Source organism: Danio rerio, chromosome 13 (assembly GCF_049306965.1).
Source record: "Danio rerio strain Tuebingen ecotype United States chromosome 13, GRCz12tu, whole genome shotgun sequence".
NCBI lineage: Eukaryota > Metazoa > Chordata > Actinopteri > Cypriniformes > Danionidae > Danio > Danio rerio.
In genome coordinates this window covers 45,640,927-45,713,015 of record NC_133188.1, presented here as the reverse complement: position 1 = coordinate 45,713,015, position 72,089 = coordinate 45,640,927, and the positions used below count along the sequence as shown (strand labels likewise).

Here is a 72,089-nt window from a genome sequence, read left to right as displayed (position 1 = left end):
ATACTGACCTCATTTCCAAGGCAACAGCCGGCAAACAGTAGTAAATGTTTAAAATGACACTCCACTTCTATGTTTCTTGGCATTTTTGAAGAATCTGTTGAGTAGTCGTTACATTCCAGTTTTAACTTTGAAGTTAAACTCTGTAATTTACCGGGATTATGTCAGACCATGACTCACCTGCATTATTGTGAAACAAGATGGAGATTTCATTCCAGGGTACGTTATTTATATTCTCCTGGATTTTGTATAAGTGTGGGGGTGTTTGTATCTAATTATTATACAACACATTACCATATTTATACACATTGCTAGGCCTGTATATAATCTTTATCAGTGCTGTCAAACGAATTCTCGCGTTCAAAAATGTTTGTATGGATGTATTTAAAAATTTTTTATTAAATGCCACTTTTTCTTTCTTTTTTCAGCCAGTTTTTTGAGTCTTTCCCCATTAATGAGCAAAACCTTTTGGAGTTCAACAAAAGCTGTTGGGCATTTCTTATTTTGGCCATTTTAAACAATTATAAACAACATAAAACAGAAACATTTTGATGTTCTGAACGCGATTCCAATGTTGAAGAATCGCTTCCTGCCCTCCACCTGAATTTCGCGCGTCATCAATTACGTCATGTGTAAACAACCTATACAATGACATGCCTACCTACCCTAATTAACCTATAGTTAAGTCTTTAAATGACACTTTAGAATACTAGTATCTTAGAAAATTTCTAATAACTGATTTATTTAATGTTTGCATAATATTTTGATATTTTTCTTGTTAAAACTATTATGTTTAGAAATGTGTTGAAACAAATCTTCTTTTCCGTTAAACAGAAGTAAACACTCTAAAAAAACAGGGTTACAAACTACGCAAATTATGTTGTTTTTAACCCTACTGCTGGGTAAATATGGGACAGAACACATCAGAGGTTAAATTAACCCAAGTAACTGGGTTATTGTTGTTATAATAATAATAATAATAATAATAATAATAATAAATAATATTATTAATAATAAAAATTATTATTATTATTATTATTATTTATTTATATAATTTTTTTAAATTAGGGTAATCTTAGGTCAGACATTAAAATATACATAATATTGATACATATAAATATACTCGCTGATACAATTCACCAAACAAGAAATACATAATTTCTACACTAAATAAATATATAAACATAATTATACACTATAAATAAATATATAAATAAAGATAAAATACCACATTTATACACAAAGATATACAAACACAAGATAACAAAAATAAAAGAATAAACAAATAAATAAAAATAAATAATACAAAGAAAAGAAAGGTAAAAAGGCAATTAAGATATAGATGTCTCCTTTCAAAAATTTAGAAAAGGGCTTCAGACTTTCTGGAACTGTTCTGGCTTTTGTTTTATTGCAAACCGAATCTTTTCCATCTGAAGGGCATACAGGAAATCAAAAACCCATTGCCGGGTTATTATTTTAATCCCACAATTGGGTTGTTTTTTCTACCCAATAATTGGTTATTTTTACTTAAATATTAGGTTATTTTGATTTAATAAATAGGTTATATTTTCAAATGTAATTTTTAGCTTTTTTTTTTAATCATTAACAGGTCATTATTGTATTAGCTTAATTTTTTGTTCCATTAAAATTGTTCAGCACATTACACTTTGTAAATACACTTTACCTCAACTAAAAATTTTATAAAAAAAATTAAGAGATCGTACAAAAATACAAACCATAAACTACATTCAAAACAATTTGTTTCATGTATATGGCTTGCCTGAGGTTTTAGATTTTTTTTTCTTCTCCAAATTAACTCAAGGTAAAACATTTTAAACAATTTACATGAATTCACATGCACATGAATTTAAAAAGCCAAATGTTTTAACAAAAAATAAAAAATCATTTTAATGTTGCCTAAGATGTAGTAATGTAGCTGAAGTAGGACTGAAGGATATTTGATTCCAGCTCTCTCTCTCTCCATCATAACACAGAGTCAAGCGTGCCCTTCCTGTTACCGGAACATTATCCAGACATCCACTAACACCATTCCAAACCTTTCCATGTTTTAAAATGCATCTCATTTGTTGCTATGGAAAGGAAATCGCATTCATTCTTTTAGCTATGGCCCATGTTTCAGAACACTTCCTGTCGGTAAGAAAGAGCCAAGAGTACTTTCCGTCTTTCTGTTTGCTTCCACACCAGGAGTAGAGAAATGTTGTATGAGAGTTTTCCCCTGTGTGACACCCTCATGTCGGAGACACTGGCGGCTTTATAGCCAACGCTTGCTCCAGACCAGGTGGAAAATCCTTCAGTTTGAGTTATGCTTTCTTTGGCACCTCTGTATCAAGTACCAAAAGTGTGTTTATCATAAGTCTGACAGTCTCACCTTCTTCCAGGAAATCGAAGTTTGCTGCTTTTGTGCTTCACACAGCGTAGTGTTTGGCAAGTTTGTGAGTTGAAACACACTACGATAATTTACAAAGTGTAATTAAAATACGCTATATAGTTATACGATATGAAAAAAAAAATATAAATCAATCAGCACAAATACGAAGTCAAAAAATGTCCATTAATCTAATATCCGTTTCTCTTTTTATGAATCATAAGTGCTTTTTATTAATTTATGTATATTAAACGGTAAAATAAAATCCATAAGTTAGCAGTTTTTTTATATTTTGTGATTTGTTTTATGCTTATTTAAGTTTTTGAATTGCATTATTGGACCATTATTGAACTTTTGATGTTGAAAAGTTTGAAAAAATAACTTTTATTGATGTTTTGAATAATTTAAAAAGGTCAGAGCAGTGATCATGGGCCCTATACACCCAGCTCAATAAGGTGCAAGACGTGTTTGGCGCAATTTTCAGACCAGCTCAACAGTAACTTTTATCTTTTGCGTCACGTTGTTTAAATAGCAAATCATTGTGCTTCTTTGTGGACTCATGTGTGTTCTGGTCTGAAAAGGAGGTGTGTTAAGGCGCATTGTTGGCACATTGCTATTTTGAGGAACTGAAATAGACCGCGCCATTGACCATCTAAGCTGATTTAAAGCCATTAGTTATGCGCCTATGCAGGTCCAAATGCTTAGACCAGGGGTCTCAAACCCGCGGCCCGCGGGCCATTTGCGGCCCTCAGTGCAATATTTTGTGGCCCGCGCCGACCGCTGTACTCTGACAGAATCAGGGAGAGAGAGCGCTCCCCGCTCCGCTGATTCTATCCGTACAGAGCGCGCTTGTCACTCAATGCGCATTCTGATCAGCTGTGTTGTCGCGCGCGTACTCAAGAGCGGTGTTATCGCGCGCCTACTGAAGGGCGGGACCGAGGGTGTGTCGCGTTGCGGGGGCACTTTTGATCATTTTGGAAGGGCACTTTCTATGCAAGACTAAAAAGGGCATGTGCTCTGCACAGGTTGAGCCCTATGTGTGCACGTGCCTGCCCTGCATCTTATATATATTGATATTATAGGTAGACACAGACTGATGTGACTGGAGTGGGGTGGGGGTGTTTTATTTATATATATACGCCTTTTTTTTAGGTGAGGGAATGGAAGTTTTGAGTGAGTTCCCCCACTTTTTTTCCCTAGGACTTCAATAAGTCAAAGTACAGGTCTAGACTTAATGATGATCATCTTCAAGCCATACTGAGGGTCTCAACTGCTTCCGCTCTAAAGCCAAATGTGGTTCAGATTTGTGAGAAGAAGCGCTGTCAAGGTCTCTGGCAGCAAGAAGTAGGCAAAAGATGCCATGTTCAGAAGAACTGTTCATAATCTTCACTCAATGTTCTATTAATGTTCAGGACACTTAATGTTCAGAAGAAATAATTAAAACTGTTAATAATGACATTTGAGGACTTTTTTTGTGTGAAATCCCTTATGCGGCCCAGCCTCACCCAGACTTTGCCTCCTGTGGCCCCCAGGTAAATTGAGTTTGAGACCCCTGGCTTAGACATTGCCTAATACACACATGATGCATAAATATCTTTACATATAATAAAAATGAAAGGATTAAAATGTTACCAGAATTATCATTTTCTACATAAGCCAGCACTTTATTTTGATGGTCCATTTGAGTATTAGTAGACTGTCTGAAACTTTGCAAGTATGTGTCAACTTACTGTACCCTGGGGAGTGACATCGGATCCACATGCAGGTTTATTAGAATGGTCAGGCAAGCAGTGGTCAATACAGAGACAAACAGATGTATAAGGGTAATCCAGAGTTGTAGGCCCCGTTTACACTAATGCGTTTTAGTTTGAAAACGCATAAGTTTTGCTACGGTTACGCCAACCGTCCACACTACGGCGGAGTTCTCGAGCGCCGAAAACGGAGCGTTTCGAAAACGCTGGAGAGGCCGTTTTCATTCTGAAACGCTGCTGCTCCGTCTCAGTGTGGATGAGCAAAAACGGAGACATCTGAAAACGGAGGCGGGGCTGCAGACATTCGCCTCTCTGATTGGGGCTTTTCCTGAATATTAAGTAGCCTAACACACACAGTTGAGTCCTGCATTCTCTCCTTGTAAGTTCAGACTTCGCAAGTTTGATTAAGGCTGCAGTCTCTTCTTCTCAGTTTGATATGGAAAACAGACTATACCGAGGACACGGGTAAATCTTCAAAGGGAACAGTGTACTTTATAACTTCATTCACATCACCCTGGCTTCGTTGTTTCACTTTCTCAACAATAAAATGTAAACATGATTTAAGGAACTGCCTATTTTCATTTTAATATTAGCAACTTAACAGACAGCAGAAATGTTGAGGCGTCGTGCTGCAAATGAGCGTCATCTTCACTGTGTGAATATTTATAACAAAACGGAGCCGATAACAACTGCCTCCTTTCAATTTCAGTGAAAATACGAAACACACCCTCTCTTTTGCTGAAAATCAATTTTAATAATCGATAATGGCCATTATAAAAGTATAACATACAATAAGTTTATACATTATAGGAAATAAAGGCAAGCGATCAGTCAATATACAGAATGTAGGCTACGTGGTTACATTAATCATTAACTTATCTTTGCGCTTAGCCAAAACACGTTACCTGAGAAAAAGTAATAGATTCCAATGACCAAAGTCAGGGAATATGTCGTTAGATAAAGATAACAAGATGAATGAAATATCACGTTTAATAAATATAGTGAGATTAGATTCAGCGGGAGATGCTTGATGAGAAGTCCGACTAGCAGAGCTCTCATCTGGGTAGATGGGCTGCAGCGCTTGCCAGAGAGTGTCTGTGTGGTCACGTGATGTGCGCTTTCAGCGTTTTGGTGTGGACGGAGAGCAGTTCAGAAACGCTGAGTAAAACGCGAGTGTGGACGCGGATCGTTTTCATTCTAAAACGCCGTTTTAAAACTAAAACGCACTAGTGTAAACGGGGCCGTAGTCAAAAGGCAGGCAGATGGTCACAAGGCAGGCAGGAGACAGGAATAAACAAATAAACGATACAAGGATCAAAAACACGGCAAAGTAAGACGAAGGAAACACGCTGTAATGTCACTTAAACAGAAGACAACACTCAGCAACAGTGAGTGTTTCTGTGCTGTTTATGTAGTGCAGTAATCAGTCCAGAAGCAGTGTGGAGTCTAATCAGTGGAGACTTGTATGGGATGATTTTTGTGCCAATAAGAATGAACGTAACTTTATAAAGCTGAACGTAACTTTCCAAGAAACGATCAAAAATATGCAACTGCAAAAGAAGAAAATCACAATGAAAACGAAAAAATGAACTCAGTCGCACGAATTTAACATGCTCTTCATTCTTTGTTATGATTTTCAAAGAATCGTTTTCGCGAATCATGGATTTTGAATGCGTTGCCACAGCTTTCGCTTACGCTTCGCAAATTTTCGTTTGCTGTTTTGGCACAAACTTCTCGTGGGGGCGGGCTTAACAGCAATCTACTCTGATTGGCTAATGAGCTTTTGATGGACAGTTGCTCTCTGACCTGGAAGCACAGACGGTGACGTCAGTGGAGCGCATATCGAAAAGTTGTTGCGGTGTGCAATACGTCGTGCTTTATGTTAAGTAATAATGTTAGTATTTTACCTACGGTCGGCTCTTTCTAAAGATGTCTTCCCGGGAGAGACACGGAGCGGCATCATCTTCCACCTCATCTTGTCCCTCAGGGCAGCTTGAAGTAAGTTCGTGTTGCTAAAGTAATGTTTATCAATAACATCAATAAAAGTTTTATTCATGTACAGTGTGCAACAGTTCTGGCTTTATTTAACACTTTTATTTGTTAATTTAGTTTTTACTTTTAAAATATTTTTATTTTATTTTATTTTATTATTATTTTTATTATTATTATTATTATTATTATTATTATTACTACTACTACTATTATTATTATTATTAAAATTACCTTTAAATATGCTACTTATCTTTGTCTCATCAAAAGCTTACTACTGACTTTTTTTTTTTTTTTGATTCAGCAGAGCTCCTACACCATATAAAAGCTGAATAAAAAATTGCTTTCAGGGATATTTTTCATTATCTCCAGCAGTGTTGAACTCTCTGAGGTGTGTGTGAGACATGCTTAAGAAAATAAACCTATCTCTCTCTGCCATTTTCCTTTATTAGTTCAGACTGTGTGAGACTGAAACAACAGACCTGAGTGACGCAGACACTTTACAAAGATCTGAGGAAGAAGCAAATGTTTTGTAACTCTTATTAAAGGTTTGGAGGTACAGCACATTTTGTACAGAATTACAAAAATGAGGATCTGACGGCTCAGCTGTGGTCTGGCTAAGTGGAAGCGTATGGGATGTTTTTGCTTTCTCACATTAATGTTGAAAACTACTGGGCGAAACTGCAGATTTTTATGAACTTGTTTTTACCAATTAAATGATTTATCTTACAGTCTTGTTTATTTCCTCCTATTCAAAGCAGAGCATGAAGGTAAAAGAATTTAGAGGCTCAATTTTAGAAACAGTGATGAAAATTGTTTAATTTAAACAGACTTTAAATGAAAGTTATGCAACAGGACACGATATATCTCTTACTAAGAATGTGCCGGTTTATAATTATTCCAGTTATGTAAGTTCATGCACTAAAACAATTTTTAGCCAAGTGTTGTTTTCGGTGGGGCATTGAGCAATGCACACTCGCTGTTTTTTTTTTTTTTTTTTTGGTTGCTGAGAGTTTAAAATGTTTCACTTTTTAGCCACACAATCCAGTCATACATCGAAGAAATGATTGTGTAAGGGACAAAAACAGGAGAAATCGATATTGCTCTACATCGTCTATACACTTACATGCACCCGAATAATCCATTTGTAATCTGATTGACGGTTTAATCACATTCAGAAATGTACCTGTAAACACCTTATTCAATCATATATATTTATATATATATATATATATATATATATATATATATATATATATATATATATATATATATATATATATATATATACACATACATACAGTTGAAGTATAATTATTAGCCTTAAATTTTTTGTCCGCTGTTAATTTTTTTCTCCAATTTCTGTTTAATGGAGAGCAGATTTCTTCGACACGTTTCTAAACATAATAGTTTTAATAACTCATCTCTAATAACTAATTTATTTTATCTATGTCATGATGACAGTGTATAATATTTGACTAGATAGTTTTAAGACACTTCTATACAGCTGTGAGTGACATTTAAAGGCTTAACTGGGTTAATTAGGTTAACTAGGCAGGTTAGGGCAATTAGGCAAGTTTTTGTATAACGATGGTTTGTTCTGTAGCAGTTGAAAAAAAATAGTTTAAAGGGGCTAATAATTTTGACCTTTAAAATGGTTCATAAAAAATAAAAAACTGCTTTTGAAATATATTGTTGAAATAAAACAAGTAAGACTTTCTCCAGAAGAAAAAATATTATCAGACACTGAAAATTTCCTTGCTCTTTTAAACATCACTTGGAACATGTTTAAAAAAAAAAAAAATCTAAGAGAGGCTAATAATTCTGACTTCCAGTGTGTGTGGTGTGTTTCTTCTTTTTTATTAGAATATGCAAGAGGTACACAAATTGGGATCACATGCAAAGAAAACAAAACAACAACAAAAACAGATGAAAAACCACAAAAAACAAAAAACACACACACAAAAAACAAATACAACAACAATAGAGTCAGGTACTGGCAGATACGCGTGTTTGTGTGTGTGTGTGTGTGTGTGTGTGCATGTGGGTGCGCGGGTGTGTGGGTGTGTGTGTGTGTGTGTGTGTGTGTGTGTGTGTGTGTGTTTGTGTGCATGTAAAGGTAACTAAGTGGACAGGTCAGAGTATGTAGTCAGAGTATTGAATTATTTTGGATTGACAAAATTCAGTGCATGTGAACATTGTCAGTGCCTGTGTATCATGATCTCTAATTAAAGTATCCTTAAAATAAATAGCTTTTTTTACTGTGAATTTACGTGTCATTACAGGCGTGCTACTATTTTCCAAAAGTATGATCACATATACAGTACATGTATAGGAAAGTGGTTGAAACTTGATGGAAGCACACTGTTTGAATGTGTTCTTGTAAATACAGCAATCCCAGACTCCAGCCCTGTGCTTACCTTAGGTAGAAATGTTTCCAGTGAAAGTGGTGGATGACTTTTAGACTGTAAGGTTTTTGTGTAATGCATGACCTTTACTGGTCTTCTTGGAAATTTCTTGTGGTTTCTAGTCCAGTCGGTAAACAGGTCTCTCTTTTATAAAAGCGAACTGTATTTTTCCCAGTGGAGGTTGTGTTGCATATAGATTTTTATGCTCAATGCATACATATGAAAAGTTCAGATGGAAAAACCTCTGTGCTGTCTGATATGTTCTTCTACAATTTACTTTTTTCTTTGTAAATCTGTAATTTCATTTTGTAATTACATCTGGCGAAGGACGGATCCAAATAGTTGGTAAGACAAAAAATTCAAAAAATAATATAAACCAGTTATTAACAGGGTGAGAATGTGGTAAAATCTGAAAACGTGATTAAGAATCAGGCAGCCGCGAGAGCTTTTTTTTACTGGATTGCTTCTGAAAACACTATCGTTTGGGTCAAGTGAAATGGGTGGGGTGGGTTGGTGCTTTTTTTAAATGTAAAAAAAAAAAATTAAACACTTATTGTTTCAGAAAACTGATACATATTGTATTAGTAACCAAATACCAATAAATTAAAAAGATAAAATAATAATAAAAAATAAAAAGGGCAATTTTGTAAAAAATAACTAAATAAAAAATACCATTACAACATTTCAACACATACATTCCAGTGATAGTAAAAAATATATTGAAGTTAATCGCAGTGCACATTAACACAGTCACATTGTTGGGGATTACTAAACGGTCAGTCCATTCTGATTTAAAAAATGAAGGAAGCAGTCCCAAATCTTGTAAAATATGTGCATTTTTTTTGTTTGATTAAGACAACCTTTCCATTGCTATACATGAAGACATTTCCTTAATCCAGAGTGACAAAGATGGACCATTAAAACTTTCAGTGAATGGCAATCAGGCGCTTCGCATGCAATAGACACAGATTTATAAACTTCTGTTCATATGACTTCAGCGATAAGGCAGGTGGGAAAAGATCAAGAATACAGATTTTAGGGCAAACAGGGATTTCTTTACGGGTTGGTGGTTTTAAAACACTATCGGTTGGGTTTGGGGAAAGAGGAAGGTGGGTCAGTTGGTCAGTCAGTCAGTCAGTCAGTTGATCAGTTGACAGTGGTCTCTGGTGCACTGTCAAAAAATCCATAATTTTACAGTTTATTTCCAACAGCTGGGGTGTCAGAGAAAACACTTAAAATAACGGCTGTTAAATTACTGAAATTTACTGTAAAATAACAGAGGTTGAATTACAGAAATTTACCAAAAATTTCAATTTAAAAAGCGAACACAGCGGCCTCAATGGATTAGCGAAAACAAAAACTTAAAAAAACGAACCTGCTGGGATGTACCTGTTGATCTCCAGAAATGTATATAGGGGTGCATATTCAGAATGAGCCTGGGTTGTTTCTTTACAGTTGATATTAAACTTTCTAAATTCAAAACAAGTGGTGACAACCTGGCTAACATATGTTCATAAATGATTTAAGCAGTCAGTCAAAGTGAATGCAATGAGTACAACCTTTAAGGGCACATGTCCTATTTCTGTGGACTTTCCATGGACCTTTTGAGATCTAAAAGAAAAAGCTTAATTTTTGAGGACAAAGCTGAGGTATGCTGCAGCTGTCTGGCACTCTGCTTCACCCAAATCTCTGCATCTCCAAGACACTGCAGCAGTCAAATCTCCTTACAGGACAAAGTTTGTCTTCAGGCCGTTTTTACGAGCATGTAGAGCATGACCTTCTGGCTCAATCCAGTGGCTTTATTTATGGCCGTGCTCTTTGTTTTCTCATAGGAATGCTGAGAATGCTGCAGGCCGCTCTCTCTCTCTGTCCCAACAAGACAGCAAACGAATAGTACTGGCATCTCCTTTTAGACACGAGCTCACCCACGTCCACTCCCACTTTAGGACACAATTTGAGGAATGCAGGATACTAACAAGACAAGTCAGTTTCTCTTTGTTTTCTCCCATCTTCCTTTTTTTCAGTCTACACCTACAGCTGCAAACTTGTTTGTGGCAGTATCCGAATGAGCTAATAATTTAACACATTATAAGAGTCATTTAGTACAGTAGGGAAAAACTGGGAAGGTTGTTTTTTATTTTACAAAATTATTAGCCTCCTTGTATATTTTTTTGACCCAATTTATGTTTAATAAAAAGAAGAAATTTTCAACATTTCTAAACATAATAGTTTTAATAATTAATTTCTAATCACTGGTTTATTTTATCTTTATGACAGTAGATAATATTTTACTAGATGTTTTTCAGGACACTTCTATACAGCTTAAAGTGGCATTTAAAGGCTTAACTAGGTTAATTATGCAAGTCGATAGTTTATTCTGTAGACAATCAGAAAAAAATGCTTAAGGGGGCTAATAATATTGAGCCTATTGTTTTTTTAAAAATTAAAAACTGCTGAAGCGATTAGGGTGCATGGCCATAAGTGCACTATATAACTACACATTACATTACATAATAAAACAATACATGTAGAATTTTTAAATATTACATAAATTTGTATCTTACAATACCTGTTTAAGCCATAAGTTCACAGAAAATGAAAGTTAAATATTTAAACAAATTATATTCCAAATTTAAAGTTGATAACTCACACATTTTTCTTTGAGTAAGATTTAGCTTGCGCGCAGTACCAAATATCACTACTAGATGACATGTAGTTTCCTTTGGTGCCCATATAAGGGCAGGCCCTTTATTTTTGTGTACATTATTAGGAACATGACACATATTTTGTCATACTGTTGACAATATTTGTAAAGTAGACATTTAATTCCAAAATTGTATGGGCAGTTTGCTGGTATTTGATATGAATTTCTCATTACTCTGTTCCAATGATTACTCTGTTTCTATGACCATTTATGTGAAGCTGCTTTGACACAATCTACATTGTAAAAGCGCTATACAAATAAAGCTGAATTGAATTGAATGAATTTAGCCTATTTTTTTTTTTTTTACATGTGGATTGCTGTAGCAAAGCAATGCTTTATGACTCTGTTGAGTATCCTTGTGGAAATCTGATAACTATTGCTCAGTAATAACTATAAAAAAAGTCACTAGATTTGCAAAATAAAGCTTTTATGGCTTAAACATGTATACGCTAAAATGGTTCCACAGGTTGAAGATTGACAGTAATAGGGGGATGATCTGTTACTCTTCCTGTATAACACAAAATAGTTTTAAAATATGTATTTAGCACTTTTAGACCTTTCAAGTGGTATATAGTTCATCATGATTAGATTAGGATTTAATTGCAAAATAGTAAACTTCCCGCTAAGGAGAAGGTGACATTTAAGAGGATTAGAAACAAATATTTAACACAAAATAACACACATTTTTTTTAAACCTTTGACCTTCTAGTAGCTGAAATATATGACTTGATGAAACAAAATAATAACTAAGACAGTTGTTTATTGATTTATTTATTTCATATTTAGCTTCACAACGTAAAAACATATATGCGTCAGGTATTTATGCCTTTAAGATCTGGTAGTGTGGTTAATGAAACTGTCAGTATAAATATATCTGTGCGTGTATGAGGTTGTGATGAGAACACCATATATGTTTGGAGAAAGGTACACATTATCACACTTAGTTTTGTATATTGTTGTAGATGTCGTGCCTGAACAACAGTACACAGTAAAAGCCTAATTTTCATCTCCATGTACAACATCAGTGTCTATGCATGCTAAAACTTAACTTAAAAGGCACAACGGCTGTGTGTCAATCGCATTATTTGTTTGCAAAAGAAGGTCTGCCAGACTTTCTGAAGCAAAAACTTACTCTGCAAAACAAAGTTCAGGTTTTTCAGTTCAGTATTGCCATATGTTTAATGGCTCAAGTTGAATAGATTCCCTTATTTCAGTCTCTTTGTGAAAGTCATAGCTTAAGATACTGGTTTATTCATGATATTCAGTACATCATCCAAAATGGACGGGCCCAAGTCAAGTTCGAGGGAGAAAAGTGATCCTGTGATTTGTGGCAGCGATTCCTGTGACTGGCTTTTGCTTTTGGAGATTTCAAAGTCCGAATCGCAGAGACGACCCTCTTCCACACCGCTATCTCTGTCCGCCCAGTCGCCCTTAATGCTGAACATATCCTGTTCATACTGGAAGACAGAGTCGCCGTTGTTACCATTGTTAAAGTTTCCATTGGCATCACCGTTCCCATTAACGAAGACGGACAAAAACGTTTCAAGCTCTTTTTCACTGCTGTGCATCTTTTTCATACAAGACTTCTCGTTCATCTCCATGCGGTCGATCATTGGTTCGTCCTCCTCTGGGACAGGGCTGGGGTCGCTCCTGAAAATGCTGATGGACTGAAGCAGAGTCTCCATCTGCAGGATTTCCAGATCTTCAGAACCGGCTGGAGGAGTGGATGGCTCAGACATGTTATCATGGGTCATGGGAAACACGGTGGTGGAGATCATTGGTAGTGTCAGTGCTTGGCTTCCACCAATAGTTGGGAGCGAGATTGCATTCTTCAAAACTGGCGATGGAGTTTCGACATAAGATGCGTCAGATGCGCTGTTAGCTCTTGTGAATTCACCATGAAGGCCATATTGAGGTCTAACACGACCTCCTTTTCCTGGTAGGAGCTCAAAATTTCCTTGCAGGAACGACATGTCACCGAAGGCATCGCATTCACCACCTTTTCCAATGTGAATCGTGTGACGAAAGTCCCCAAGAGGTGGGCTGATCATATCCGGGGACAAAATGTCCCTCAGACGACATTTCTTTCCCTTCTTACTGTAGTTAGATTTCAGGTAGATGGGTGTTTTGGCAGGCATGCCTGCTGTAGAGTCCAGTGGGTATGGAGAGGAACAGGAAACACTCTGGAAGTTCAGATGTCCTCAGTTGTGTGATGACCTTCTGGAGTCTTGCAGTTAAAGAGCAGGGGTTACATTCTCAGAGAGCAGCTGTTTTAAATGTATCTCAAATCCTCGCTGAAGATAATCCAGACCCAGTAATTCAATTATTGCCCTTTACCTGAAAAGATGAGAAAATTATTTAGTTTTCTTTGTGCTCAACATCAAAAACGTTTATTACATCCAATTGACGCATTTGATTCATTTAAATGTTCAAGTCAGTTTCACATGTATCTGAATGTAGTCTGTGGAATCTACGAAGGAGATCCATTCATCTGGGCAGTTGATAAAGGTTTGCTAAGTTACTGATTAATTGACAGGCGGTTGATTAAAACATTAAAGCAAAAAAATAAAAACAGTATACTATATCCTGTGTACAAGCCACAGTTGATAGATTGATTTTGCTTAGATGTGGATACAGGATCATGTAAATCAATTGAGACATGTCAACTTGTCTACCATTGTGGAGCAGTCTAGGTTTTATCACTCACACTACAAAAAAAAAAAAAAACTATGATTTTTATTTAAATAACTACAATATTGAACACCCTCTGGTTGTAAAAATCATAGAATTTTACTTCTCAAAAGAAATGGGATGACCTCTTACAGATGAAAAAGTGTTCATTTATTTGTGTGTGTTTTTTAAATGAACCCTTGTGTGCTGTTGGTGATGTTTTCATCCACTCTGGGGTGATTTTGAGTCTTAAATTGGCCACAACCTTCACTGTGTTTAACAAAATGGAATGATTTTTGCATGCAAAGATGGAATTAGACATCTGGTGGTGCAAATCGAGTGAACAACACGGTGCAAATTAGGGGTTTTGTGTTTGACGCACTTCAGACTGCAAAAGAAAGTGGGAGCAAACATCTAACAAATGGAGCAATGAAACAGAAAGAAAAGCTAGCTGTTTACAATGATGGAGATTGGTTAAAGGTTCTATGTGACGAGTTCTAGGTGACGAGTTCTATGGCAATGTGTGTTTTTAGGTGTATTACACTAGGGGAAGCCCTAACGCATGTTTTGAATGAGGTACAGTGGAAGTCAGAATTATTTTCCCCCCTGTTTATTTTTCCCCCAATTTCTGTTTAACGGAGAGCAGAGTTTTTTTTTTTCAACACTTTTCTAATCATAATAGTTTTAATAACTCAATTCTAATAACTGATTTATTTTATCTTTGTCATGATGATAGTAAATAATATTTTACTAGACATTTTTCAAGACATTTCCATACAGCTTAAAGTGACATTTAAAAGTTTAACTAGGTTAATTAGGTTAACTAGGCAGGTTAGGGTAATTAGGCAAGTTATTGTATAATGATGGTTTGTTCTGGAACGTCTTAAAAAGTTAGTCCAGAGGGGATAATAATTTTGACCTTAAAATGGTATATAAAAAATTTAAAACTGCTTTTTAATCTAGGCGAAATAAAATAAATAAGACTTTTTCTAGAAGAAAAAATATTATAAGATATACTGTGAAATTGTTCTTGCTCTGTTAAACATAATTTGGGAAATATTTAAAAAAAGAAAAGGAAAAAAATCCAAAGTGGGGCTAATAATTCTGACTTAAACTGTATATAATGACAGATGCTCCAGGTAGTAGGGCTGAGCGATTAATCGAAATGTAATCGAAATCGACATTCAGAACCAATTAGTAGATTTATTTTTTCCAGGTCAATTTTTTTCAATTACTTAACCATACAGTGTGTGGAGTCACGTGACCTTGCTCTGTTTTTTTTACTTTTGTGTTATTTTGCACTGCATTGACAATGACTGACAGCTGTGCCAGAGATGCCTCAAGATGGCATATTTTTCATTACAATAAATTGTAATGATTGTTTACATTAAATCATTTGTTTACAGAAGATGCAAGAAATGCACTGTTAGAAATATTATTTACAGGATATGCAAGAGTTATTTTATTTAGAAGAGATACGCCTTATTTTCTACTTTAAATATGACAAACACAGAAAATAATTTATTTTGTTTCCAAGAGTGCAAGTTACTTATTTTCACTTTTTTTTTAAAGAAAAAAGTGACTTCATTTTAGGCAATGTATGTTTTAATTTAATTTGCTCAACATTGATGATCAATAAATAATCCTTGATAATAAATATGTGAGCGTATTTGCTGTACAAAACCTGTCAGTGAGCTATGAGGCCAAATAAATAAAAGAACTGTTCATTAATCCCAATCGAGTAAAATATTCAGTTAATCGAGATATCTGAGAAAGAGAAAGTAAGATTGTGGATAAAAAGAAGATTTATACAACCTTCCTTTGGCTTAATCCCTACCAGTTTAGGTCTGTTAAAGAAGCTTTATGTCATTGTATCAGATTGCACACCTAAAGCTACCTAATATTGTAAATAAGATATCATATATATAATTTTTTTATACTTATATATATTTGTTAATCACAAAATTGTCCGCAAATTTCTGGGAATTGCCACTACAAAATCAGTAATTTTTATCGGAAAGAATCACAAAAAAATCATGAAAAACTATGGGGTCTGATTTGTAAGTGATTGGTAAGGTGTTCTGCTGAGAAAACACTTCATAGATATGTACATATATATCTACACACACAGACAGACTGTCATACAGACAAACAGAGAGGTGATCTACATCTAAAAATGTTGATTTTACAAAACAAGAATAATCATAAAATCTATTATTGTTTGTTTTAAAATGTGTGTTTACATGTTATAATTAACCCCACGTGAGTCAAGAAGCTTTACAGATAAAGAAGGGATTTCTAAAGATAAAGTAGAAACAGCAGAGTGTTTGGAGAGGCTTAGAGAGAGGAGGACTGGGACTGACTGATAGGAGAAAGAGAGAGAGAAGGGGGTAACCACATCATAAGAGAGAAACTTCTTGACCATTTATGGACATATTTCCTTTTGAGAGGCCTTTAAACACTGACCCTCACCGACAGACTGCAAACAATCACTAAAGCAGCGACCGGGCCACGGCTAGCCAAATATGTACGACTGAAAAAACATGCACATTCCCTTAGCAGCAGAGCCCAACATCCTCTCGCTCCTTTAAGACCTGCTTCAATAAACCGTTCAAGACCCGGGGCTTTTCTCATTCCTACTGAGAAGCTGTATCTATGGTGATTAAACAACACAAAGGTGATACAAGCAAACTTCTGTCATAACACTCCTAAAATATGTGACAGATTTATTTCAAATGATGTATTAACCTTTAAAAGAACAGTAAAAAAAAAAAAAAAATGAAAATACTGTTAATTTACCCATTTTCAGGTAAGCTGAAAAATCTACTTTTCAAGCTGTTTGAACAGACGTGTGTGTAGGCATAGTGTATAGACCATCATATTGGGGTGATAGAAACACACCAAGTGCTTTACAATTGGTGGACCGATTGGAGCCGTTTTGAGATTGACCGCAACTTGACGTAGGAGTGCGGTCCCCCCGCCCACCAATATTGATTGACCCGTGTGCATTACCATATCCTCAGTTTGTTGTTTCATGTTCGCTATTTTCAGCATGTGAGTCAAAGCGATACCACCAAAGGAATACCCTTTCTCTATTTTAGGATGTAAGGCTCCTTGGGCTCAACACAAGAGCCTTCATCGTCTATTATATTTTACATTTAGTGGCCATTTGCGCTGAACATGCAGTGAATGCAACATATTGGGACTCAGGCCATTAAAAACAGCTGATCCACCGAGTCTTTCAGCACTCTCTCTGAAAACACTCGATTGATCTCGGCTGGCGATCAACATTCACCACGTGATAGCTCTCATTGGCACCATTGTTTGTAACTTTTGGTGGGTTTGCAAACCTGTGTACTTCCTTAAACTTCAGCCGTTTGCATTTCCCACGGCCACAGAAGCTCCCTGTCATCTCAACTTGGTGCGGCTGTGAAGTGTGAGCGCGTTGCCTCACGTGCACGTCTCTCCATTGGAAATAATGAACTTGCTTTAGTTATAGACTCAGTCAAAGTTAATCCACTGTGTGTGGTTATTAATCTCGGTGTACAAGCTCAGAGCTTTAAATTAGCACACAGTTGGCATAACTTTGTTTAGTTGTCAAAGTTTTGATCCGAGCAGAAACACGGTGTTGAGAAGCCGTTAATATTAGCCGTGACCAATTAAACCGAGGTTAATAGTAAAACCGGTTAATCATTAAATCCCTATACGGATGGCGCATGCATCGTTACATAGCGGCTATAAAACTATACAAAGACACAAATGATTACTACTTAGTCTTCCACTCTGACACATTCTGACACTCTAGGAATATTGATTCCTAAACAGTACTCTCTGCATAGTCTGTGTCTGGGTCGAACATGTATGGCTGAATGCTGGTCCTCTCACTCATGTTGCTTCTCTCTGTCTGCCTGTCTGTTGCCATACACAAAGCGAGGGAGCTCTTGGCTCCGCCCCCTTAAGTTTAGCGGGAAGTACAAGCTAATATTCATGTGAAGCAACACACCCTTAAAACAACAACCTGTGTACACATCCCCAAAATTACACTTTTTAACACATTATAATAAAAAAAACTCTGAACTGTGTTTTGAACTGAACCTAAACTGGCACACTTAGAATTAAATCTTTAAAAAGGGGTAAACTAGGTGCCCTTTGAAATTGTAGTCATTCATAACATGAATTAGTGGCTACCAGCACTTTTATATGAATTACATAAACATGCAGCGAGGCAGTAGTTAGTGCTGTCGCTTAACAGCAAGAAGGTCGCTGGGTTGCTGGTTCGAACCTTGGCTCAGTTGGCTTCAGCCCCACCCTGTTATTTACTTGTTTGTTTAATTTTTTGGCTTCTGTTTTTGTCTACCTTCTGGAACCGTTTTTCATTGGACTCGAACCTTGTTGTTGTGGTCAACAGAAAAGGAAGAAGGAAAGGTGTCATACCGCACAGCGATCATTTTAAAAATGAAATGCAGCCATACATATTACTGGCTACATAATTCACACATCTCTAGAAATGCATATACAGTAGGGTTACATTTCAGAATGAGCCTGTGTTGTTTACTCCTCTCTTTTGCTTAAACCTGCAGTCTCTACTTTCATTGTACTTCATTAGCCAATCAACACAGACAAAAAATTGTCCTGAAAAATGTCAGCTTATAGAACAACCCCAAGACACAAATCATTACACGCAATGACCCAGAGACTATTTACTGTAGATGCAGGTCACTAATGAAAAGATGAAATTGCCAAAACAATCTTTAAATAGTGTAGTGCATTACATGCACTACAGAATTTAACATTTTCACACACAGGCACAAATTGCATGTAAAAGCATCAGCCTTTTACAGAGTAATACTTACTAATCTTGAGTAATTTAAGACTACTTTTACTCACACTTTAAGCAATATTTACAGCAGATACTTTTACCTCACTTGCAATACATTTTTGGTTAAGTAATGGTAGTTTTGGGCATCACGGTGGCGCAGTGGGTCGCACGATCTCCTTACAGTAAGATTGTCGCTGGTTCAAGCCTCGGATGGGTCAGTTGGCATTTCTGTGTGGAGTTTGCATGTTCTCCCTGTGTCGACGTCACATTCCAAAGACATGTGCTATAGAGGAATTGAATAAAATAAATTGGCCATAGTTTATGTGTGTGAATGGGATTCTATGGGTTCCTAGGGATAGGTTGCAGCTGGAAGGGCATCTGTTGCGTAAAACATGCTGGAAAAGTTGGCGGGTTATTCCACTGTGGCAACCCCAGATTAATAAAGGGACTTAGCCAAAAAAGAAAATGAATGAATGAATGAATGAATGTTTTTATTTCCAGTGCTCTTTCCACCACTGTCTAAATGTTTTGAAGTTTCAGTGGCTACAGTAAAAGTCAGAATTTGCCAGATGTATGAATAATTTCGGGTTTGACTGTAAAGAAAGATGTCACCTACATCTTAGAAGTCTTGATGGTGAGAAATTTACAGCACATTTTCTTTTTGTGAGTGAACCGTCCCTTTAACCATCTCAGTCCTGCAAAAGAAGAAATAAATCAGGGGAGTGGCCTTCACAAACGTATAGCCAATCAGAAACTCTCTCTTCATATGCTTAACTGATATGCTAAACAATCATGCCTATATACAAACTAAATACAAACATGTGTATTTAGTCACATTAATTCATTTTTAGAAGTCTTTATATTAAATGTCTGATACTAAAAATAATGCACAAAAATATCTGTGTGACATATCAGCCTATTAAAGTATTAGCTCACCCAAAAATGAAAATTCTGTCATCAATTTCTCACACTGATGTCATTACAGTCCCCTGAAACGCTTGTTCAACTTCAGAACACAAATTAAGATATTCTGAAACATTCAATGTCCAGAAAGGTACCAACAACATTGTCAAAACATTAATTATGTGTTTTCAGCAGTTCAGCTATAAAAAAAAAAAAAGTATTTTCTTGACAGTGTTAGTTACTGTGTACTGAACACGGTTATTAGAGAAGAAACTGTTCTGAAACTAAACCGTTTGTGTGTGTGTGTGTGTGTGGATGCAAAAGTATTCTCATAAGTCATAATAAACAAGTTATTTTTTATTTTCACGTGACAATTGAAAATGTCATTTTTCTTTCAAGAGATACTAGTTGTTTTTCACTTTGATGTGGAAAATGCTTTCTATTGTATAAGGAAATTAGCTTTTTACATAACTGAAATGTGACCTTTTTAATCACAAGATGTCTTCATTTTGAGCAATGTGTGCTTTGATTTCAGTTTGAAGTATTCATCAAATTACAATAAATTGTTTGTTTCCTTCAACTATTGTATTATTACAAAGAGTAGTAGTAGTAGTTTAGCACATTTGTACAACACAGCATTCCCTAACAGTGCTGAACATAATCAACACTAATAAAATGACAAATTGCAAAAGTTAAAGCAAGAAGATGCAATTTCAGAAGTTTTCAAATGTCTAATGTGAGGTGGAAGCTTATCCCAGCACTTTGGAGCAATAAATAAATACTAATAAAAAAAGATATAGTTTAGTAATCAAAATCGAAGTTTTCAATAAATCAAGGATTTGATTTCAGATACACCGAAGGCACATGGATCATTTTGAACAGGGGTGCCCAAACTTTTTCTTATGAAGGGCCAAAAACCAAACTTGATCGAGGCTATAGTAAGCCAAAGGTAAATTCCATGGGTAATTTCCTAATTTATTTAATAGTATTTAAAAAAAGCTAGAAAACATTGCTTAATATTAACCAATATGGCGTAATTCTTTAACATTTAATAATCTAACTTATTACAGTAAATACAAAAACAAAATCTTTATTTATATCAGAATGGAATTACATTCGTTTTTGCCTTGATTTGCTCTCTGATGTCTTCTGCATAGTCCTCTGTCTGTCGAGTGATATTTTTTCAATTAAAAAAACCATCACACTTTAAAATAAGGTTCATTAGTTAATGTTAGTTATTGAATTTACTAACATGAACAAACAATGAACAATACATTTGCTACTGTGTTTGTTCATGTTAGTAAACGTTACTTAATGAAAATACAGTAGTTCATTGTTAGTTCATGTTAACTCATGGTGCCTTAACTAATGGTAACAAGCATTGACTTGGATGTTAATAATGCATTAGTAAATGTTCAATTATGATTAATAAATGCTGTACATGTGTTGTTCATTATTTGTTCATGTTAGTAAATGCATGAACCTTATTGTAAAGTGTAACCAAAAAACCTGATTCAACATTTCATTACAGTTAGTTTTTTTTTTTTTGTAGCTTAGCAATGAAACAAACAAAAAATGTCAAATTAGAAATGATGATCTCTCTTTAAGGCATTCGCCCCAACCCTCTCCATCCTTCTCACTGTCTTCTCAGATTGATTGGTGGGCCAAATCAAATGTTACAATGGAACAACTTTGGTCGCAAACCCTACTTTGGGCATCCCTGTTTTTTGACTGTGTTTTTGTCTCCTTTCTAAACGAGAGCCTTAAAATTTCTTAATTTGTGTTTTGTAGATCAACAAAGGTTTCACAGGATTAAAATGACACAATGGACAGTAATTAATGACAGACTTTTTATTTTTGGGTGAACTGCCCCTCTAAAAAACCCTGACGTTATCATTTCATAACATGGAGCCAGCGCAATATTTAAGATTATAAAACAGTCTGAGCGATGTCACAGCTCGGTGATCTACATCTCCTAAAGCTTCTGATAGAGACAGCAAAGGGAGGACACTGTTTACAAAACACTAGAAATTCCATTTCCTCAGAATACACAGCTCCTCTTTGGTAACATCCTAACAAATCACAGAGCTGATAAACTGCAGGAGTAAGATGAAAATTAAGCTGGAGTACAGTATATGACAATGACGTGGTCTGTTTGAGTCTGTATCAATGACATTATTCTGCTCATCTCTTTTTCCCCCCGGCTCAGAGGTCGCTGTGTGAGTTCATAGGGCTTTAAAAGCATTTTTGGACACTGATGCAGTGAAACACAAATAAACCTCACTGGCGCTCTAAACGGAAGACTATTTTTAAACGTGACAAGCATCATCGGCATGGCTGAAGAATGCGTGGCTGCATGAGTGTGTCTGTGATAGAGGAAAATATCTCTCTGTGTGTTTGTGTGTGTGTGTGTGTGTGTGTGAGTGAGAGACATTTGGTCCCCACAAGTATAGCAACGGCAGTAAATTTTGACCTTGTGGAAATATACATATTACTTTGTACCATACTATATTGGTATTTTAGTACATGCATAAAAAAAGAAATATTTCTACAAGTTTAAAATTTACAGACATTGCTATACTTGTGAGGACATTTGGAAAATTGACATGTACCCACAAGTATAGACGTAGGCAAAATATATATATTTTTTTTACCCCATGAAGAAAAAGGCTCATAAATCACACAGAATAAAGTTTTTTAAAATGCTGATGGTTTTCTGTGTTTTCAATGATGCTTTAGGGGGTATGGGGATATAATAAGCAGTATGCATAGTATAAAAATCCTAACGTCAATTGGTAGTCCCCATACAGATAGCTGTACTAGTGTGTGTGTGTGCTTGTGTGTATCATATAATCTATATTATTTATATATATATATATATATATATATATATATATATATATATATATATATATATATATATAAATTTTTTTAATATTCTGTGAAATTTATATAAATTTGTGAATTAAAAATGGGTTTTACTCCAAATGTTTTTTCATGAATGAAATTTAACCAAAATTTACCAAAAAGTGTATTAATATGCATTTAAATATTAGTATTGTTAGTTTTTATAATAATATTAATACTATATATTTTTTATTTACTGATTTTAAAGATTTTCAATTAAATATTGTCTGCTGTCTTTTAAATATATATATATATATATATATATATATAACATTTATTATTATTTATTTTGTATTATTTTTCATTTATTATCATTTATTTTGTATTATTTTTCATATATTATTTTAGAGATCAAATATAGTGTGCTGTCATGGCATGATCATAGCAGCAGGTGTGTGAACCCATCGACCAGCTAAAATAAATCTCAAAGCGAAGCCCAAATAATGCTAATGTTAGGTCAAGGGGTTATAAGGTTAAGGTTAATGCTATGGTTAGTCAACTAAAACCCTAGCAGGTGTGAGGTATCCCAATAATTCGGCCAATGTCATGACACATTAAACAACAACAAACAACGCCATTCAATTCAGCAATCAACAATCATGCTGAGATTTCGAAGTAGGGCAGCTGCCTCTTACACCCTCTTAATAGGGGTTTATCTCAGGGCCATATCCTGCCTTCGTTTACAGTCTGGAATGAGTCCAGGGGGCAAATGTTGCACATCCAAGTGGCCTGACTCCCCTTTAGATGCTGAGATGAATCTGTCTACTTCCCCCCTTTTCCCAGGGGGACCCGAGTCATCAGCACACACCCCTCAGAAGTGCATGTCAGCGGGTCTGCAGTGTGTCGGATGTCTGACAGATCCAATAACCTGAATACTGGGCTATAGCTAATAATAATGGAAGAACATAGGAGTGAATTGGTAGAAAATTATGATGTTATTTTCTCTCCCTAGTGTTGTTTTTAACCCAGAATAGATTTCTTTTTTAAAAGGAGGGGGAAAAAAGCATTACATTTCAAAGAATGTTTAGGGAGCAAGAAAATGACTTTAGCTGCTTGTTCAAGCTACCTATAAAAAATAAGTTGAACACAATTCTTAAGATTTTTTGGCACAACCTAATTGCATTATGTTAAATCCACTCAGATTTGTAAAACAAACTATTTAGTTAACTTAATTGATTTGTGTTGGGACAACATAAAGGAATTGTGTGGAACCCAGCATTTATATGTTGACTGATTGGACCATATTCTTGAAATAAACTATATTTTGTTCAAGAGCTGTGCAATATGAATATATATTTATATTGTATAGAAAAAATAAGAAGTCTATTATTTAATATTATGCTCCATTGTTTTATCATCGTGTCACAAAATACATTGTTAATGCATAATATTCATAATACTTTTTCATAGTTTTATATGAAAGCAATATTACACATTACATACACAGAACAAACGTGAAAAACAGGAATGTGAAAAAGTTGCAACCTTAAAAGTACAATATTTAGATTTTGCATTTATTTAGTGATTTATTTTTATTTTTATGTTGGACCTGTAATCATTAGTTTAGGAAAAGAGTGAAATATTTTATTCATATTTATATCATATTTCAAATTTTTTTAATCCAATTTCCAAGTTCTAAACTATACTTAACTATAACGTATCTTTTACTCAAAAAGTGGGTAAAAACTTATAACTTATATATATATATATATATATATCCTTATCAGGATACGAGATGACTTATATTGTGATTTGAGAAAAAGGAAAGTCATATAATTATAGATTGACACCAAGGGCCCTATCATACACCCAGTACAATATTGCGCAAGACATGTATGGCGTGATTTGTTGCTATTTTCAGACCAGTGCAGCAGTAATTTTCATGTTTTTGCGCTAAGTTGTTTAAACAACAAATCCATTTGCACCACTTTGTAGACTCATGGGTGTGCTGGTCTGAAAAGGAGGTGTGTTAAGGCGCATTGCTGGCACATTTCTATTTTGAGGAACTGAAATAGACCGCGCCATAGACCTACTAAAAGCTGGTCTAAAGTCCAGTGCAGAGCGCATTTATAATGCGCCTATGCAGGTCCAAACACTTACACATTGCTTAATACAAACACAAAAATCTTTACATATAAAAAAAGATTAAAATGTTACAAAACATTGGGGCTGATTTCAGATTTCATGATTTTCACAGTAGTCGAGTCATGGATGATTTCACTCTGCATGACTATCTGGGTTAGCATTCTGTCAGTGCTGTGCTTACACTGTAGGATGGATCGGCGACGGGGTTTCACACTGCATCACTTCAAAATAGAAAGAATCGCAGAAGACTGTGTCCAAACTTGTTCAACTTTTTTTATTGCTCAGATGCTCACATCAGACAGACACGAGTGCTCCAGCCAAATTTCCACTAGTTTTTCTCCATTTCTTGAATCTAAATAAACTGATATTGAGCAATTTTAACTTCTTCCCCAACCTCCCGCTGGCCTGCAGGTACTCATACTAGTGGATGCTGCTCTCTCATTAGCAAATGTTATTTTCAATTAGAACACATTTCACATGGCATGATTTGAATCATGACAGCTCCAGATATTAGCATGCCAAAAATCTCACAGGCGTCGGTGACTCATTGCCGATTCTCTCAAATCTCATCCTTAATAGTTTACATCCTTAATAGTTGTGATTGTTACTCAGATAAATGAGCATCGATTTGCCTGTGATATCAGGCATTTGTCTGCGATTTCTCAAAACCTGTCGGCGAGTCCAAATCAGGACTCAGCAGTCAAAACTCGGCATAAGTCAAAATTCCATTTGATATTAATAATATTAATTATAATTAATAATTTATAATTAATTATAAAATAATTATAATAAACACATTATAATTAATTAATAATTACAATTAATAATACAGAATGAGTTTGGGGGAAAAAATGGAAAAGCAAGGATAAACTGCTACTAAAAATGCACCAAATGTGCCACAATTAAGAGAAACATTGCACCAGAAACTAAAATAGCAGATTGAGTTCAGGGTTAGGGCTTAAAACATTGAGATTTGAACTGCCATCCTAGAATCAAATAAAACAGTTTGCTACCATACTGTAAACAGAAGCTTGTCATGCTTGCCCTGTCTCCTAGTTCTTCAGATTAGTCCACTGAACTGTGGACTTAAAAATATGGCACTCCTGTGCGAGGCTCTTTAAAAGTGTTGAAATGGGAGTATAATGGTCATGCACATCTATCCAATGTATATTTACATTAAAAAAGTATGGAAAATTTGCTCATTGGAATGCACTGAATGGCCCAAAAGAATAGCCATAGACACTAAGTTTGGAAAGACGTGAGACAAATGTAACTAATGAGACCAAATAAGCAAATTAAGACAAGAAAGTTGAAGAAAATAGCCATACAAGCCAGACTGGGACTGAACTAGACAGACTGAATATGACTGAGTGTGTTAAACGAAGATGAAAGGTGTCAAAGTGTCTAAATGTGGCATCTGGAATGAGACAAAATAAGACTAAGGGTCTGTTCACACGTGAGGTTTGGTTCTCTTATTTCATTTCATCTGAACAAAAAAAAGTAATTGAGATAGGAAGCAGGTTTCCGGTGTCTATATTGCAACTATATATGAAGAGGAAACTATATACTATGAACAAATGGAAAAAGAAATGTTTGCTGGAGCATTCAGTCATTTTTGTGATTACATCCTTTTGACATCATGTACTGTTTTTGGTTTGTCCCATTTATATTTAAGCAGGTCGAAATGAATCTTTTCAGGGGTTTTTTTAAGCAGGGTTTACAATTAATAAAAAAAAGCTGCACTATCAGAACAATCTCACTAGTTTTAAATCAATCAAACTTGTGGAGTGTAACACACTTTAAATTAGATTTTATATTTGAAAAATAAAAAAAGACCAAGTGGGGGGAGAGGTGAGATCAGAGGCTGTGTTGCAGTGTCCGAATGCGGATATCATTACATGGTGTTGGCACTCAGGAAATAACTCACGTGTGAGTATGTGGGTCACATTATTATTATTAGAGCCAGTGATCTAAACAAGTGCAATGATGACATTCCCACTGCACACAGAGATGTGTTAAGACTCTATTCAGCATCGCAACTGCACTTCTTTTAATTCTCCCCCTGACCTATTTTAGCCATAGCCTTTTTTGGCTGAAAAAGAACAGATCAGCCGGTCCTATCCTAAAAGATGTTGTTGCCAGTATGCCATGTTTTCATCCACCTATTTTTATGCGCATGTTGAACTATCACATGACAAAACGCTATATGTAAACACAAGATGCTCATAATAGGATGCTGTTTTTATCTCTTAAAGGGATAGTTCACACACAAAAAAAGAAAATTCTGTCATTTACTTTTTTAATGCAAAATGAGTTATTCTGAAGAGTGCTGGAAGCCGGTAGCAACTCGCTATATTTCCATTCAACTATTTTTATTCACATTTTGTACTATCGCATAAAAAATGCTTGATGGAGAGACCAAGATGCAGATCAATTTTGAAAATGCACATATAAGACATATAACATTTTTTTATCAGATTACAAAAATTGTGCATAAACTACGATGGAAACACATTTGCTCAATAGATCCAATATGCGCATCAAAAACGTCATCAAGTTTTTTAACAGCTCAAAAATAGCCAAAAATAGGCATGGTGGGAGAGCATTAACAGACAAACCAGCAGACCGACCACAATGTAAAGTATTTGCAATGCAGTTTTGCTCATTGTAAAAAAAAAAAAAGTCCATCATCTAAGTGGTTCATTATTTCTATCTCTCAGAACTGTCATGAGCATCTGCACTTCCACAAAAAGCATCTCGAGCCTTATTGCATTTCATTTTCTGAAGCGCAAGCAATTAATCACCCTGTTAGACATTTTATTGCGTTTTTGTGTTAACTTACTGGCAGCACTGTTGCCCCTTTACAGTAACTTACCAGTAAATGTGTTGTACAGTTGTAGGGCCCTTCTGAAATTTCATTTCACAGTAAAATAACCTTGCCGCAACTCCTTTTTAATGGTAAAATACCCGTTACTACATTTTAATTTTACAGTTTGCACAAATGTACTCTTGTTTTACAGTTAATTTTACATTTTAATTTTACAGACAATTGTTACTGTCATGTATTTAGATTTTACACTAGCAGTACAAAAACTTTTATCATTTACAACTGATTTTTTTATATTCCAAACAAGTGATTTTTTTTTTATTAACTGTGTCATTTTTTTCTTCATCTACATTAGCAGTTCTTCATTACTTTGATTACAGTAGAGTACTACAAGTATGTAGTAAGTTACTGTAAAGGTTTTAAAATGCATATTACAGTAGTGAACTGCAAATAATCTGGTATTTTAAATGGCAGTAAATAACTTTAAAGATATTAATAAGTGTAATAAGTAAATAACTGTATACTGTAGTTTGGTAACACTTTATTTTGATGGTCCATTTGAGGATTGGTAGACTGTCTGCTTAATATCTGTTGATTCTGCTCCTTCAACAGACATTTAACTGACTATAAGAAACTTTGTGAGAACATGTCAACTTACACTAACCCCTAACCCACACCTAACAGTCTACTTATGATCTAGTGAGGATTAGTTGGCATGTAGATGCACTGTATTTCAACAAACAGACCATCAAAATAAAGGATGACCTGTAGTTTTTGCAGTAAATAACTGTAAAATTGTGTCTAACAGTGTATATAAGAAATATATTTGTTTGTAAAATGTAATGTACAGTGTATATTACAACTGTAAAAGTCTAACAGTGTATATAAGAAAATGGCCCACAGTGGCATCTCTTACCACACTAAATGTATACGTATATGGCTATGCTTTGATTCATGCGGTATTTCAGCTTTGCGCATTAGCTTCAACTCCCGTCTTTGTATGGAAACAGCCAATGATGACGCTGCATTTAAAGCACATCTGCATCCTTTGGCTGCTCTTTTTTACAGGTGCAATCTCCCACAGCTATATGTCTAGCTAATCCCAGCCGGTCAAGCTCTCCTCTCTTGGGTGGTTTGGGGGTTTTTCCTTCTCTTTTGGGTGTTTCAGGCCTAAGCTTTCAATCTTTCAAATTCCTCCGACCACAAACGACCCTGTTGGACAATGTTCTAAATGATTAAAGGCAAAAACCGCACTCGGCCCAATTTGAGGTTTCCAGTGTGTTACATAAAGCAACCCCTAATTACACTCTGGGTTTTGTTGCCGCTTTTGGAGGAACCAGGGTGGAGCGAGGTCTCTTTCGCCTCAGCTTCGTGCTTTTTACACCCTGTCATCCACCTCCAAGGCTTCTGTTCTCAAGCTGCTGTTGTCTTTGGCGTGCTGCATGCTATCCAAGTCTGTAGGACGCAGGAATGTATCCGAGGAATTTCAGAAGCTCTGGTCAAGCAGTCGAAGAAGAAGAACCAGGTGTCGGATTGCCTTGCGCTTCTCGGCCCATGTTTTGTGGTGCGAGGGAATTTGCTCAACATTTTCTGCAGCGCCAGATCTCGCATATTGTAATGACAGCCATGTGCAAGCGGTTTCACAAGACTAACTAGCAAATAACAGCCACATGGTAGATGAGTTTGACAATTTCTCAATCTCATGTTATCTGTTGGAGGATTGCACTCGAGAATTACACCGTATGAGTGTATGCATGTCTACACTGTTAACAGTTTACTGTAGGATCTACAGTAACTTACTGGCAGCAATTACAGCTAAAATACTGTATTTACTTGCTGTAGATGCATTTACAGTATATCTTTACTGTAAAATATACACTCATTTTCATAATGCAAGTTTAAAATACAGTAACACACTGCATAACTGTCCTACAGTAAAATACAGTTCATATTACAGTTAAATACTATTTAATTTACAAAAAATATTAACAGTAAACACATATGCTGATATTCATTATGATAATTTTAATGCACAATATTGATATCATGATCACTTCAAAATATCATACATGGTTATTTATTATTATTTAATCTTTTAGAGTGTTTTTAATTAATATTCATAGCAGTGCCAAATAACTAGAGACTTAATTGGTTAATTAGCTTAACAGTTCGAACATGAACATTGTCACATGTAAATCTGGCCTATACATGCTGAAATATTAATTGGAAGTTCTATTCATTGTACATTAACACTGCGCAATAAGTAATAATTAACATTAGTTCATTTAACTGTCACTGACACGTATACGTGATGTTAACCTCTTAGTTAATGCCTAATAACACATTAAATTCAAAGTCGTAATCTCATTACAGGTCATATGTGTTAAATAGTAAAATTCTGTTGTATTTTGTAAATAATATTAACATAGTAACTAACAGGTCTGTCTTTTTCTCAATTTATTTGAATGAAATAGCTAACGTTTACTTTGAGACTTTATTGTAAAGTGTTGCCAATTGTACTGTAGTAATACTGCAACACATTAATTTTATATATTGTTTTCTTAATATCCTATTTAAAATAATGAGTAATAAGACTTCATTGTGAAGTGTTGCCAATTGTACTTTAGTTTTGCAATTTAATTTGCATTGGTTTACTCTGCACCAGTACAGTACTCAGCATATACTGTATGAGTACACCCCATTTTGAAAATGAATTTATTTCACAGTAAATATGGGTAATATATATTGGTTCATTGGAACAAAACTGATTTTTAAACATATATTTAATAAAATAATATTTTATTCACAGAACACTTTTAGAAATGAAAGAAAATACATTAAAATTTTGCAAAAAAAAAAAAAAAACCTACAACATTTCAAGAAAATTGTATATTTTTTTGTTTCTCTTGATTTTTGCTAATTTTGAAAATTTTATTTCGTATTTTTTCTTAACATAAATTTGGCCTACTACTTTTTAAACCATTATTGTAAGTTATTGTGGTAGATAAGCTCCAGATTTGGCTTTAGTACTGACTAATCTAATGTATAGGCACAAAAATAATACTGTAGAGCTTATTTTCTATAAACCTATAGAAAATATTGATTTACATGAGAGATTTGTGGGGGGTGTACTCAGATATGCTGAGCACTGTAAATACAATAATGCAATACATTAAGTTTATATTATTTTGTTATTATTCTATTTATAGTAATGAGTCTTCATTGTAAAGTGTTACCAATTGTACTTTACAATCCTATGCAAATGAATCTGGTTGAAACATATGTTTACTCTAAACATGAAAATGCAATACAAGGTTAAAGTTTTTTGTGCAGCTTAGTTTAATATCATGAGAATATCCAGCCTGGTCTCATGTGGAAATGTACGTATTTTACATTTTGTCAGTTTGGTGGCTAATTGTAATGTCATATACAAGCTTAATTGCAACAAGAAAATCTGATACACACACATAAGCCCATGCATGTCATTTTTAAGCCATTTGTTTCATGCATACAGTATGCCGTGCTAGAAATCCATTTTTACCTGCAAATGAATGGTTCCCTGTTATCCTCACTCTGCAGTTGCCGTCCTGAAGGTGTCTTGACCTAAACTGTTAGTCAGCTTCTGGGTGGTGCAGTGTGTTGCCGTTTTGGTCTCCTCTCTCTCACTCTCTCCCTCTCCTCTCTGTCTCGCTCTTTCTGCCCTTGAGGGTTTGCTTCTCGCAGGCAGGACGTCTGCTGGACAGCTGTTTCAGAATTCTTCCTCTGAAGCGGTGCAGCGTGTCTCTGCTTTGCTTTGCTCCTCCTTTCTCCGCCTGCAGCACCTGTCCCTGCCTGTCTGCGGCGTTGAAATCCAATTCTCTGGTCTTCTGAAACCCCGACCCGCCGGAGCTGCGGCAGTATTTCCTGGAGAGACAGACAGCGCTCAGTCACGGGAGGACGACGAAAACCAAGAGTGTGTGGAATCTCTCCTAGTGTGGAAGAAATACACCATCCCTCCTCTGCCTTTTTTTATCTTCTCGCTCTCCACCTTCTTCCTCACACTCCTCTCTCTCTTTCACACACATTTTTTTTCATTCTATCTCAGTTTTCACACTCTTTTACCACCTCTGATTTGCTTTTGGTCTCACTTTCTGCATTCTGTTTCTGCCGACCTCAGCATCTCTACTTCATTTGTATGCACAGCATTTAAAGTTGCTGAATCTGAGAGGTGAAATGCAACCATGCTAGATAGATGTTCACTGTTTGTTGTAAATAAAATAGTATTTAACTGTAATATGAGCTGAATTTTACTGAAGGACAGTTATGTAACATATTACTGTATTTTCAAGTTGCATTGGGAAAATGACTGTATTTTAAAGTAAAGGCATACAGTATTGTAAATACAAATGCAGCAAGATAAATGTTGCTGTAAATGTAAATAAATATAGTATTTTTGCTGTAATTTCTTTACAGTAAGTTACTGTAGATTCTACAGGACACTGTTAACTGTGTATATATAGATAAATAGATACTTTCAGTACAAGCTGATTCTCATTTCAGTTGCAGTGTAAACCTCTTTGGAGCTTAATAGAGTGTCATTAGCCCCTTTCACACATACAGACCTTTCCGGAAAATTGCCGGCAATTTTCCGGAAAGGTTGTACGTGTGAACAGGTCCTTTTTGAAAATACCGGTAAATTCGTTCTGGCTATTTTCCGGATACAGAAGTTGTAACATTACCGGCAATTTGCCGGAATGCTGCGCTGTGTGAATGCAGAAGGAAGATTCCCGTAATAAGCGCGTGCACGTCTAGAACGTGCTGACGTGAGACGTCTGCTTTAGCCAATCACAACAGTCAGACGCATTTACGTCCGCGCGGTTTGTGAGGATAAAAGCCTTTGAATATTTTTCCAGACACATTTAGCTGCTAGAAGTTAGTCAGATCACGTTTATATGTTCTTCTTAATGCCAACTGTGTAAATAATCATCGATGAGATGCTTATGACAAGCCATTGTTTGTTTACGTTCGTGTGCCTGTGAAACAGCCTGTGAGCGCCAGCACACGCACATATTATGAACATCTCGAAATGCGAAAGTGATCCTGAGAAAGTTGTTCACAATATTGATCATCCACAGAGTTTGTAATTTAGTCAAATGTTTACAAATACAAGCGCAGCCGTTTAAAGCTCATTTGTGGTGAATGATGTCACAATTTACCGGTATTTTGGAATGGATGTGTGAATGCTCTTTTCCGGAAAATTTCCGTAACGTCCTCGCCTGTGTGAACAGCGCTTTTTTTGAATATACCGGTAAAGTCGTTCCGGAAATTTTCCGGATATTTACCGGTATCACTGTGTGAAAGGGGCTATTGTTGTGCTTTTTTCATTTGTACAGCAAAGACATTTTTTACCAGAGGCCATTACTATTTCTGAGAGGTGAAATGCAACCATGCTGCTAGATACACAAATGTACAGTTTTTTTTGTCAATTAAACAGTATTTTACTGTAATATGAACTAAATTTTAGGGTAGGAAAGTTATGCAATATGTTACTGTATTTAAAAGTAGCATTGTTAAAATGCCTGTATATTTTACAGGAAATATATACAAGACTGTAAATGCATACATTATACAGCAAGGTAAATGATGCTGTAAATGTAAATGCAGTAGTTTTGCTGCAATTGATTTACAGTAGGCTACTGGTGAACTGAACTGTAATAAACTGAAGTTTACTGTTGGACAGTTATGCAGCATATTAGTGTATTTTAAAGTTGCGTTGTGAAAATTACTGTTTTACAGTAAAGATTTACAGTACTGTAAATGCATATAGAGCAAGGTAAATGGTGGTGTAAATGTAAATACAGTATTTTGCTGTAATTCATTTACAGTAAGTGACTTGCGAACTGAACTGTAATATGAGCTGAATTTTACTGTAGAATGGTTATGCAGCACATACTGTATTTTGAAGTTGCCTTCTGAAAATTACTTTATTTTAAAGTAAAGATATACTGTAAATACATAAACAGCAATATAAATGGTGCTGTAAATGTAAATACAGCATTTTTGCTGTAATTGATATACAGTAGGTTACTGGCGACCTGAACTGTAATATGAACTGAAATTTAATGTAGGACAGTTATGCAGCATATTACTGTATTGTAAAGTTGCATGGTAAAAATTACTGTATATTTTACTGTAAAATTATACAACGTTGTAAATGCATACATTTTACAGCAAGGTAAATGGTGATGTATGTGTAAATACTGTATTTTTGCTGAAATTGATTTACAGTAAGTTACTGGCGAACTGAACTATAATATGAACTGAATTTTACTGTAGGTCAGCTATGCAGCATATTACTATATTTTGAAGTTGCACTTTGAAAATTACTGTATTTTACTGTAAAGACATACAGTATCGTAAATACATAAACAGCCAGATAAATGGTGCTGTAAATGTAAATACAGTATTTGGCTGTAATTGATTTACAATAATTACTGCTATATGAACTGAATTGTACTGTTTTACAGTATTTTACAAATTTACAGCTGTAGTGTAAACCTCGGTGGAGCACAATAGAGTCTTGCTTTAGTAATATGGTCTTATTATTGTGCTGTTTACATTTGTGTAGCTAGGATGTTGTTTACCAGAGGCCATTATCAAATCTGAGAGGTGCAATTCAACCATGTTGGAGATAGATAGATAGATGGATGGATGGATGGATGGATGGATGGATACTTACAAGCTGATTCTCTTTTCAGCTGCAGTGTAAACATCTGTGGAGATTAATATGGTCCTACTATAATAATAAGGTCTTATTATAGTGTGGTTTTTATTTGTACAGTACCTGCATTGTTTACCAAAAGCCATTAGCGAATCTGAGAGGTAAAATGCAAACATGCTTTATAGATATAGACAAATAGATACTTACATGTTGATTCTCTTTAAAGCAGCACTGTAAAACTCTATTTTCATTTGTATGCACATCACTTACTAGGCAGAGACCATTACAGAATTTGAGAGGTGATATAGAATCATTCTGGATATAAAATAACAGAGACACAAGCTGATTCTCTTTGCAGCTGCAGTGTAGACCTCTGTGGAGCTTACAGTACTGTCACTTCGCCCTCAGCCTAAAATAGGTTTCCTTGGCAACATATAGTGCTCTGCAGTGAACGCACGTTTGACAGGGATTAGGAGGGGGTGCAGAGAGTCTGTCGTACCCCTGTGAATGTGGGTGTGTGGAAGAGTGTGAGAGAGAAAATGGCATAAGCACTATATATAATGAGCTTCCTGCATAGACTGCATTTTCATACTGCATACTCGAGGTGCAAAGTCAGTTCCTAAGATATTCAATATGGAGAGCTTAGTAGTGAACAACACAGGCTTCCATTAAAACAACAAACACATGCTTACTGAAGGAATAAAGGGAGATATTTTAGTTTGGGTACCAATTCTCACTAACTAGTGGCTTATTAGCTGCTTATTAATACGGTGTTGGCTGTTTATTAGTACTTACTGTATATAGTACATATTCTGCATGGTCGTATTTTACATCCTTAATCCTGCCTAATATCTGAACTTAACTACTACCTTAATAACTATTAAGCAGAAAATGAGTAGTTTGAAGCAAAAGTAAAAAAAAAAAAAAAAAAAAAAAAAAAAAAAAAAAGAGGAAAAATTGTACATTTTAGTTGAAGTAAAAACATGTTAAGATGAAGGAGATGCACTACAAGCAAAATATGATGTACCTTAAACTTAGACAGTATTTTAATACATCATATGTGTATTTAATATGAATAACTTATACTCTATATAAAAACGTCATACATTTTTTGAAACAGTAAACACTCAAAAAAATCAATGATGAAGAAAATGATACACTGAGCATAAAAGATGATTAAACTAAACCTTAAAATAAACGTGTAATCTAAATGAAGTAGTATATTTGTTAGTTTGTATATTAGCAAATTGTTAACAAATGGAAATGAATTTACGGCTGAGCGAGCTTTGCGTCTGGTGCTATTTTTGCGGTTCACAGAATTGCTGGTTATATAGAGCGTTCCAAATCAGTATCTTATGAGCTTCCAGATGAGTTTAGATGCTGCCTTAGAAGGCAACTGCCTATGTAGGTAACAGTCTGCAGTGCAGATCCGGACAAAAAAAATCTTAAAGGGGTTTCTCTTACTATTTATTTGTTGCAGATGCAGATCTATATGACTTTTAGCATCTCTAAAACTCAAGCTGAGATTTTTAGAAAAATAATCAATATTTCTTTTCAGTTTATTTATGACAAATTGCATTTGTATAATGTTCTTATTATCTGTATTATTTATTAAATTATTTATATTTGTCTTAATAAAAACTATTTTAGATTTGTCAGCATGTCAGGTTTTAGAGACAGTTGCATCACCATATGGGGCACAGTAATTGGATAGTTTTTGACCACACTTTGTTATTATTATTCATTTATTCGTTTGCTGGAAATTCGAACAACAAGTCTTTGCGCTTAACAAACTAAATTAATGAATGAATAAATATGTAGGCTAATGGATGTCTTTAGTGGAGTGCATATAACATTGTTGTCTTATCCACAAAAGTAAAGGAGTAAACATTAAAAGTAAAGAGAAAGTAAAGATTTGGCATCCAGGCCAAATCTGCCCACTGGCCTTTGTCCATCATGGCCATCACCAATCAGCTGGTGTGTGGTGTGCGGTCTGGCGCAAAATGGCTGCCGTCGCGTCATCCAGGTGGATGCTGCACACTGGTGGTGGATGAGGAGATTCCCCCCATTGTGTGTAAAGCGCTTTGAGGGCCCAGAAAAGCGCTTTATAAATGTAAGGAATTATTATTATTATTATTATTAATTATTATTATTATTATTAAAGAGGCCGAATGGAGAAGGCTCATTCTTTATCCTCGTGCTGCAGATTGTCTGTTTAAATGTTATCTCGTTAGTGAAGCATTAATTTTTTCCATTTACAAAGTCTGCCCTGTAAATAGCAAATGCGCCATGGCGCAATGCAACTGACTCTCAAGGGGAATGGGAGATGAGACTGATTGCTTTAATGCACTTTATGCTCAAAACACACCCATAACTCATTAAGAGAATAAGCACAACCCTGTTAAACCATATGCCGGGGCGCGGACTGTATTTTTCTGCAAGAAGGTCGCTGGTTCGAGCCTCGGCTGGGTCAGTTGATGTTTCTGTGTGGAGTTTGCATGTTCTCCCCGTGTTGGCATGGGTTTCTTCCGGGTGCTCCGGTTTCCCCCACAGTCCAAAAACATGTGGTACAGGTGAATTGGGTAGGCTAAATTGTCCGTAGTGTATGTGTGTGAATGAGTGTGTGTGTGTGAATGTTTCCCAGTGATGGGTTGTGGCTGGAAGGGCCTCCGCTCCTTAAAACATATGCTAGATAAGTTGCCGGTTCATTCCGCTGTGGCGACTCCATATTAATAAAGAGACTAAGCCGACAAGAAAATGAACGAATGAATATAACAAAGGTATATTATAATATATATATATATATGTTTGTATTATATATGTTTATTATGTATATGTAATACTTTTATTTAGAAACAAAACTATACAAAGATTTTTTTACATAGATATTTACATTTTTATATCATTTGTATCCTACACGTATATATTTTATATATCAGATTTTCTCAAATATATGCATGGAATAATAAATGTACACAGTACACACACACATATATTATATGTACATTAATTAATATGTAAAACATTTTTACCCAGTGGTAATATGTATATAAACAGATATACAATCACAAATACATCCCCATACAAAAAAACCTACTATCAAAATTTCTTTTTTTAAGCCGACCACTCTAGAAACCAAAAAAATATTCCAGTGCTTTTAAGATTAAACAAACTACACCTAATTTATCTGAAAATATTTGTATCTTTTCAAAGTCTGAAATTAAAAATAGGCTTAAATTACTGTTGTAGTTTTTTTGTTGTTAATATTTTTTTATTGTAAAAAACAATCTTTATTTGCAGTGGTTTGAGAAATACAAATATGCGTGATGCCAAGTTACTTTTGCCCATTGCATTGAAGGTATACAGCTGTATGTGAACATCTGCTTCCTGATCCAGTGCCACGTTCCTCTATAGCACATCTGACCCTTTATTGACCGACTGCACAGAGGCTAACCGTGTTTCCGCAGGCCTAGATCTTACACTTGTGGATGGTTTGTTAAATTTGAACAATCATTCAGTTAAGTGAAACGACCACTATTAGACAACAAGCTTTCTGAATGAAGCCTTTTTTGTGTTTTGTGGACATGATGTCACATGTGGAGAGCACATGGTCTCAGGAAGAAATGGAGTATTGTCCTCGTGTTTGCCGAGCTGTGGTGACCATATAATCACTGTGAAAGCACTTGTGGACACAGGAGTTTGAAGGAATCTCTCCAGTTCTTCCCACCAGAAGGGATTATTTGAGTTCAGAGTTGGTGATGGAAATGCTGTGCTGTTTGTGAAAGAATTACTTGGTTTTCCCAGTTTCAAATTGGCTTGTTTTGGACCTCTGAACAGTCCGAGTCTGTGAATGGCTGTTTGTTAGATGAAAACTCAAGAGAGCTGACTAACTGCTGCCGCTGAAGTCACTTCCTCTAATGTCAATGGTTTTACACAGTGATGAGAGACTTGAAAATAAATTACAACTATTTGAAAGCCATTTCAGTGAACCAGATAGACACATCATATTGCTTATGGTGCTTTTTATGCAGCAACAGAAAAATTGCGAGACCACTTGAAAAGTTTCTCTGATTTATTATGCTGGATTCACACTGATTGCAGAATTAATTGTATGAGTAAAGTCAATGCAAACACATGAATCAAGGTGAATTATTGCAGCACAAATATGCAGAAATCTCCTTAAAAAATAAAATTCTTGAGCATAAAATTCAAATGCAATCTAATGGCAAATTGAAACTTTTGTATTAATTAATTTGTGTTAATTTGCATGATTTCATTTGTAGATTTTAGTACAAATTTGCTCATCTCCCTATAAGGGGTAGGGTTATGGGTGGGATTTTGAGGGACACCTTCTTTTAAAACTCTTGATTTCACTCACTCCTCAAATACCCCAAAGTGGCTCAATAATATTTACCTCTGGGTACTGTGCAGGCCATGGGAGATGTTCAACTTCACTTTCATGTTCATCAAACCACTCTGTTGCCAATCTTGATTTGTGCATTGGTGCATTATCATTCTGATACACAGCACCGCCTACAGGACACAGTGTTTGAGCTGTTGGGTGCATATCCAGAATGGTTCGATAGTTCTTGGCAGTGACGCACCTATCTAGCACAAGTATTAGGGCTTGGGAATGCCATGATATTGCATCCCAAACATCACTGATCCTCTGCCATGCTTCACTTGGGGCATGCAACAAATTAGCTGGTACGCTTCTTTGGGGCTTCTCCACACCATAACTTTCACAGATATGGGAAAGACAATGAATGTGGACTCATCAGAGAACAATATATGTTTTACATTTGCAGCCCAAAATTTTCGCTGCTGGCACAATTGAAACTAACGTTTCTCAATTAGTTTTTCCCCCAATTAGAGGTAGGGTTTATTGGTGGGGTTTTGGGGCACACCTTCTTTTAAAAATCATATGTTTTCACTCGCTCCTCCAAAACATCCTAAGATGGCTCAATAATATTTAGACCTGGGCACTGTGCAGGCCATGCCATGGGAAATGTTCAACTTCACATTCATGTTCAAACCACTCTGTCACTATTGATGTGTGCATTGGTACTTTATCATCCTGATACATAACACTGCTTTCAGGATACAACGTTTGAACCACTGGGTGCACATAGTTCCCCAGAATGGTTTGGTTGTCCTTGGCAATGATGCACAGATCTAGCATAAGTATTGGGCCTAGGGAATGGCTTGACACTGCAGCCCAAACATCACTAATCCACTTCCATGCATCACTTTGGGCATGCAACAGACTGGCTGCTACGCTTCTTTGGGGCTTCTCCACACCATAGCTCTCTCGGATGTGGGCAAAGTTATACATGTATTGTTCTCTTAGTCCACATTCACTGTCTTTTCCATATCCGGGAGAGTTATTTCCAACACAATCCCATGACAATTTGTAACTTTTTGATTTAGTGGCTTATTCTTATGAATTCGTATGATCTCATTCGTACAATTTAGTATGCTTTGGTTTTCCCCCAATGACGGTTGGGTTTAGGGGTGGAGTTGGGTGCCACACCTCCTTTTAAAATCGTACATTTTCGTAGGACTGAACTCGTATGAATTAGCCACTAAGCTGTCAAAATGTAAAATACTTACTGTATATTTCCTCATCAGATCAGGCTGATGTTTTCATATGAATGAAATCACAAATTCGTATGCATTAGCCACTTTTCTGACAATACATAAAATAGTTGTTTCCTTGTGAGATCAAGATAGAAAATGTTTGTTATGGAAAAAACACCCCTTTGGTAAAATTAGAGCGAGTGATGCAGTGCTCCGTGTTAGCTGTAAACCCAGCTTTAGCTATGGTTTTGACCCAATGTTAATATTTGTTTTATTCTATAACACTTGACTTTTTCTCAAAAGTTCAAATAAAACAGTTTTCATTTAGAGCATTTTATTTATTTACTTTGGTCAGAATATTTTTTTCATGTGTTGTGATTGGGAAACCTGGGTCATTCCACCTAATACTGATTTCTTATATCTTGTAAGAAATCGTTAAAACGTTGGTGTTGTGTAAAAATGGATATAAATCTCTACAAACATGGCATGTTTTTATTTATATTTATTTAAAATTCAGAAGAAATTAATTCTCCAGAGTTATTTATAGTGTGGAGTTCTAATCTGGGGTTCTTTGTGGAACCAAAAATGGCTCTTCTATATGCATTGCTGTGAAAACTTTTGAGTTTTTTTAGGAGTAGAACTGCATAAAAAACTTAAACACTTTGTTGAAGAACTTTTGAAAATGTAAAATACATTCATGTCAGAAACAAATGTGTAAATAAATGTTGCTAGAGAAACTTGGCTTTTTAAATAAACAGTGTGAAGATGTGTCTTGTGCGTTGAATCCTGTGGTTCTGAAGCACTAAACACTGATCCCTCTCTTTCTCATTCCTCTAACTAATCAAAAGCAAATATTTATAAAACTGTCCATCTCATTTACTTTTAATGAATTTTGAATTTCTGCATTTCCATCCAGTTACATCACACATTCTGTTTAATTTCCTGACCTTTTGAAAACCTCGTGAAGAACTGAAATGCGAGTAAGGGACTGTTTGAGGTTAGAGGAGCTGTTTGGGTCTCAAGTTTAAAATTTTTCTCTCTAAGAGAAAAAAAGAGCAGCAGACCACAAATATTAGGTTTACAATGTTTTCTGTGCTGTCTATATTTGTAGTGCTGATTTTAGATGTATCTTGATAAACCCCAGCCAAGTTTTAACCTACTATGACCGGCAATCAAACACTATTTCCAGCTATAAACTAAAACCATCCAGAACAAATCCATAAACATTATACATAATCAGTTTTGGGAAAAGTTACTTTTAAAAGTAATGCATTAAAATATTCCAACTCTTTATGGAAAGTAATACATTACATTACTTTTTGAGTTACTTTTGAGTTACGATATGTGCCTTTCAGAGCTTGCAACCTTTTTTAAAGAAAAGCTCTGCATTTAACAACCACCTCTATAACCTACACCTTCATTTTCCTTTAAAAAATCTAGGATATATAAATATGTATATATTTTGGGAACTTTCTGAGCCCAGAGCTTTACTTGCTGCATAAACAGATTAATGACAGCATGTTACTGTAAGTCATGCTTGCTACTTTGAATGTTTTGTGTTATTATTTAAGTAAATTCACTGTACATTAAGATAAAGATTGCAATAAAGCTTAAGAGTATTAACATGAAATAATTTACATCAAGGCAAAAACAGATTTTAAAATGATTAATGACAAAATGAACAGCAAGACGATAAAAAAACATACCCAATTAAAAAATAAATCTTTGAGCTTTATACACTGAATAAACTGCTTCTCGTGGCCTTAACAAATGTGTAAATCGTTTGCTAAAAGAGAAAACATCTTACTATATTACAAAACAGTAGTCGCTTGTACAGTAGACAGTGGCTGCATCTCCTCAACAATAAAAAACATTTTTTTTTTGAGTTGAACCGAATTAATTATTTTACCTGGACAACGTGAATTAATGTCAATCATAGCTGAAGGTGAAGTGCGGGTTTAGTGCTTTGCATACAGTTTTTTTTTTTCGATGTCATGTTTCTTGCAGTTGTCAAGAGTTTTACATACAGAAAATCTACACTTAAAGACAATCCATTTCTTTTCTTCCATGAGGTCAAAATAACAAGAATCCATGGCAAAAATGTAAGTCTCCAGCCTGTCATTGTTTCTGTTTCTGACTGTCTGTAGTGATGACGAGCTTTTCTCGAATGAATCGTTTGGATCTTCTAAGTGAACCGGAACTAATTGAACGGAGTGTCATGAAAAGGGAAGTGTCCTCAGTAAGTACTTAATTACTTACTTTTTAACATACGGGATACCCCTCTGACTCTAAAAAAAACCAACATTCTGAGTTATTCAGTTACTAGAACAGTACACTGACTCATCTGCTGTGAAAAAGGAGACCTGATGATAATGATGAGTGTGAGCCGACTGTCTATTCCCTCACAGCACGCTCTCTCAATGAGTGTGTGATTCCACCTGACCAAGGACGTTTTGATTCCACAATGTATTTTTTAAACGCATATTATGCAAGGTAGAAAGTAACTCCCATTACTTTTTTTTAAGTAACTCACATAAAATAACTTATTTTTTAAAGTCCTTACTGTTTAATTTAGAAAAGTAATATTATCACAATGTGCTTTACTTATAATGTGTTACCTATAACGCGTCACTGCCAACGCTGTTCATTACAATACTAAATCTCATTTCTGTTGTAATGAAAGAATTCTATTGTATGTGTGCAGTTGCATAATGCTTCTTACCAAGTGGCTCGGCAAGTGATTTTTATAAATTTGTGTGAATATTTTATGTCAGTGTCTTATCATCACATCTCCCACTGACATTTGGCATCTTTACATTTGAGGGAACAACAGGGAGAAAGCAAATAAGAAATATGTGATTATTAGCTTTAAGACCTTTGTTGAAAGAACTTATTGAAGACAAGATTTATAGTAGGCTTGCACAATCGTGAAACATTTCTTTCATTCGGCTCATGTACAAAATGTTCTCAGCCTCCCACTTTCACTGTTTACACATTCATCCCTGAAGGCTGATCACCTCCAAACTCATGAGGTTCTGCTTGCCTTAAAGGCAGAGTTCATCCTTAAATGAACATTTCATAATCTTTTATTCGTCATCCTGTTGTTTTAGACCGGTTTTTCTTTGGTGGAACATAAGCTGCTTCATGCTAAAATTAAATATAGATTAATTAATCAAGAAATAAAAATCACCAAGAGACTTGATTTAAAAATTTTAGCAGTGCTGTCATAAAACTTTAATCAGATGCTAAATCATATTTTCACTATATTTTCACTAAGAAGTTTTCTAATTAAATTCAAACATGAACAAATTCAATTGAATAGCACTATAAATATATAGATGTTCATTCATTCATTTATTATTTTAGCATTAAAAATAATTTATTCAAATAATTTATTCATCATATCTAGTAGAAAATACAAACTGTTACTGTGAGTGAAGTAATCATCATAAAGGGGCAATACATCTTAAGAAGTGCTAGTAATACAAAATTTCAGCCGTTTTCTAAACAGTTTATAGAATTTGGTGGAAAAGTTTAAACAGTTTTAAAATTGTATCTTGCAAGTTTGACAGAATCAAATTCTTTAGAATTGCACTGTATAAACATTTTTTTTACAGAATGCATCATAAACAAGCTGACAAAAAATTTTTTTTTTTAATTTAATTTGATTTAATTTTTAAATAAAGCTTATAAAATATTTAATATAATATTGTAATAGTTGAAATTAAAACATTCTCACACTAAGTTAATTCATTTTCAAATTTCTTTCGGGAAGAATACATCAGAGACAAACAATTTTACAAAAAAAAACAAAAAACTACTGAATTTGAATTACTGAAACAAAATGTTAAAAATTTAATTTGATTAGATTTAATTATATTTTAAATTTGATTTGATCAAATTTGATTAGATTGGATTTTGATTGGATTAAATTAAATTTAATTAAATTTTTGGCTTAGTCCCTTTAATAATCCGGTGTCGCCACAGCGGAATGGACCGCCAACTTATCCAGCACATGTTTTACGCAGTGGATGCCCTTCCAGCTGCAACCCATTTCTAGGAAACATCCATACACACTCATTTACACACATAACTATGGATAATTTAGCTTACTCAATTCTCCTATACCGCATTTCTTTGGACTGTAGGGGAAACCGGAGCACCTCGAGGGAACCCACATGAACGCATGGAGAACATGCAAACTCCACACAGAAATGCCAACTGACCCAGACGAGGTTCGAACCAGCAACCCTAAAAAAATTATATGATTACAAATTATCCTGAATACATCTCAAACAAACTGATAGTTTTTTTTTAAATAAATTTGTACTATTTTAATATATTTTATTTTTTATTATTTTATTTTTTAAACAACAATCTCATAAAAAGTGATAATGTTGGAAATAAAACACTCACAGCAATTCGATTCTTCATTTAGTAACTGTTAGTTTCTCAAAATATCTCTAAACCCCTGAAAAAAACCTAAAACCCTTAATTAAATGCTTTTAAAATATAAATAACAATGCAGACACTTCCTCTTCCAATAATGGAGGTTAATGAAGGACTCCCAAAAGAACTCCAGTAGCCAATCAGATTGTGGTGTGGTGAACAAAAAAACAACCATCCAGAAAGAACAAGCCCAGAGCGCATCTATTTATTCCTTGAGAATAGCAGCGCAGTCAGAGTTTATTACAGGGCGCGTGTGGTCACAGTGTGGGAGTCAAGCTGATTAAAGGCTACAGTCAACTCCCAGAATGCACTTCTGCCAGAGGAGGACTCAGCATTGTACTTCAGAATAAAAAGTTGGGCTATATATGTTAAATGTAAATAAATACAGATGGTATCTACACAGGTCACATTCTTGACTGGGTGAATAATAAATATGGTGGGTGTATTGTATAGTGGAGGTTTCTGAAGTATGTAAAAGCATTTGGTCGGAGTTTTAGTGGCCACACGTGTCTTTCATTTATTTTTTGCTTTGTGTCTTGTATTATGAGGTCATTCCTGTGATGTGGTGCCTCTTGAACCTGTAACACATATATTTTTATTCTAAACAGACTTTCAGAATTATGACCTTTGAAACCTTTGTTTAAACCCTTTGACCACCCCTAACCACACCCCTAAACCTAGCCCTGGTTAAATGTATGAATAAAATTGTACAAATTAATATGGATTACTAAATCACTAAATCAAAAAGTTACAAATTGCTGTGAGGTTGCGTTGTAAATACTAGTTTATTTATTTAATTTAGGATCATGTGTCACGACCACCAGCAATCTAGCTCTCATAGATCGCTGGAGAACATTAACTTTAACACTGACTACAATTCTGCCACCATATGAACTACAACTCCCTTCAGGCACCACACACACACATCTGTCCTAGTTTTTCATTGATTACAAACACACACAGCTGGGAGCTACTCAAGACTGATTACATGGACTATATTAACAGCATACACACACTCACAGACATGGCTGATGTAGTGGAGGCCAGCCAGTGAGTGCTGTGCAGGTAAACCTCACTCCACTGACCTCTAAAGGTGCTCTACCGACAGATGCTAGAGGCTATGGTCTTTAGCCACCTTGGTAGAGCAAATGACTTCTATGCGGAAGGTTGTTGGTTCGATACCAGCTTGGAGCGGGTTGGATGCTACAGCATGCTTACAATGTTTCGACACTCTGTTGAGTTGCTTTTATTTTCTATTATGTGAATTTCTATGTATGTGTTGTCCATCGGTCAGTTTTATAGTTTTAGGCAGCTGCAGAACACACAAACACAAAAATTGCTTTGCTATTTACTTTTATTTAAATTTCTTTTATATTGGTATATTTGTCTGATGCTTCTACTCAAAAAAAAAAAAAGAAAGTTTTTCTCAATCATATTTTTACAAAATTGAAAGTCTTGTCATTAATAGCACTTCTATTAATATTAAAGTGGGCCTATTATGCAAAACTTACTTTTATAAGTGGTTTAAACACAGTTGTGTGGCATTAGTGTGTGAATTTAGCCAGCCTCTAATGGTAATAAATAATTAATTGTATTTTTTTATAATCACACTTGATAAAAACAGTCTGCAGAAACACTTTGATTGACATTCTCTCTTTGTACATGTCATCAGAGGGGGAAAGCTTCGCCTATTAGTGACTAGCTCTCCCTCATTAGCATAAACAGCCCTGAGTGAGAAGCGGCTACTATGCTGACACAGGCGTTTGTAGCTTCGCCCTCTTTTCAGAAGAGCACAATCTCATTTGAATTTAAAGCGACAGTTCCCAAAATTTCAGATACACACTCTAGGAATATCAGAGACTTCTGTAAAATTTTGAAAAAGGGGGTATAATAGGTCCTCTTTAAGGTTGATTCAATGCTGGTCAATTGTCAAAAATCATATATTTTAAACATAGTGCTCAAACTGTACATGCAAACCTGATTATATTTCAATAATTTACATAATACAAGTAATTCACATAATAATTAAACTAAATAAAACTACTGCTAAAGTAAACGTTTAAAAAAAATCACTTTAACACTGACTACAATTTTGCCACCATAACTACAACTCCCTTCAGGCACCACACAAACACACCTGTCCCGGTTTTTCATTGATTACAAACACACACAGCTGGGAGCTACTTAAGACTGATTATATGGACTATGTTAAAAGCATACAAATTCACAAACTCACAGACACAATAGATGCTGGTCAATTTGTAAATCATACATTTTAAACATAGTGCTCAAACTGTACATGCAAACCTGATTATATTTGAATAATTTACATGATATACAGTAAGTAATTCACATGATAATTAAACTAAATAAAACTACTGCTAAAGTAAAAGTTTAAAAAATGTTTTCATAGGTGGCTTAGTGGTTAGCACTGTTACCTCACAGCAAAAAGGTCCCTGGTTCAAATCCCGGCTGGGTCAGTTGGCATTTCTGTGTGGAGTTTACATGTTCTCCCCTTGTTGGTGTGGGTTTTTTCCGGGTGCTACGGTTTACCCCACAGTCCAAAGACATATGGTGTAGGTGAAACAAGATTTGCCGTAGTGTATGAGTGTTTATGTGAATGTGAGAATGTGTGAGGCGGTTCATTGCACTGTGGCTACCCCTGATTAAAAAAGGGACCAAGCCAACAGAAAATGAATGAATGAATTAAATGTTTTCATAGTATTCACATTTCTTTTAGAAAATAGTTTAAAAAAAACAATGTTTTAGTGACACAAGCCAACTAATATTTTTTAGAAAAACATTTAAATAGACTAAATGGAAGATAAAATTGAGTAGAGATAAATTCAGTGTAAACGGTATACATAAGAATATTAAAACAATATAATTAAAAGAATATTAAACTGTAAAACGTAGCTAACTTAGCAGTTTTCCATATTATTTAATTTATATTTTCTAGTTATATATATATATTACTTTTGAACTGCATTGTGGGACCTTGATCTCTCTTCCAACAACTTTTTACCTTGAAAAGTTTGAAAAAGTGACTTTTATTAATATTTTTAATAGATTTAACTGATACATTGTCTAGATTAGGGTTGTATATTACAGTACAAAAGCCTTGTAATTACATTTTGTAATTGTATATTTTACAGACATATTTTTCTTTATATTATTTCTTATACATTATATTATTTTAAACTATTAAATTGTCAGTAAAAGTCCCTTTGTTAAACTGTAGAGAGGACTTTTCAACTTTTCATTAAAAGTTGATAAAGCAGAGATGAAGCTCCAAAAATGCCATTCACAACCATGAATATATGGAAAACGCTTGTGAATCACAAAACACATTACATATTTTTACATATATTTTGTTTGGACATAGTTTGAAATAGAGAATAGGAAAAAGAGAAACTTTTCTGTTTTTCCAACAATCATCTCATACAAAAATAATAAAATATTTAAAATCTGTCTAATATATTATCCTAAATATGTGTGACGTATATGAAAGACACATGTGAAACGTATTGCATATTAATGACCCACAGGTGCGTCTGGTTTTCATTAGATCTGGTCTGGGATCAGGTTATGGTCAGAGGGCATGGGATTGCACATTGGGTAAAACATTTACTCAGACTACTTATCCTTCATTTTTTAAAAATGTATCTCATGAACTTTATTCTACGTTCTATCACAAATGTAAGACCGATTTTAGGATGCTTTAGGATTGTCTTTGTATGCTGAGATGGATAATTAGTTTCCCATAATTATTTTGCCATCCTTATCTGTAAATTCCACAAGTCTTTTTTTTTTCTCAGTCCCATAGGGAAACAGCATGTCACTCCCTTCAGAATATCCGGAAAGTCACTCTTTATCAGTTTAGTCAGTAAATAAAATTCCAGAGGAACAGATGACCATCAGAAAACTCCCATCCAACTGATTTTGAAACGTACATTAAAGCTCTTAGAATTTCCAGAGTGATTATTCAAATCCCTGTCAACACTCCTTAAAGGTTTCCTACAAGTCAAATGATTTTTTTCTGCTATAAATAAACATGCATAAATCATTAGTAACTTTAAAATAAAGTATTATTTGTTTACATTAATGTTTTATTGTACTGGTTCGACTCCCGGCTGGGTCCGTTGGCATTTCTTGTGTGGAGTTTGCATGTTCTCCCCTAGTTGGTGTGGGTTTTCTCCGAGTGCTCCGGTTTCCCCCACAGCCCAAAGACATGTGCCGTAGGTGAATTAAATTAAATAAATTGGCGTAGTGTAGTGTATGTGTGATTGGGTGTGTATGGATGTTTCCAAGTACTGGGTTGCAGCTGGGAGGGCATCCGCTGTGTAAAACTTATGCTGGATAAGTTAGTGGTTCATTCCACTTTGGCAACCCCTGATGAATAAAGGGACTAAGTCGAAGGAGAACGAATGAATGAATAAATAATAACAATAATACTTACTATTATTATAATATTTTTTATTATTATTTGCTTTTCATTTTTAAATGTGTACTTCACCCAAAAACACACATTTTCTCAATACAAATCGTTCTGGTGCTTCTGTACTTTCCTCTTATGACTAGTCCATTGGTCAATGTGTGGGGTGACGGCTGTATGATAATCTTTTAAAACACTTGATAACTTTTACAAACAGTCAAGGAATGTTAATGAAGTCCTTGCCAGGCATATTTATTTACTTTCCTCACGATTTTGGGGCAATATGCCAAACTATGTGCTATTTCAGTTGAAGAACTGTAGAAACTCTCTCCCATCATTTTTCATTCAGGCTTTTGGTGAATAAGGTAATAAATCTGTTTTGCTGGCAGTGCTTTAATGGTCTCACCATACCGGTATGAAAAACTAATAAATTTAGTCATCAGACATGCACAGTAAAGAGCGATTTGTTACTTTTGTTTTTAAAAAGTCAAACTCCTTGGTTTTTGTCCGGAAACAGCTCCTGTGTGTAGAACTATTTTCATATCCGTCTTATCCAAAGACTTTTGTTTTGTTTTGCTTTGCTTTTTGTTTCGTTTTGTGACTGTCATATTAGTATAAAGAACAACTGAAAAGTTAAAAGCGATTAGTAACTTTTTTTTTCAGTAAACTCATTGGTTAGTAGTTTTTGCTTCTGTTACTTTCAGTTTTGTTTTGTTTCTGTACTGTGAAGTAGCTGAAATCATTCAGCGTAGTGATATGAAACTGTAATGCGGTCAAAACCTGGCTGGATCTCTTTTTGTTTGCTTTATCCACTTTAGTTGTGAATCTTTTTGTTTGTTTTGTAGACTGTGAAGTAATTGAAATCATTCAGCATAGTGATATTTAACTGTAATTCAATCAACAACTTTCGTATTTTTTTTTCTGTTTTATTTGTTTCATGTTTTGTTTCGTTCATTTTTGACTGCGGTAAACTGTGAAGTAATTGCAATCATATAGTGTAGTCAAAACTTGCCTGTATCTACTTTAGTTGTGCATTTTTTTTTTGTTTAGTTGTGAATTAAGTTTAGTGTCATGTTTTGTTTTGTTTTGTGTTGTGTTGTTTTGTGTGGTGTTTCGTAGACTGTGAAGTAACTGAAATCATTCAGTGTAGCGTTCATTCAGTATAATGCGGTCAAAACCTAGCTAGAGTTGCTTTAGTTGTGCTTTTATCTACAACCCCAAATCAGAAAAAGTTTGGACAGTATGAAAAATGCAATTAAAAAAAGTAGCGATTTCTAAATTTACTGCAGACAATAAAACAATCATTTTTTTATGTGTCATCATGATTTTTATTGCTTTTTTTTTAATCCAATTTTGGTTCTTGTAACACCTTTATCAACCTATCCCATATGATGAGACCCCATCTTATCTTTGTTTTGTTTTGTTTTGTTTGGTTTATTTTTGTTTATTTTTGTTTTGTTTTTTGACTGTCGTAGACTTTTAAGTAACAGAAATCATTCAGCGTAGTGATATGGAAATGTAATGTGGTCAAAACCTGCATGGATCTACTTTAGTTGTGCTTTTCTTGACTTTAGTTGTTTTGTTTTGAGTGATATAGAACTGTAATGTGGTCCAAACCTGGCTGGAGCTCCTTTAGTTTTGCTTTTACCTACTTTAGTTGTGCGTTTTGTTTTGCTTTACATTGATTGGGAAGTAACTGAAATCAGCATAACGTTCATTCAGTCAAAACCTGGCTTACAACCCCAAATCAGAAAAAGCTAAGGCTGTATGGAAAACGCAAATTTAAAAAACAAATTTTTTGGTTCTTGTAACACATTCTAAAATAAGTTGGGATCTCATCTTATCCTATTATCATATCCCATCCCATTGGACCCCATCTCATCTTTTTGTTTTGTTTTGTTTCTGTTTTGTTGTTTTTTGACTGTCGTAGACGGTGAAGTGAATCATTTAGCGTAGTAATATGGAAGTGTAATGCGGTCAAAACCTGCCTGCATCTACTTTAGTTATGCTTTTATCTACTTTAGTTGTTTTGTTTTGTTTTGTTTTGTCATATACTGTGAAGTAGCTAAAATCATTCAGCATAGTAATATGGAAGTGTAATGTGGTCAAAACCTGCATGGATCTACTTTAGTTGTTCTTTTATCTTTTTATTTTATTTTATTTTATTTTATTATTTTTTTTATTTTTATTTTTTTGTTGTAGACTGTGAAGTAACTGAAATCATTCTGCGTTGTGATATGGAAATGTAATGTGGTCAAAACCTGCCTGGATCTACTTTAGTTGTGCTTTTGTTCTACCGTTTTGTTTTTGTTTTGTTTTGTTTTGTTTTTTGTTTTGTTTTGTTTTGTTATCATAGACTGTGAAGTAACTTAAATCATTCTGAATATCCGCTTTTAAGTGGTGACGTGTTGGTGACGTATGTGATACTGTTTCCGGGTCCAAGCCGCCATTCATTTGAGTTGAAAAATCATTCGTTTATGATCACTTTTTATTCCTATTCCACATTAAAGTTAATTTTACATAAAGTCATAGTGTACACAACAATCTCTGGGTTTGCTGCATAACAAATACCAACATTTTTACAATTTATAAAAAAAAATGAATCACTTTCTAGCCATTGGATATAGGCATGGACAAACATATTGCGATCATGATTTTCTAAAGTATTAAATCGCTTTATAAACGTTTATTTTTACCATTTCATGAGTCTCCCTATTCAATTGAATAGAGTGCTTGGACCCAGAAGTCGCTTCGCGTGACGTCACACTTAACAAGCGGATATGGAACTGGAATGCGGTCAACCTGCCCTTGATCTACTTTAGCTGTGCGTTTATCTGAAAATAATTGCACACCACCTTAGAATGTTCATCAGTCAATCGGAATCAAGCATTCAACAGTCTTGTAGTACAAATACATATAATGTGTTTGGATATACGTATAATATGTATAACAAATGTGTAAGGGATAATCTATTTGACCAGTTGGGTCAAAGATGACTGGAACCACCTGTTCATTAAACAATTTTATTACAGACCTTTCAGCCAATCAGAATCAAGAATTTCAACAAACCACTGAATAAATATATTTAATGAGCTGCATTTGTGTGTGACTCTTTGGTTCAGATGGTGTGATGTTTTGATTTTGCTGACGCAGAAGTTGCATCAATATCCAGTGGTTGCGTGCGGTCGCATGTTCAGCTCGACTCCACATGCTCCAGAGCAGCTGTCCCGCACGCGCTCAGTGGCTCTGCGTGTGCTCCTAACAAACACTCAGTGACCGAGGATACAGTCAGGACACAAGTATCTGCGGTATGTAGCTGGCCCGCGGCCCCTCAGGCATTCACACACACACATTTTAAGGGTAAAAGGTCTTCATCAGACACACTGAATTCGTGGCTCAAGGGATTTGTGTCATGAGACTGTAGAAACACTTGTTGTTTTTAATGGTGTTGGCTTGTTTAAACGTACAGTATGAAGAATTTTATTGGCAGTGTGTGACAAATGAAAGCTTTTCTTGACTTCCAAGGTTATATAAGAAAGCCCTTGGGCTGGTTTTTATGGGAAGGATGTTTTGCTGGGAAAAAAATGAAAAGATTGTTACGTTTATGTTCACTGCCAAAAGCCTCAGTTCTGTTCTGTGGCATGAAACAAATGCTTATCATTTTCAAAATTATATATATATTTTTTGTCTGTTTTTTGTTTCGTAGACTGTGAAGTTACTGAAATCATTCAGTGTTGTGATATGGGACTGTAATGTGGTCAAAACCTGCTTGGATCTACTTTAGTTGTGCTTTTTTTACTTTAGTTTTTGTTTCGTTTCGTTTCATTTTGATTAATTTTGTTTTGTTTCGACTTCCTACAGTAGGTTATTTAAGGAAGCCTGTAGGCAGATTTTTTTTATGGGAAGGATGTTTTTTGCTGGCAAAAATGAAAAGAATGTTACATTTACACTCACTGCCAAAAACCTTCGGTTCTGTGACATAAAACATGCTTATCATTTTCAAAATAATATAGGTTTTCTTTAGTTTTTTGTTTTTCATTTTGTTTCGTAGACTAACTGAATCATTTAGTGTAGTGATATGAAACTGTAATGCGGTCAACCTGGCTGGATCTTCTTTAGTTGTGCTTTTATCTATTAGTTTAGTTTAGTTTAGTTTAGTTTAGTTTTGAGACTATCGTAGACGGTGAAGTAACTGAAATTATTCAGCGTAGTAATATGAAACTGTAATGCATTCAAAACTTGGCTGGATCTACTTTAGTTGTGCTTTTATACTTTACTTTGTTTTGTTTCGTTTTGGTGTTTTGTTTTGCTTTGGTTTTTGTTTTGTTACATTTTTGGACTGTCATAGACTGTGAAGTAACCAAAATCATTCAGAGTAGTGATATGGAACTGTAATACAGCTGGCTGGATCTACTTTAGTTGTACTTTTATCTACTTTAGGTTTTGTTTTGTTTTGTTTTGTTTTGAGTTCCTATTAGGTTATGTAAGGAAGCCTGTAGACAGATTTTTTTTTTTATGGGAAGGATGTTACGTTTACCGCCAAAGGCCTCAGTTCTGTTCTGTGACATGAAACAAATGCTTAGTGTTTTTAAAATAATACAGGTTTTGTTTAGTTTTTTGTTTTTCGTAGACTAACTGAATCATTCAGCATAGTTATATGGAACTGTAATGCGGTCAAAACCTGGCTGGATCTACTTTAGTTGTGCTTTTTTCTACTTTAGAACTTTCTAGTTGTTTTGTTTCATTTCATTGTGTTTTGTTTCATTTAATTTTGTTACTGCCATAGACTGTTTAGTTTTGTTACTGCCATAAACTTTGAAGAAACTAAAACCGTTCAGCAAAGTGATATGAAAAAAAATATTCAAAATAACCCAGGCAGAGACATTAAGTGCTGTTTTCAAATAGTCTTATATAGCCGGATCTAATTGTTATAATCAAACTGTCCTAACATTTAATTTTGTTGTGGATCAGATGCTTTCTGAGCTGCTGTTTTTTCACTGCTTTCATTTTTTTCATGTTTATTTTGTTATTGATAGGAAAGTGCTCAGCACATATTTAAATACTCATCTAAATAACAATCTCAGCAATGTGGAGTTGTATAGTCAATTGCTAAAATTTCAAACTCTTTCAAATGTACTTCTAAATAAAGAAACTGGAAATGATTTTTTCTAGGCATTAAAGGGACGGTTAACCCAAAAATGAAGGTTCGGTCATCATTTATTCACCCTCAGGTTGTTCCAAATCTGTACAATTTTCTTTCTTCTGTTGACTACAACAGAAAAATGTTGGAAACTGGTAGTCATTGACAGTCATTGTGTTTGCGTTAATTACTGTGAAAGTCAATGCCTACCAAATATCAACATTCTTCGAAATATCTTTTTTTTTGTTCAACAGAAAATAAAACTCATGGTTTGGAACCACTTGAGGGTAAGAAAAGGGTGAGAAAATTGTCATGTTTGGGTGAACTATCCATTTAAATGAATCTATTTTGTTTAATGCATGTGCATGAGTAATGCATTGCTGTCTGCAATTCATTTAACAACCAGCAGTAGGGTCCCTGAGTTCGATATAAAACCCTTTTAACAATTTGTTTTCCTGATCTGTGAGCCAAACAGCTATTAGGATTTGGAAACTGTATTCACATGGTGGAAAGCAAGATGGTGTTTATTTGCCGGACAATATAAAATGAACCAAAGAAGATCCAGACAAGTAGACGAGCAGATGTTTATGGTCTAACACGAACTGCATTCCTGTAATCTGACATACTGTTTATCTGTGTCCACCCGCAGCCAAACCATACGAGCAGATCTTTTTCACCGCATCTTGCTGTTTCACTTAATCAGGAATCTTAAAGAGATAGTTCACCCGAAAATGGAAAAATTCCGTCATTTACTTACTCTCCACTTGCTTCAAACCTATAAGTGCTTCTTTCTATCAAACAAAACGCTATTTTGAAAAATGATAATACCCAAATAGTTTATGGTTATTTATTTCTCCTTACTATTAGGGATAGGTACAGTCAATTGTTCCGTAAATGGTGACAGAATTTTGATTTTTAGGTGAACTATCCCTTTAAACGCAATCTTGAAATCATTACTTTACTCTCACACATCTGCCCATTGCTAACATTCATCTTGTATAAATAAATACATTCACACGAGGACAGAAGTGCTCAGTAAGGTGCACTCATATGCAATTTTTTTTTTTCCCCCTGCAAAATGCAAACATTTCAATAGGAATCTGCATGACTGGGAATTTCACGTGAGGGTGAAATATGTTCAAGTTAGTCATGTGAACATGTCACATTGGCCAACAGAAAGTTGCTATTTTTGCACTCTTAAAAAAAGAAATGATCTTTTGTGAAATAATTGCAGCTGCACTATTAATACTCTTGTGCTTCCAATCCACAATCCACAGTACTTCTTTCATTATCTGTACACAAATGAAGATATATTAGATTAAATCAAAGAGCTTCCTCATCCTTCAAAGACAGTAATGGTCCTGAGGTGTCCGGAAAAGAAACAAACAAACAAAAAAAAAAAATTCTGTTTTCTGGACACCAGTGGTTAAACTGTAATCATGCAAAGCTCCAAAAACCAGTAGTGGTTCTACCGTGTCAACAAGCTTGGGCCCCCCTCTGGCCCGGAGCTGAAGATCTTTGCTCGAACATGAAAGACTCCGATGTGACCCGAAGGGTTGGTGTGGGTTTGGGCTTAATTTCTATTATTTTTGACAGGGTCGGCCCGGCTCGGGCTTGTGTAGTAAATGAACAGTCATGTGATGCATTTCTATTAGCATGAAAAAGTAATCAAATCATTTGTTACATCATCAAAATCTATTCCTGCAATGTTGAAACCAATGATGACGGAAAGGTCAAAAAGAGTTCATTTTAACTGCAGTCAGGCCAGCTGACATTTCAAAAAGAACGGTCATTCTAGCCGCCAAGGTATTTCGACAGTCGCTCACACTGTTAATTTCGGTAGAGCGCTAAACAGCAATGTACAGCAAGCTAAGAGGGAAAATGACGAGGTCACTCGCTATATTGAAACCGCTGGCATAAATGAAATGGATGTTCTTGGCTGGTGGAAGATGAACAAACAATCCTACCCAAATCTTGCTAAATTAGCCAGACTAGTGCATCACGGCCTGTAGCAGCAAAGCGTGTTCAGTGTTGCTCAGTGAGCGCAGGACTGCACTAAAGCCATTTACAGTGGATTCAATAATGTTCCTCTACAAAAACATAACCCAATCTTGGTGAGTCAAAGATTTTCAAATTATAACTAAATATTACTTAAATAGAAAATGCATAATGTAGAGTATATTGACCTTATTCTCCGCAGACGAGCGGGCGCTGCCATTTGAATCTTTTTGGCACGAGACTTCCGGTCTCATTCACTTCCATTCATTTTTAAACATTAAAAACTGCTCGTTTCGCTGTTTGATGTTGTAAACTGATATTTCCTTGTTATATTATTCAACTTGGTCCGTATAGTCATGCAAACATTTGTTTGTAGAGCAAGTAGTTTATTCGTTTATTATTCTTTGTCATTTCTCCCATAGGCGACTGAAACGAAAGTTCTAAGACAATCGCGAAAACAGGCGCACTTCCGCATTTTAGAATAAGGTCAATAGGCTAATGCTGGCATTATTCCTTTAATATTCAGCTTTACCTTCGCTTTAAGGCCAGATTGTGAAGAGAAGTGGCTAAACAAATCCCACAGAGCCTTTATCTTAATTTTGTTTTTGCCAAATACCCATCATAATTTAGAACTTATTTTAATTTAATTTGTTAGGAAAGACTTGTTGGTGTGTTGGCCAATTTAAAGGCTAAGTGTATGTATCTAGGCCTGTTTAGAGTGCTGAGATCTCAATGTTATAGAGGACTTATTTTATTTCTTTTTTCCAACTTCCAAGTGGCCTATAGCTGACGTTTGTTGTGAATAAATGGTGTTAAAACACGTATAAATGACTCATTCTTGAAAAAAGGTAAAAGAGCTGTGTTCCTGTGCACATTTGAGAAATGTCTTGCTCTAGACAGGTTCGGCCTTTTAAAAAGATGCCAATCAAATTGTACTTGTCGGGCTCAGGTCCCATCGGGCCTAACTTTTATGGCCCAATTATACCTCTACTCTGGCCCCCCTAACCAACAATTTTGGCTGCAATGCACAATTTGTCCTGTGGTGGCAGTGATGGAAATTTTTTTTTGTGCCACAACTAAAACTCAACTAAGAAGTGAGATCAGCCGTTGGTGGCAGACTGTGGAGACAGATATGAGGCACCTTTCACGCACTCTCGGTCTCATGCGCACACGCTCTCTCTCTGCTTTTGCTTGCAATAAACTTTTGTCAGTGTGAATGCTGTGCGCATCAGTTTCCACCATTTGTCAGAAGTTAAGCCCCTAATTGGCACAGCCAGATAACAAAAAATTAAACTTCAATTATGTTCATGTTGTGAAAAACTCAATCAAAATGTCTACTGTTGATCATATTAGACTTTTGCTTTCAATAGCAATTTTAAAACTTTTATATAGTCCTGGATTATGCATAGGCTATTATTAACCAGAAATTTAGGAAATGCAGCCTTGAATTTACAAACAGTCGGCAAGTCTGTAAACTGTATCGCATATTAAAATGTACCGCTGCAAATATGTGCTTTGATGTACTTGAATGTTGACGTAAAAAATGTTTTATTCTACTACAATACAAAGTTGCTGCAGGAATTAGGAGGTTTGCTGAAGGTGCAGCTGTAGTACAGTGAGGGGTTTGTGTCTTTAATAAACTACGACAGTAGACAGTTCACTGAACAGTAAGAATGATGAATAAACCCATTTCAAACAGTCCCATAAAACACGTCTCGCTTTCAGTTTTAGACATGTTTTGCACACAAGTGTTCCGCGCCAAAGCCCAAGTGAACCGCGCTCAAGTGAACCCGATTCTGAGCACTTACACTTTTCAAACAATCTGGGAAACGGGCCTGGGCATGGTTTGAATAGCATCGTGTGATTAGACCCTGAGTCTGTGTGTGAATGTGAGACTATGGGTGTTTGCCAATTATAGGTTGTGGCTGGAAGGGCATCCGTTGCATAAAACATTTGCCGGAATAGTTGGTGGTTCATTCTGCTGTGGCGACCCTTAACAAGTCTGAGACTAAGTCAAAGGAAAATGAATGAATGAATGAATGAATGAATGAATGAATGAATGAATGTAAATTAGTTTAACCAATAAAGTCACATGAAAATTTTTGGGCCTTTTTCTAGACTTTGAACATCTAACAACCATTGGTGGATCAGAAAGTTCTCGCATTTCATCTAAAATATCTTTATTTATGTTCAGAAGATGAGCAAAGGTCTCAAGGGGTTGAAACGACAGGGAGAGTAATTAATTAGAGAATTTAAATTTTTGGGTGAGCTAATTCTTTAAAACCAGGTGAAAACGGGACAAAATTGTCTAAACAAGACCATCAAAATGAATGCTAACTGAAAAGCCTGTCATCAGTTAATCACTCCCGTGTTATTTTTTGTATAGACTTTACCATTGTTGGGCAGTACAAGTAGCGAGTACATTTCTCAGTAGCTTGACGGTCTACTTTCTAAATCAAATAGCTTTTCAGCAGCGAAGCTATTTTATTAGTCAAGTAGCGCAGTAGCGTCCACAAAGCTACAGTTACCGCGGATCAATAAGTGATGGCACCGACATTCACAGGGCTGTGAGGCCGGTGTCTAGCCGAAAAAAGTAAATCCATATGATTGCGAGCAAGATGATTTCTTCTTCCTGTTTTACGGTGGTTGACAACAAACTTTTTGGTGTCACCTCTGGTCGGTGACCTCGCCAACCAAATTAGGCTAAAACGAGAAACTTGCTTGATGGAAAGATGACTGAGGGAGAGGGGTTATTTCTGAAGCAGGATTTTTCGTGACCATACCTCGAGAAGTACATGTTAAGTTGCAATAACTTAATTTCTGATGCTGTGCTCAAAAAAATACTTTAGTAATTTATAGTAAGTACTACTATAAATTACTGCATTACGTAGTATAATTTATGAATGAAGAGTTTTAAATATATATACAATATGCATAATGCTTATGTCAAAATATTTCTCTTTTCTATAAATCACTATAGTATTTTAAATGTGTAACACCTGGTTTTATTGGATTTTTTGTTGTAGCTGTTTTATACTATAATGTGTTTCTGTTTAGTACAGCATATTATTAACAGTAAATAACTGAACTGAACTATTATGCCTCATATGTTTCATTGACAGTTTTATTGACCTCTAAGATATGATTGACTTGGATTTATGTTGCTTCGATTTAAAAACAAAAATTGTAATAATAGCTTAGATGTAGCAAAGCTACTTTTGCCATGTAGCTTTAAGCTTAGCTTGCTACATTTCCCAGGGGGTAGCTTTTAGTGTAGTTAAGCTAAATTTTAAGTAGAGTAGCTAATAGCTTAGCTCACTACATTTTTCAAGTAGCTTGCCCAACACTGGACTTTACTGAGGCCTTCTAGTGGGCTCTTGCCTCTCAGAAAGAAAAAATCCTGTTCAATTGGGCTGCTCTTTTATGATTGGATGGGTGAAAGCTTGTGACGCACTGGCTGATTGCTCTTACCAGTGATATCTTGAAATCTGCCCACAAAACCCCCCAGAGGTTGAGTCTGCGTCTCCTATGGCTCACTCAGGAATTTTCATCATTTTTTGCTCTGTTTTGCATCCGTTGCGTCATCAGGAAGCGGCGTTCTGGACGGCGTCAAGTCTCGTCTGCAGCTGTTTGGCGTGTGTTTGAAGCGCATATACTGTCTGATCCGTCATTCAGTCTCGATGTAAACGGAAACAGATGCTCCGCTATGTGCAAATCCATGTGGCTCTGTTAGAGCAGGGCAACACTGCTGGAGCAATTTGTATCTGTTCTTTGCCAAAAAGCTGAGCTGGCGAGAATTCCATCAATGCCCTGCATATAAATCTTTGCATTTACAATCATGTGGTCGATGTAAAGATGGAAGTGGCTTGAGTTGCATTTATATGTATTGAAGGATTATGTGACACTGAAGACTGGAGTAATAATGTTGAAAGTTTTGGATTGGTACATGGTAAAAAGCGCTGGGTTCCACACAATCGATTTGTGTTGGGACAACATGAAGGAATTAAGTCAACTTCTTAGTTTTTACAAATTTATGTGGATTGAACATATAAAACAACTATGTTGTCCCCAAAACAGCATTTTTGTGTCTTGTATCACAGAAATAACTACATTTTAAAATTTATTAAAATGGAAAATATTTATTCTAAATTATAATGGTATTTCACATTATTACTGTTTCTTTATTACTTTATTAATTTTATTTTAAATGTTTTAAATTATTATTGCTTCTCTGGATTTGCCAGAAATACAGGAGTGTTTTGATTCAACTACTGTATGTGTCTTCAAAATTTTAAATAAGAAATTCCTTCCTTTTCCTTCGTATTTATCCCTATATTCATTAGGGGTTGCCACAGCGGACTGAATTGTCAACAATTCTATGTTTTACGCAGTGGATGCCCTTCCAGCTGCAACCCAGTTCTGGGAAACACTCATACACACTCATTCACACACACACACACACACACACACACACACACACACACACACACACACACACACACTATGGCCAATTTAGTTTATTCAATTCACCTACTGTGGGGGAAACATGCAAACTCCACACAGAAATGCCAACTGATCCAGCCGGGACTCGAACCAGTAAACTTCTTGCTGTGAGGCAACAGTGCTAACCACTGAGCCACGGTGTCAGCCTAAGAATGTTATAATTTAGACAATTTATTTGCAGATGTGTCATATGCCGGAATAGTTGGCGGTTCATTCCGCTGTGGTGACATCTGAAATATAGACTAAGCCGAAGGAAAACGAATAAAGGAATTAATTTCATTTTGTTTTTCACCAGAGCCCATCAAATACCCTTTAGAACACTTGAAAAAATGAAGAAAAACATTTGTTGCATCCTATTGGCTAAAATTATAGCCAGAGGAAAACAAGCTTTAAATTTGATATTTTTGTAGTGCTTAAAAAATTTAATTACATGCGTAACTAGAACAACAGTAGGACAAGTAAATAATGAATAAATTCTGTCTCTTTAAGAAGACATAATTGAAGTAAAGTCAAAATTATTATACTTATTTTAATTCTTTTTCAAATATTTATCAAGTGATGTTTACAGACCAGTGAAATTTTTAGGGCTCTATTGTAATGATCTAGATGCAAAGTCTAAAGCATATGGCACAAAATAATTAAGGGACATTAAGAGTCCGAATCCACTTTTGCTATTTTAAGGAAGGAAAAATACGCTCTCATTTGCTATTTACATGGCAGACTTTGTAAGTGGAAAATCTGAACTCTTCACTAGCGAGAAAACAGTTAAACAGACCATCTGCAGCTCAAGGATAAAGAATGAGCCTCCTCTATATTCAGCCTCTTTACTTTTACTCTTTACTTTACTCCTTTCATTGATAAGGAAACGGTGGAAACTCACTCTACTGAAAATATCCATTAACCTATTTAGTTTCGTTTGTTTAGCGCAAAGATTTGTTTTAAATTTAATTCTAAATTCTGGTCAAAAAGTTAAATCCGAACACACGTCCTATTCTTATGCCACATATGGTTCAAAACTGTTTAGTAAAATCTAAACTTGCTTTTATTAAAACAAATATAAATATGCATATAATAAATACCACTGCTAATAATAATATTATACTAATGCAGACTGTCATGAATAAACTAAAAAAAGCCCCTGAGGTGAAGAAGGCATGGAGGCATTGGTTTTTATATTTATGTAGAAAGTAATCATTTTGTGACATTTTAATCCTTAAATTTTTTCATATGTAAAGATATTTGTGTGTTGCTGTACATCCTGTGTGTATTAAGCAATGTCTAAGCATTTGGACCCACATAGGCACATAACTAACGTGCTCTGCACGATAGGGTCCTCACAGTATTTCCAATATTTCATCTTCGGGCAAAATTATAATTACCTTTAGTTTGGCTGGATAAATCTTTTAAAAACAATCTTAATAAGGGTGTCAAAATTAATTGTTTCTTCTGTGCACCGCGATGCAGACGCGGACAATTCGGTATCGATTCAGTAATAACCATAACCGGTTATTATGTAGTGACGTCATTTATCTCCTATTCGCTCTGTCGTGAGGGAGGTGAGCGCCGGTATTTACAACACTCAGCCAACTCAGGGCCGGCCCGTGGCATAGGCACCATAGGCAAATGCTTAGGGCGCTGTATATCCAGGGGGGCGCCAGAAATGAGCGCGCTTCAGTTGGTTTTGTTTTCGATTTTCCTGACACACATTCAGTTATAGACGGCAATAACTCAAACTCTTACCCTAAAAAGATCTAAAGTGTGTTTCCTACAGAAAGAGAAAGCTGGTTATGTTTTACAGCTGTCTTTCTTTTTTTCACTCGACATTACGAGCACTGCTCCGTTTAAGCCCATAGACTGTAAAATATATGGACGTAGTGTCCGTGACGTCACCCATAGGTTTCTGAAGAGCGCAAAAGAAGCCACAAGTAGGTGTGGCCAACCGTCGCCATTTTGGTCATGCGTCATCACACCCACGGCGGGATACCAAACAAGGGCAAAGAGGCGGAGAGTGAGCGGAGCTACAGACACCTGCTAGCATTTAGCTTGGACCTGGTTCAGACACACTTTACTTTGGGAGAAACGCTTAATACTTTATCACCTGCGACTAGTTTGTATTCTGACCACTTGTGCTTGGTTGTATACTATATCAATAAAGTGTTTAGACTTTTAAAAACACTGCTGTAATACATTGAGCCACTAAACATTGTTCTTATGACGTTTTTCAACAGGAGGAAAACGCGAATTACACCCAAACACTTCAGATATAGTCTGTGTTAGTTACTGTAAGACTATTGATAAAATCCAGCATAACACTGTATGACAACGCTTCAGATGACTGTTCTAGAGCCCACAGCTAATCAATCTGACAGATTCTGGAGTGCATTACAGCTCTAAATATAAATATAAACGATAAATGATCTTAAATAAAACAAATACATGTACAGAGATGGTATATAAGTATATAACTTTACTCACATGGGAAACGGAGGCCACGTGAATGGTTTGTGAGCACAATTAAGTGCCCTCAGCATGCCATGCCATCTAATAATTGTGGGAAACAAGTCCAAAAGGCAGTTGACTGTGTAAAGCCACATAAAACAACACAGAAATACGATAAATATGCCGAGTTCAGTGACTAATCTGCAGGATTCAGCTGAGATGACGTGACGGCGACCAGCGAGACCTAGCTGTCAATCAAGTGACCACGCCCTTAATTATGTAAAACTTAATATAACTTAATATAAAGGAAATGGATGAGTTATAAAAAAATTCACCCCCCTCACAGTTGTCATGAAGGGTAATATTACCTGTATTAACCAAAATCTTTTTTTGTACCAGGCTGTAAACACCTTTTTTTCTGCTGTAAAGTTGGCCATTCTAACAGTGTGCTCAATTGAAATTTGCTCTGTTTTGGAGCCAGGAGCGGCCACGACTAGCGGAATTTCGGATGAATTGCAGTTTTAGTTACTTCCGTATTGGCTTCCTGAGGGAGAGCGGGAGGTTGCCGCTTGTTTAAGCCCTAGCAGTCTGCGTTTACTTTAGCCGGCAGAGCTCGCGCTGAGAGGAGCTCTCAGTAAGGGACCGTCGGAAAAGTGCTTATTTTTTTTTCGTTTTTTTTTCCTCGTTTTTTTGCTCCGCTCAGCGCGAGCTCTCCCTGTTGCAAGGGCTTAAGTGTGTTTGTTTGTGTGTGTGTGTGCGTGTGTGTGTTTGTTTGTTTGATGCTGTCTATGTTTGTGAATGTGTTTGAATGAGAGACAGTGTGTTGCTGTGTGTCTGTGTGTTTATACAGACAGCATGTTATAGCCTCCCCCCTAAAATATAACACTATATATGGAAAGCATGGTCAATGCACCGTGATGCACCGAGATATCGAATTGAACCGAATCGATGGCATGATAATCGTAACCGAACCGTGAGACCAGTATAGGTTCACACCTCTAAATCTTAAGGTCAATATTACTAGCCCCCCCGCCCTATTTTTTGCTTGACTGCAAAACAAACAATTGCTATTTAATAACTTACCTAATTATTCTAAATTAAGCCTAGTTAACCTAATTAATAGTATTATTTTATATTATAGTAAAATATTATGTTCTGTGATCATGGCGAAGACAAAATAAAATTTGTTATTAGAAATTAATCATTAAAGCTATTATGTTTAAAAATAAACTCCATTAAGCAACACTTGGGAAATATATATATATATATATATATATATATATATATATATATATATATATATATATATATATATATATATATATATATATATATATATATATATATATATAAAATTGAAATGCCACAGGAGGGCTAATTATTTTGTCTTCAACTGTGATTCACAATCTTCCGAGTGTTCTGGTTTCCCCCACAGTCCAAAGACATGCACTTAAAATGAATTGAATACACTAAATTGTCCGTAGTGTTTGAGTGTGTATGGATGTTTTCCAGTACTGGGTTGCAGCTGGAAGGACATCAGCTGTGTAAAACATATGCTGGAATAGTTGGTGGTTCATTCTGCTTTGGCAACTTTTAATGAATAAAGGGACTAAGTTGATGGAAAATGAATGAAAGTTATTCAGAACTAGAATGCAATACATTTATGTTGGTTTTGCCATATTTGGAACCTGACATACAGTATTTACAGTAGATGTAATAGAAAAGGACAGCTCGGATACACAAAAAAACCCTCTTTGCATTGCAAGAAGTAAATCATCTGGGTTTCAGATTACATGTGTAAATGTGTATCTGGTGTCCCTCTGCTGAAGTGTGATTGGTCGTGGATTGAGACAGAAATATCAGAGAGGGTGTGTAGGCCAAGCTTTAACCACTGGCATGCAGCAGGAAACAGAACTCCCTCTTCAGCAGACGACATGTTTGCTTCTTTCAGAGAAAGAGACATGGCTTCAATTACTCAAAGGAGTTTAGAAAAGACATTGGCATACATCTTTTAGGATGTCATGTACTGTAACTGCAACAATGATTTGTGCTTTTATACAACCAAACGCATGTGCATTATTGACAATTTGGTTTATTTTTGAACAAGGCCACTTACAGTTGAAGTCTGAATATCTAGCCCTCCTGAATTATTAGATCCCCTGTATATTTTTCTTTCCAATTTCTGTTTCTGTTCTTTTATCTTTGCCATGATGACAGCTCATAATATTTTACTTATACTATCGTGCTTATACAATAATAGTATTCAGCTTAAAGTGACATTTAAAGGCTTAATTAGGTTAATTAGGGTAATTAGGCAAGTCATTGTATAATGATAGTTTGTTCTGTAGACAATCAAAAATAAATATAGCTTAAGGGGGCTAATAATATTGACCTTAAAATAATTCAAAATAAAAATGAATTAAAAACTGCTTTTATTATAGCCGAAATAAAGCAAATTAGACTTTCTCCATAGGACAAAATATTATAGGAAATACTGTGAAAAATTCCTTGCTCTGTTAAACATCATTTGGGAAATATAAAAAAAAAAGAAAAGAAAAAATCACATGAGAGCTGAAAGTTTTGACTTCAACTGTATGTTAACCAAGGCTGCTATTATTAATAAATATTATTAATATTAAATATATAAATAAAATTAAATAACTGTTTAATTTTTACAATTGTAAATGTTATATACAAAAACATTAGTTACAATAACATAATTAAAAACTAATATTATTTTAATCAAAATAAAGTGATGAACCTTATAACATAATAATATTAATTTAATAACATAAGTTTGATATCAAAAAACAAACCTGCCCACCCTTACCCCACATACACACAAAAAACAACACAACAAGCCACTAACTTTATAATATTTGTATTAAAAAAAGTTGCTAAAATTAATTAGATTTTTTTTAAAACATATACACTAAAAAATCTTTTATTTTACTTTTTTATCGGCAGCTGGGGTGCTAATAACATCCATTATTTTTTGTACAATTTCTGTAATTTAGCGGCTGTTGTTTGGCATTAGAATTCTGTAATTTACTGGCTGTTATTTTACGTTAAATTTCTGTAATTTAACGGCTGTTATTTTATGTAAATTTTTTGTAATTTAACGGCCGTTATTTTACATTAAATTTCTGTAATTAAGCGGCTGTTGTTTGGCATTTAAATTCTGTAATTTACTGGCTGTTATTTTATACTAAATTTCTGCCATTTAATGACCATTATTTTACTTTACATTTCTGTAATTTAATGGCCATTATTTTATGTTACATTTCTGTAATTTACTGGCTGTTAATTTACGGTAAATTTCTGTAATTTAACGGCCGTTATTTTACATTAAATTTCTGTAATTTAATGGCTGTTATTTTATGTTATTTTATTTTAAATTTTACTTAGAATTTCTGTAATTTAGTGGCCTTTATTTTACGTTAAATTTCTGTAGTTTAACAGTTGTTTTTTTACGTAAAGTTTCTGTAACTTAATGGCCGTTATTTTTCATTACATTTCTGTAATTTAACGGCCGTTATTTTACCATAAATTTCTGTAATTTAACGGTCGTGATTTTACGTAAAATTTCTGTAATTTAGCTGAGGTGCCGAAAAAAACAAACATACAATAATAGATCTTTTTTTACAGTGTAGGCTTACGGGACAGTGAAATTATACAACTTAGACAGTGCAACTGATGACACAAAAGGTTACAAAGATGTCATGTTTTTTCCACCTTGAGCAACTTTACTACCAACTACTTACTATCAATTTGTGCATTTAAGAGGATAGTCCACCAATTTAACTTCAAATGTAGAAAACTGTCTGGTTATCAGACAAAACGGCCAAATCTTTACTACAGCTTGCTCTTTTGCTTTCAACAGAACATGACTGTCTTCCAGAAGTCATTTTAGGTGAAACGACCTAAAAACTTGGCTCTTCATGATAATAGAAGAGTTGTTTGGACTTTCTAAACCCAAATTACTTTCAAACTAACACAGGGCTTGTCACAACCGACTATTAATAAACCCTGTCTCTCCTACAAACTTGAAAAAAATGAACAAACACCCTCTGCAACTGTCTGTGAGTAACCAGACTCCCGTCGGAATGAGTTTGTCATAATCGTTCACACACAAACACGCATTCATATGGGGTGAATCCTGTCTTGCTTGTTGGCAGCTGAAGCGTTTAATGCTAAACCACAGAAAAACAGGCCAGAAAAACAGCAGTAGGATCTCCTGCAGACGGCTGAGCAGATGACAGTCAATGACAGTAATGCAGGCGCCCTCTGCTGGTATATGTCTGTATGTGCACAGTCACCAACGTTCACCTATGGGACCTATTGTGCAAAAATCACTGTTATAAGTGGTTAAAGCACAGTTGTGTGGCAAAAGTGTGTGAATATAGCCAGCATTTAATGGTAGTAAATCATTAATTCTATGTTTTTATAATCACACTTGATAATAACCAGACACTTTGATCGACATTCTCCTTTTGTACATGTCATCAAGAGGTGAAAGTCCCACCCATTAGTGACTATCTCTCCCTCATTAGCATAGACAGCCCTGAGTGAGAAGCAGCCATCCGCCAATAGAGTTTAAATGTGTTAAACAGAGTTTAGCATTTAAATGTGCTGGACATACAGTTGAAGTCATAATTATTAGCCCCCTGTATATTTCCCCCCAAACACATTTCTACACAAAATAGTTTTAGTATATAAATGTAAGGAATTATTATTATTATTATTGTTATTATTACTAATATTATGATTATTTTATCCAAGAAAGTAATGCTAAATAATATGCCTGTAACTGTTAAAGTTTCGTTCAGGGGTAGATTTAAAATGATACCTATTATTACAGTAGCACTATTATTACATTAGTTTGTACAATTAATATGATTATTAAGTATTGCATGTTGTATATGCTGTTTATGCAAACTCCACTTCAGTAGCCTGTACATATACGCTGGAACAGTTGTTTGAGGTTTAGTTATCATTTGTTTATCCAATAGATCTGTCCATTTAATATGTACAGACAAAAATGGAAAAAAGCATCTCGACTTTTGACAATAAGCAAAACTAAAACTAAAAAGCTGATATGCAAAAGAAGAGCAAAATATAATACTTTTTTTACTGTGTTAATAAACTTTACATTTTATCCCTATCTCTGAAAAAATTTAAAGAGGTGTTTCCTGGCTGTTGACAATACTTTCTAAATTATGTAAAAACCTTTATTTACAATAAACTCATGAAATGACTTTTAAACCCATTTCACCCAATGTTTACTATTATGGAAATCTATGCAAATTAATACATATCAAAGTCAATAATGCATCATTTGCATACTCATAAAAAAAAACATAATAAAAACTATTTCTTATTTCCTTTAGTTAATCAACTGGGGAAAGTATGATGATATTAGTAATATAAACTTGTTTATTATTAACATTAATTATACAGGGTGTCTGTGGGGTCTTAAAAATTATTAAAAGTTGATAAATCACTTATAAGAAAGTTAAGGCCCTTAAAAGGTATTAAAAAGTCTTAATTGCGTTTTTACGAGGTCTTAAATTTTGTTTAAGCTTTGTCCAAAGTGTTTGACTCCAAAAAAAAAAAAAAAGCATAAATATATTTATTTTCCTCCTTATATTAACTGTGGCGTGCTCGATCCATGCGATTGGTTTGGGCCAGGCCGAGTCCTGCCAAGCTCCTCCATATGAGTGATGTCACGAAATTTGTGACAAACGTGGGAAGGTGATGTGATGCTCTCCACATGTAGTGAATTCATAGAGCGAAACAGACAGCAAAATGGGAAAATATAAGTACACCTTGTTGGAGAAAGGCAAGTTTAAACAGTGAAAACACACTGAAAACACGTGCGCTGAAAACAACCGCATAATTTATTCTTTCAAGCTTTGTATCTTCTGAACTTATCTGAGTTCTGTTGCATGGTTGTGCTCCATTGATTTATTTAACTACAACTGTTTATTAAAAACTGTTTGTTAAGAACTGTTTATTAGGTTAAAGGTTTTATACTGATTAGAACTGAAGTGGCGATGAAGTCTCAAAATAATAAATATTCTGAGAAGATCTTTAAAAAGTCTTAAAAAGATATTGAAATTTCCTTTAGGATTCCTGCATATGCCCTGTTATAATATTATTTGATCAGTTCAATTGAGTGCAACAGTCCCCTGTAAAAACTCCATTCATTTTCTCCATGGTGAAATTGATGTTTACAATAACTGATATACTTTTAAAGACTGAACTATTGTGATCTTAGAGGTTGTTAATCAATTGTAATTTCTGTAATTTCTCCTTAATTCAATTAATTTCTTATATTATTCCATTAAATAGAGTTAATGATGTAAAATCATCACTTTTTACTAGGCCCTATGTGTCATTTGATGTAAAAAAATATGTAAGTGTTATAATCAAGCTAATATATTTGTATAGTAAATTAATAAGTATCATAGTAAGGGAATTCCCTTATAACCTAAAGCATTAATTAAAAAACAAGACCATTACTTTATTTATTTATACAACTTTTTTTAGATTACATGTTATTCTCATTTAAATAAATGTTATGAACAGAATTGAATTCTTTAATCAATGTTCAGATTTGACAAAATGCTTGAGCCTGAATTCAAAACAACTGAACATCTCTCATCAGACATTAAACCTAAAAGTAAACGACCCAAGCCATTCTATCTGCATTCACTTTATAGCTCTGTACTTTCACTTTGTTGATGTCCATTTTTATTTCCCCTATGAGGAATGTTAAGCATCTGACACAGAGTCGACATGTACAGTAATCATAACTGAGAATGATTTGATCATCACTGTTTCACAGGCTTACAGACGCTGTGTTGATGTGTATCATCTGCTGGCGGTATGTGAAGCCAATGATATACTGCACGTACAGACTGAGCTCCATCTTTGCATAGAAAGGAGAAAAGGAAGCAATCAATTCATCTCTCTCAGTCCCGTATGGGCTTTCCGCCAACAGGAATCCTTTTTACTGTATATGGTGAGTTATGATGACATCATGATGGCACTTGGTTTGGGAACAGGGTCAGGGAGAGGACAATTGCATGTTTCATCATTTCATCAGAAAATCATCAGAAATTATCAGTTTATGTAATTGAATGTCAAACAGGTAATTTTATGAATTTAAAAACATGCAAAACAAATAATTATTGATCCATCTTAGAAGCAATTGTAGTTTTACTTAGGAAAAAAATGTCTTCAGGAAGTTCAGTATTGATTTGAAATATAGCCAAGATCAGGTTAGAAAAGCTGATGGTTGTGATTAGCATTCTGCTGTACTCACATGCATGGACAGATAAATTATATATATATATATGTCAGAGTTCTGTGGGCGCAAATGCCTTGCTGATGCTGATGAGGAGAATGGCCAGAATGGTTCTAGCTGGCAGAAAGGCAACAGTAACTTAAATAACTCTTCGTTACAACCGAGCTATGCAGGAAAGCATCTCTGAACGCTCAACACATCCAACCTTGAGGTGGATAGGCTACAGCAGCAGAAGACCACACTCCTGTCAGCTCAGAACAAGAAAACTGAGGTTACAATTCACACAGACTCACCAAAATTGGACAATAGAACATTGGAGAAACGTTGCCTGGTTTGAGTCTCGATTTCTGCTGTATCATTCAGATTGTAGGATCAGATTTTGGCATCAACAACATGAAAGCATAAATCCATCTTGCCTTGTATCAACGGTTCAGGCTAGTGCTGGTGGTGTAATGGTGTGGGGGGTATTTTCTTGGCACACTTTGGGCCCATTAGTACCAATTAAGCATTGTGTCAACACCACAGCCTACTTGAGTATTGTTGCTGACCATGTCCATCCCTTTATGGCCACAGTGTACTCATCTTCTGATGGCTGCTTTCTGCAGGATAACGCGCCATGTCATAAAGCGCAAATCATCTCAGACTGGTTTCTTGATCATGACAACGAGTTCACTGTTCTCAGATGGCCTACACAGCCACCAGAACTTCAGATAATAGAGCATCTTTGGGATGTGGTGGAACGAGAGATTCACATCATGGATGTGCAGCCGACAAATCTGCAGCAACTGCGTGATGCTCTCATGTCAATATGGACCAAAATCTCTGCATGGAATATTTCCAGTACCAGTAAATTGAGATTTTGGATTTCAATTCAAAAAGCCAATAAATCCCATTTCAAGCACATCTGAATTACAAAATCCCATGCATAAGCTTGAATCTTAAATAATAAATAGTTTTAATAGTTAAATAAATGCACACATTACATTACATTAAGCAAAGGATTCAAAGCAGCATACACTCTAAAAAATATTGTTTAGACAAAACAAAACAAATTAACGCAACAGTTTGCATTAATATATTAAAGTTACAACAACATCTAATAAAATGAAGTTCAGACAACAAACTTTATCATGTTAGCTAAATATTTTCCTCTTAAATAAGAGGCAGTTTTACATAGCAAAAACCTCAAATCTATGAGTACTCAAAAATGTTGTTTCAATGAGTTTTTTATTTTAAAATTAAATACAAATCCAGTGTTATATACTTAATTACATGCACATTTTCAAGTTTAGAACCCCAAATAAATTAAGTAGCCAAACATGTTAAGTTTTTTGTTTGTTTTCAAATTTACTGTTCATGCTTGTAAGAAATACATTTATAAAACATTTTGTTTTTCTGTAGTTTTTTTATTTGTATTAAACTACAGGTTTTCATTATTTTACAAAACAAAAACATGTACTGTCCCATATTATCAGTGTAAAAAATAACAAAAAACATCAGTGTGTGGACTTAAAAATACAAAACAACTCCATTAGTGTGAGTTATCAACCCAATTTCTTTAGGTTGCTACAAGTTAAATATTGTTTTAAAGCAACTGACAGATATATTTACCTTTAAATTAGTTGCATTTTTAAATTGATATAATGATCAATATTCTCCTGTTTTGAAAACTTAATAAAATTATTCTGGCAACTTAAAAGTTTTAATCTAATCAGCATTTTAGAATTTTTAAGTTACAATAATGTATTGAACTATGTAGTGGTAACAGACCTCTTGAGTTATTTTTTTAGAGTGTACACTGTAAAAAGTGATTAGTTGACGTTACAAAAAAAAGAGAACAAACTTGTTGCCTTATAATTATCAAGTAAACAAACTATGTGCATAATGATAAGTTACATGTGCAGTATGTAAGTTTGACACCCAGTGGTTGAACTTTGCATTCCTCAAAACAAAGGCAAGGTCCGGTTGCCAGATTGGCGACCAAGAGGAGCAATTGAGTTTGACGATCAACCCTAAAAGCTGATTAAAATCGTGTTCTATATATAAGCAGCAGCACGCGATAGAAGGAATATTTTCCATATGAAAAG

General features: G+C 35.0%; 1 protein-coding gene across 2 annotated transcripts; it reads right to left on the bottom strand.

Moving 5' to 3' along the window:
* Positions 1–11,988: 11,988 nt before the first annotated feature.
* cdc42ep3 (CDC42 effector protein (Rho GTPase binding) 3) lies at positions 11,989–31,070 on the bottom strand. 2 transcript variants are annotated; one of them, NM_001004568.2, is given in 3 exon segments: positions 12,012–13,572; positions 19,341–19,419; positions 30,988–31,067. In NM_001004568.2, a coding segment is annotated over 1 exon segment (903 nt). In that variant the 5' UTR covers positions 13,374–13,572; positions 19,341–19,419; positions 30,988–31,067; the 3' UTR covers positions 12,012–12,470.
* Positions 31,071–72,089: the final 41,019 nt, after the last annotated feature.

Coding starts and splice junctions, on each gene's coding strand:
- cdc42ep3 (XM_005169526.6), bottom strand. CDS start 13,373: ATGCCTGCCAAAACACCCATCTACCTGAAATCTAACTACAGTAAGAAG.